At 33.0% G+C, this 72089-nt stretch overlaps 1 protein-coding gene and 1 long non-coding RNA gene across 3 annotated transcripts; both read right to left on the reverse strand.

Moving 5' to 3' along the window:
* Positions 1–27493: 27493 nt before the first annotated feature.
* On the reverse strand, positions 27494–31290 carry LOC147802081 (uncharacterized). Of its 2 annotated transcripts, none has more exons than XR_015429836.1 (3): positions 31088–31290; positions 27686–27864; positions 27494–27592 (listed from the first exon to the last, which is right to left on the reverse strand). It is a non-coding gene; the product is annotated as an uncharacterized LOC147802081 (long non-coding RNA). The 2 variants fall into 2 exon arrangements; XR_015429835.1 differs by lacking the exon at positions 31088–31290 and adding an exon at positions 29948–30134.
* A 5649-nt stretch (positions 31291–36939) lies between these two features.
* On the reverse strand, positions 36940–38616 carry LOC147802082 (uncharacterized). The gene has a single exon (XM_087153706.1). It carries the CDS (start codon positions 38443–38445, stop codon positions 36940–36942), a length of 1506 nt encoding a protein of 501 aa, XP_087009832.1. The 5' UTR covers positions 38446–38616.
* Between the last annotated feature and the right edge of the window lie 33473 nt (positions 38617–72089).

Genomic DNA, 72089 nt, shown 5'->3' on the forward strand with positions numbered 1-72089 from the left:
AATAAAAAAAATATTAATTAGTATATTAATTTTCCAATATTTTTTACGTTAAATGTCGTAAAATCGGCTGGAAAGTTACTAAATCTGAGCTGAAAACTTGGACTTATTTAAAAAGTAGTTGAAAATTCCATAACATTAAGACACTTAGAAGAATTGCCAAAAAGTACTTAAATTGAAAATTATAGGAAATACAGAGGAGAGAGAACTTATAATTATCGATGTATTTGATAAATATATATTAAATACAAGTTCTTTTTTAAGAACGCAGCTTATCATTGATAAAGTTTAAAAGAAAGATTGTTAAAAATAATTTTTACAAAACTTAATTCCTTAAAATTTCAAAAAGCCATTCGCTCATCTAAAACTAGTTTTTAGCCCTGTGGCAGAATATTTTCGGGCTTTCTGCAACTAACTTCCCAACCACTAATATTTTGCTTTAAGATATTTTTAATTGTAACAATTACTAATTTAAAGTAACGGAGACTTTGTGTTTACAGAAGAAAGTATAGAATAAAAATGCATAAAAATTTTTAATTTTGATTACAATATTTTTTTTAAAATTTTTATATTATAGGCGATGTTCCAGCATTTGTAGGCGGAAAAATGCATTAATTTTTTACTCTTTCGAATTTTGCAAATCACACAAATTAAAATTCGTAAATAAATTAAACGATAATAAATTAAAATTTGTACATAAATTAAAAATGGTAAAATCTGTGCAGTAAATAAAGATCGACGACGAAATCACGTGAATAGGATTCATTATAAAAGAGATACTCAAATAAGTGTATGTAAGACATAGTAATCTTTATAGAAAAATTGAAAGAAAGAATTTCATTTCTAGAGCGAAATATCTTTTTAACTTTAGCGATTTTTAAATTTTTTAATTTTATATTATTAGTTTGAAATTTGAGCTGTAATCAGTCATTACCGATTTTTTTAAAAACCTCAAATGAGAAATAGAAAAATCACGATTATTTCTTTCCTCACTGATGAGCTTTGAAAAAAAATTCCGCACGAAAAAACCATTTTTTGCAAAACTATGCAGAAAAGAAAACCAAAATTTTTTCAATTCCCGAATGAAAAATCTTTCTGCAAAATCTCTAACGTTCTGCGACAATGTCACCGCAATTCTGCCACAGGGTTTTTTTTGATAGAAAATTCGGTGCTTAGAGTTTACTTAATATTTTTTTTCTAATTTCAATGTATTAATAATAATGAAGCACCACTGAAAATAATAATTTTAAGTTATTTTCCTGCCACAATAAGTTAGTTGCTGATACGGAACATAATTTTAAACCACTTTTATCTGAATGCAACCGTTTTATTTATGCTTAAAAGGATTTTTTTCATAAGACGTTAAATGTCTCCGTCGCATCTCCGAAAAAATTTTTTTTTTACTTTGAAAAAACATGTAAATTTTAAACCAGTAAGGAATAGGATTTTCAACATAGTTATCAAGTTTTGGAAATCAAGTTCTAATCTCAGACGAAACATTCAGTGAAATAATTTCATTTTTGGTGCAATACGCATCGCTTTATTTCAACACTGAATTTAGTTTTAAGCAAAGCTTAAGGGGTTACAAACTTGTTTTCCTTCTCACACCCTGAAAAAATTCCATTTCTCCTTAAATGATGAGATGGAGTTACTCGATCGAAACAATTACAATCGACAACAAAAAATATTTAGACATTAAATACGATGTAAATTTCCCTAAGCGCGATCGTAAATGTAATATTAATTAAAAATTCATGTCTAGAGTAAATAAAACACAAGAATATATAAGATGAAAAGATCGTGAGAGATAATAGGGAAAAAATTGAAAATGCATAATCGATTAGAGAGTCATTTAACCTTCAATTTAAAAAAAATCCAACTGTCTTTTTATTAAAAATGTAAAACGTCTTTACTACACTGTCTACTTATTACTTTAAAAACTGTCACACAAATACAATTTCACTATCTCTCATTACAATACATGTCTTATTTTTCTTTCTAAGAAATACACGCACACATTATTCAAAGAATGTAATATTTTATTCAAAAAAGATGCTATTGCATAATACAATATGCTTAATACAAACCAGTTGTAAGGTGATCACGGATCTAACTTGACCTCAAGTCAGGAAGTCTCGGGTTCGAATCCCGGTTCTTCTCTTCTCTGCATTATCTGTCCATCCTACTGTGAGAGCAATGTTAGCCCACACAATATGGTACCCTTACGAAAGTGGCCCACAACACTGCCCTACTGATACCGACGAAAGTCAATATTCGGGTGGGTATTAGAAAACAAATACGTTCAATGGAATCTTTTTTTCCACAAAGTAGACACTTTTGTCATTAATCACTATCTCTTCCATTAGTTTTTTTCCAAAATGCAGTATTATTCCAATCGACAACCACACAATTCCAGCTTAAAATTTAATAACTCTCATGTAAATATCCAAACTTTTCCTAAATCGTCCAACATAGCAGAAGTCTGAATTCAGGAATGAGCCAAACCTTACTTCGAGGCACTCCATAGTGTTCTTTTTATTGAGTTCATTAATTCATGATTTTTTTTCACACTTCTGACTTTCTTCACCCATTTGCTATCATTGTATTTGTAGTACAGTTCGTTCACCAGGAGTTGGCACTTGGCTCCGCCTTCATCACGTGGTATTTGGCGATACTATTTCGCTATTTTTGGGAAAAGGATGTGAACAATCCTGAACAAGGTTGCTATTTGGAGATCGACTGAGAAAAATATTTATTTCTCTATCTTCATGTGCATTTTTTTAACATTAAATATTTCCTAAATTTGATGATATCTCTCTTTTGAGTGGATAGCTTGTACTTTGCGATATTCTTCTGGAAAACCAGCAGTTTTTAAATTTAAAATATATTTAATTAGCTAGAGTAACGAAAAATATAATAGCAGATGATAAAGCTAAGTAAGTGACCGGACAAGATTTAACTGTTTGCGTTTGGCACGCATTACAGGTTGGGTCATTTTCAAGAGCGGAGATGTTTCTCCTCTTACTCCCGCTCTGAAATGAACTCTGCGTCCGAGGAGGTGGATGGAGTCAAGTGCCAACTCCTGGTAAATGAATTATAGGTAGTCTTTCAGTTTCCGTAGATTGAACCTCGGGCCAATAGTGATAAAAAATTTAGTGCTCAGTATCCCATTTATTTCGCGAAAGTCAGCAAAAGAAAGTCTCTCTAATTATAATAGTACTCTTTCAAAACTTGATAGTAAGTCGTGTAAAAGCCCATAAAATGGGCTGATCTACAGAACGACGAGGTATTATCTTTCAGACCCAGATATTACTAAGTTTCTCAATTCGTCGATGTAGCTTCTATCAAAAGATCACGGGTGCAATCCTTGTGTTCCACATTTCAGTTAAGACTTCCTTTCATTTGTCTGCTATAGAAGTGATTATCCTTGTTGACGTATAGTTCTCTGAGATAGTGGCGAAGTTCGATTATAGATATCGATAAGTTACAGCTTCCTTTCGCTTCCATAAATTCAGCATGAATTTGAAAGGATGCTTTGAACTTTGTCCTTTTGGATATCACTTTTATAAACTTTTTTCCTGATTTAAGTTCTTCGAAAGATGTAAATGTTCAGACAAACTATCTTGATAGTTCTTTGAAAATTATATCGGAAAATTTCTTTCAGTAAGCGATAATTCTCAAGCTTTAATCATAGAAAGTTTTGCTAATGAAGAGCTTGGAATAATATTTCTCTCATTTGAAATAGAAACAGAGTCTACCTCTTGGAAATTCTCCAACGCAGTCTTCATAATTGTTTTCAATAACTCTTTGGGCAGCGCTAGTGTGACGTAAATAAAATTTCCTTAATAATCAGTTCTGCTCGAAACCTAAATAACAAAGTTTGTCTATAGTAAGAACTCCCCTAGCCATTCGTCTGGGCTAATGGTGGTGATTATGGTAACGAGCTATATCTATTTTAAGTAGGGGTGGGGGTTCACTGTTCAGGAAAGGTTTTGGTTCAGGTCGGTGAGGGAAAGGGAATCTTCGGTCTATTTTGGTCTATTTCGGTCTATTAATTCGGTCTATTTCTTCGGTCTATTTCTTCGGTCTATTGTGTTATCCCTAGAGTGAAGAGAAGCTACCCTCCCTGAGATGCGCTATTCTTGTTTCCATAGCAACAGACAGCCTCAGACATTGTGGAGGGGCGGAGGTGTTCTTACTGCAGGCAAACTATACGAACTTTCGCCAAACATCACGCCGAACCACTTGCTACAACACTCCTGTTTATGATATAGCTATCAAATAAACATACTTCTCTACAATTTCCAATTTGAGGAAACGTTCAAAAATGACTTGCCTCTTTTCACGACCAATGTTCAATGCGCGAAATAAAAAAAGATATCACAAGGAATAATTTTTGTTCCATTGATTGGATTTTCAAGAACTAATTTCCAACCATAATCGCTTAAAGGGGTGATTTTAAATTAGGGCTAGCAAATAAATTACAAAATCAGACACAAAAACATAGCTCCTCTGAAAAAACACTTTTTTCTCGATCGATTTAGGACTCTCAAAATATGAAGGTACCCATATTTGGGGGTTTATCTGGCAAATATCATCCAGATAGTCGTCAGGGAAGCGGTTTGAACTTCAGGTCATTTAATTTACTTACTCTCTTAAAGTGCATTTAGCCATATTTAAGAAAGTTCTTAAGCAAATCTAAACATTTTTGAGCCCAATTATAAAAGTTTATCCATACAGCATATTCTACGTTATAATTTTTATTTCTTGCTTACATTATTAGAATAAATTTTAAATAATATTTTTTGTTGATTCGGATTTTGTATAAAACAATGTTTCCGTTAACTAAGTAAATTTAAAAAAATTTTGCATTGAAATAAATGGTTTTATTTTGGTCGTTGACAATTCGCTATTAATCAGCTTCGCCAAGCTTCTAGTACAGTTAGAAATGAAAGAGTGAATAGTATTGTTTTCATTTTGCTAAATTTCTTACAAATATTACTTAAAGTTGAAAATATTATGTATTATATTTAAAACTTTGAAGAGTCATTATTAATTTCTTTATCCTTAACACAGTGGCACGGTTCCCAGCAGAACACCGAAATCAAACATCACTGGCTGCAGTCAGTAAGCTGGTGGGTGACAACTAGGATCAGCCTGTGTAGGGAACGAGGGTGCGTAGTATTGGTCCTCGTTAAACTGTTCTACCATAAATTGTGAAACTTCGAGCGGCTACAAAAGCAGAGGAGCCATCCCCTCTGAGAGGATCAAAATTGCTATGGTATATATTCGGATCATGCTCAGGGATGTTTTCTAGAGCGTCTCCAATCGCCCATTGTGTAGCTCCGGTGCGACATAAATAAAGTACCCACCTACCTTAACTCAGTCGATCAATGGGCTCATTGCGACGGATTAGATCGGTTATGCCAAATAATCAGCAATAGCACTTACCAATAAATTTGGCTTATTTTTATTTTAATCACATTCCTAATTAAACTAATACTTGTCAGGGGTCTGTTTAGAAGAAATTTGGGTCCGTTAAAGGACCCTTCACAAAATATCTTTTCATGAAAACGGAACCTTCACAAAATAATTTATCTTTTAATCGGACCCTTCACAAATTTGTTTATCTTCATTATTGTTTTGTTAATCGAATAAACCCTTCCCAGGAAGGGGGGGGGGAGAGAAAGATAGATGTAAACGAACTAAATTTTGTCTTCGGTAGACGCTTCTTTCTTTATTCGTCCGAAATGAATATTCTACGTTCAGCAGTATAGGCTAAATACCAAATATTTATATGTTGCATCACTAATTTAGTAGCTGCAATTGCTATATAATTTTTTAAAATTTAATTTTTTTAAATTATAATATTACAGTTTTGAGCATAATTTTGTATGTCTTTACAATTCAAAAACTCCTTGAAAAAGTTTTTTTGCAATAACGGATCCTATTTGCACAAATTCACGAAAGCGGACCCTGGTTGAAAGAATGTGACTTAATGTTTATTTTATATTCACAAATTACGAGTAATTTTTTCACAATTTTACAAAAAAACGGACCTTTCACAAAATGTCTGGACAGACCCCTGCTTGTAATTACTATCTACACTGGTGGACAAAATTAAGAGATGGAAAGCATTTTCGCACATTTCTATGACGCTATATTCGTCTATGACGCACATTTTTATGACGCTATGACGCAATTTGTGGACGGTTATTAATATGGAGGGAACCTGGAACCCGATACCATCCCACCAACATTATCGAAAGGGACCATTATGCAGGTGGAGGACTCGTGGTTTGGGCAGGGATCATGTAAGATGCCCGCACACCGCTCCATGTGTTTGACAATGGTTCCGTGAAAGCCCAGATGTACAAGCAAGAGGTCCTAGAGCCCTATGTGCGTCTTTTCAGGGGCGCTGTTGGCCCTGAGTTCATTTTTATGGACGACAATGCGCGACCACATACGGCTCTCATGGTTGATGAGTATCTGGAAAGCGAGGATATTCAACGAATGGATTGGTCAGCCAAATTCCCTGACCAGAATCCTATTGAACATGCTTGGGATGCTCTTGGGAGAGCTATTGCGATGCGCCAACCTCCCCCCCCCCCCGAACCATTCTGGAGTTAAAAATTGCTCTGGTGGAAGAATGGGAGGGTCTTCCGCAAGTCCTTCTTATCTCCCTTATTAACAGCATGCATGCTCGTTGTGCATGCTGTCTGTCTGTCTGTCAGGGGTGACCATACACCATACTAGAGGCAACACACACTGTACAAGCCTCACTTTTACTGTCATCTTTTATCCTTAAGTTCAGGCTACATTGGATTTATTGGCAATAGGTCTTGCCAGTGAATGGCACTTTCATTTTTGTTTTGCATACTTTATTATCATGGAATAAGCTATATCCATACCAAAGTTCATTTATTTATATTCAGTATTTTTTTAGATATTTGGGAAAATGTCTTCCATCTCTTAATTTTGTCGACCAGTGTATTTTAATTGTTTTTTCTAACATTTACAAATAACACCAAGTAATTCTATATTTCAATAAGCACTATTTCAATATGTGAAACTCTATTTAAACCCGATCTATTTCTCTTTGTTACATATGTTCATTCAGAGAAAATGCGTTTTTGTGTCTGATTCGATAAATTAATAGTTAGTACAAATTAGGTAGTTTAGACAGTCGTTTAAACCAATGTAATCGGCATTTAATTCGTGAAAATTCTATCATTTTACCAATAGTTATTCAGAGTGATATCTTTATGCACTGTACAACAAAGTAAGTGGAGGCAGACTTAACGAACAGCTACGGGACGTAATAAGATATTGCAGGTCCCGCATCTTGCATTCTATTCGAAAAATAAACCGAGATGTATTGAAAATGAGAGGTAGTGTACATAACGTAAATGCAAAAACTAATCACTTTGATATTTCGGGGATAACTTTTTCATATCAAATTTCTGTGACAGAGCGATGAAGAAGATGAAATGGATGAAGAAAAAACTACAGTTTTAACAACAAATTTTAACAAAAATAATTAACAACAGTTCATGTGGTAACCCAGCGCTAAAGAGAATAGAAGGGCTGGTTCACTCCTTTGAAGTAACTTTCGCAGCACCAATCCTCCGATTTTCTCTAGTGACGTCACTTTGGCGCAAAGGTCGCACTTTTACTTCAAGAACGGAGCGTTCAGCCTTACTAGCTCTAACTAATACTGGATCTTTTCTTTTTGTGAGATATTCTAAGACATTTGTTATTTTCTGTAATGACTTTCCTCAGTTTTTGCAGTGAATTTACAAGAATTTAAAACTATTATCGAAATGCCAGTTTGCGCGATTGCAACTTGCAAAAATTCTGATAGAAAAACAAAAGGAAAAAATATAATTTTCCGCGTGTTCCCTAAAGTAAATGAACAACTATGTAAGGAATGGATTCCGAAATGACACAGTTAATATAAAACAGCAATACGTTTATTCTGTCGTTTAAGAACTTTTATAAAAATTCATTATATAAATAGAAACCATCTCGTTACTTCAAAAAGAAAGGCAGGTGAAAAGAATTAAAAAATGGATAAAGTCAAAGAAAATTAAAATGTAAATAAAAAGTATGAATAAAATTATAGTATATAGTTGAAATTCTCCTAATTTCATAACATATTCTTTAATGTAGTTATTCCAAATATTTATGATTTTTTTTAAAAATTATATTCTCTTCAATTAAATATCTATAAATTATATAGTAAATTTAAATATCTGTAAACAATTATAAAATTTCTAATGTCATTATGAACCTAAATTATTTTGTTTCAGTAATTAGCGTTTAAGGTTGATGTTTCCTAATGATTAAGTATGAACAAATTGCTATTAACGACATATTTTAAAATCAGGGATTCTAAATTTAACTCAACTTATCGTTATAAAAGAATATGTAGATAAAAAAGTGTCGATATATGCTTTCATTTTTCTTAATAATTAAAGTTAAAACTGAACTTTTTAAAATAAAGTATTTATAGTGTCATTTTCGCCAACTAGTAAAAAATTTTTATAAATTTTAAAATAGCATTTTTTTAATATAATAACCAAGAAAGTTTTTTTGAACTATGTTTATGAACGGAAATAATGCGTTAATTACGTAAAGTTTGAAAGCTAATAACCAGAAAAAGTCTAACTTATTTTTACAAAGAGAAAGATGCAAAGTTATCATAATATCTTTGCTTGCGATCTCCGAGATGTGTGGACACAGTGACGTCATGAGGAGGGAAATCGTAGCTTCAGCTCTAAGAGCGGAGTGAACTAGCCCTTCTATTCTCTTTAGCCCTGGTGGTAACCAGCACAACTATAAAGAATCGCCAATGACAGAATACTGATACCTTAAACCGCTTGCGTATTGGCTACACACGAAAAACTCATAAACAGCTATTTCTAAATGAACCAGAAGGCACCAATTGTAAAGAACATTTAACTGTTATGCATATTTTAATCGAGTGTAGAAAATTTAAAAACCAGAGACTACGTCATTTTGGTAGCTTCCATCAGTCATTATTTTCATCCATCACTCAGTCTAACATTTTCTCATATCTTAAGGACATTGGTATTTATACATCTAACTAGTTTTAAAACCAAAACAGATTTGTGAACCTAGTTGTAAAATGTCTACCCAGTTGGAGGCGCGATATAGCCAAAACTGGCTCTGGCTCAAAAAACTCAAATCAAATCAACCTCAGTGAAAATTGGTGACAATATAAGAACTCCAAAGTTTCTGTCGGAGCTAGTTTCCACGGTGACCTGAATATTTTTATCGAAATGCGCCTTAATGTAATACACCTGCCAAAATTATCACCACGCTTTGGTGATTTCCGGGGAGTAGTTCACAAGACACTTACAAAAAATACAAAAAAAGAAACCAACTCAAAGAGCCATATATCCGGCAGATCTCTCTATATATTTTTTTAACTTTAAAATACCTTTGGCTCCTTTGCAATCGTAGTTGGCGTGAAAAAGTACCAAAGCGTGAAAGAATCAAGTGATATACTCTAACTCATTCTACGCGAATGATGATAAATGACGGAAGCAATGATAAATCATTTTTGAAAATGTAAAAATGTGTAAAAATGTACTTATCTATTTCCGGCTCAATCCTCTGCTGCGTGAAGTCAGTCTTGCCAGCCTGTCATAAGGTTTGGCCTGGGTGTCTTAGGCCATTGTGGCCCCCCATTAAACGTGGTATGATGGAACTTGAGATGATATACTTGTGGTCCTTGGATCCTAGAAATGAAGGTGGAAAATTAATATGTGGAGACATTACCCAAGTAAACATCATGGTTAAGATTGCACATAGAACTTGAAATAAGAGTATAGGGAAAAAAAACTATAATTCATGAGAGCCATAAATAAAATAATGACGTCTTCGCTAAACGAAATCAACGAATAAATTGCTAATATACAGTCGGACTTCTATTTAACGAACTTCCATTTTGGGAATTTCTCCATTTTGTGATTTTTTTCTTTTGAGGAACAAAGAACATTTTGGAAATTTCTTCGCAAAATAACTTCCAAATAGCGAAGTGTTTTCTATTTAACGAACTTTTCTTTAAGATCCGCTTTCCCTATTTCCCAAAATATTTCAGAACATTTCAAACTTATTAACGTATTTTATGGGGGAAATGACCTTGAATTGATTTTCACAGCCACTTAACTTTCAGAGAAAGCAGTAAGGTCCCTTTCTCCTTTTATTCGCATTTCATACAGGAATATATACGAAAAATCAATTTAAGAGAAAGCATAGCAAAAATTTTTAGAGCATGGAACTATGATGTTACAGATCGTACTATTCATAACAGTTTTGCTAAAGAAGAATTCTTAGTCAGAGTGGAAAATTTGGAAAGTGCGGAGGACTAAGATGACATTCCTTTAGAAGAACTTTAAAAAAATGCAGGTACTGGTAAGAGAAAACCACGAAATTAACAATGTTGTACTGATTAATGATTTTCTTTTTATTGATTCTGAAGTTGCAACCACAGGAACATTAATTGAATTGGATATTTTAGATAATTTAAAAAACAAAAACAAAACAGCAATAAATTGTGAGGAATAGGAAGATGAAGACGGAAATGATGAAGAAATCACCAAACCTTCACATGATGAAATCATTTGAAATAATTCGATAGTGGATAATAATTTACACGATAAAGGTGTATCAATTGTTATTTTAATTCTGTATAGTGTTTATGAATTTAAAACATGTTTTGTGTTGTTTAAGTATTTCTAATGGTGATTATTCTATTTAATGAATTTTCTACATAACGAATTTTTTACCAGGATTTAGCAACTTCGTTAAATAGAGGTTCGACTGTAATTTTCATTTCGTATTCAATGTAGATTGAGTCCTCCATAAAATGCATCGCTTATTCAAACATTTGCTCGCCAACAAAATATATCGTAAGTTCAACTTTGGCCGCTTTGTTATTTTGCCATAAACAGTTTCCCTATTTACGCACCATTGAGTTTTACTCAAATTGTCATTATTGCATCACTTGTAAAAAAGATTGATCTCAGGGAAAAGTTTTACTATGAGATTATTCTTTTCTTTATAAAAACACAAAATATAACAAAAAATCAATTTACAGAATTAAAAAGACAAACTATTTTTTTTTTTAGTTTAAATAGGGTTTATATTTGATTTATTTAAAACTACGGATTAAATAATAATTTACGTCCCTAACTTAAACAGTGCGTAGCCAGATTTTTCAACAAAAAATAAACACCTTTTAAATACTTTTTAAGCACAAAAATTTTTTTAATCACTTTCTGAAAAGAAATTCATAATTAGGATCTGTGCTGCAATAAAAGTTATTTTTTTCTATCGTTTAAAGTTCTTAATTTAATAACATAACATCAATAAAATTCACAATAATTTCACATAAGATTTCTCAAAAAGATTTCAAACATCACATACTCAGCTAACTAACTAGTTTCTATAATAAATAATAATTTATTTTAAACTATTTTCGAAAATAAATAATAGTTTATTAAACTAGTTTCTATAATAAATAATTATTTATTTTAAATTAGTTTCAGTAATAAATAATAATTCATTTTAAACTAGTTTCTATAATAAATAATAATTGATTTTAAACTAGTTTCGATAATAAACAATAATTTATCAAACTAGTTTCTATAATAAACAATAATTTATCAAACTAGTTTCTATAATAAATAATAATTTATTTTAAATTTAGTTTCTATGATAAATAACAACTCGTGTCTGATAAATATTTCAGTGAACATTGCGAAAATCATGCATTTTTTGTAATTTCGAGCGGCAATGAAAACACAGCAAAGAAAAAATCCTTTGTTAAAAGATAAAAAATTAAACACTTTTTACAAACCCTGAATAAAAAAGAACCTTTAAGGGCTTTTAAAAAAATGTAAATAAAAAATAAGCATCTTTAAGCACTTTTTCAAAACGTAACACACCCTGATAAATAACTAAACCTTTGGAAAGTTTAATGATCATTAGCGACCATTTTCAATAAACAATTCAAAATATTGTCATTTCATGTCAGATCAGGTTTCATCCGTCCCCTTCGATTTTAACAAAATTTAGTAGATGTGAAAACACATAATTAAGTAAGTAATTCCAACGATTTTTAATTTTTTTTTTACTTGAAAATCATCTAAGTAATGAACTCAAGTACAAAGTTCTTTCAAAGCTATAAAATGACAAACTTTCATAGATATAAATGATTGCAACTTTTTTTTCAAGGGATATACCGAGTACCGAAATATCGTTGGGTAGCGGAAAAAATCGAATCTTCTACCGAACTGGTTCTGGGTAACCGGTAAAAATTTTATTTGTAACCGGACCGATTCCGTGTACCTGGTCAAATTTTAATTTATAACTCGATCGGTTCAGGGTACCCGGCTTCTCATGAAAGCATTTATGCATACAATACACATCAATAAAGGGTCGCGGAGGCTCAGGGGACAGAGCACTCGCCTCCCAACGAGGTGAACAGGGTTGAAATCCCAGCGGTGGCTGATAGATACGAATTCCGCACCTGACTCACCCCTACCACAGTGCTAACGTAAAATATCTTGAGTGGTAGACTATCATGTATAGACTAGAGTCCCCTTGACGTCAAGGCAACCGTGGGAGTCTTTAGTGGTTTTACTCTCCATGAAACGCAAATGAGGGTTAGTTCCATCGAAAAAATCATCCGTTGAAAGCAAATTTCTTCCAATACTTAATCCAGGAGTTCCATTGTTTGGGTTCAAAAGTACAAAGCTACGGAGTTGAACATTAGTAGTCGTAAACTGTTCAACGACGGTTACAAAATAAAATATAAAAATCGTAGAATTTTCTGTCGAATTAATATTTTTCATGATAGAGTTCTAAGGAAGTTTATCATGCACGTATATAAAAAGGAAAAAAAATTCTTAATTTTTTTAAAAAATTAATTTTAAAAAAAAGTTTCTAAAAAAATTTTAAATGACTGTATGATAAACCTAAATCTTTGCTTTAAAGCAGAGACATTTCTGCTTTATGTCGACTTAATGATTAAATTTTTAATTAAATTTATTTGAATTTTCAATAGCATTTTTTATGCCGCTTCTGTTAAATGTAGGATATTTTAAAAAAATATTTTAATACTATGATGATATATGAAAGAAAAAACGTTTCATTTGTCAGCGTTTAATTTTTATCAAACTATAACAACTTATATAACATAACTTAAATGCCATGATACCTAACTTAATAACAATCTCTAACTTTTCGCTACTCTGTGAGAAATTATACGTGACCTGATGTTGAACAGAAGATTCCTTTTGTGGTTTCATAATTCCCAATGTTGCATAACAACATTCTGTGCCCTATAATTTGAATCCCGTAACTTGAGGTCCCATAATTTGAATTCCCTAAAAGTTAAATCCTTGATCAAGCAACAAACAAGGGATAAATTTACTTGATTGAAAACTTCATTCGCATCAAAAATATATTAATTGGAAATATAATAGTCGACGTGCTTCTCAAAAATTGGTGCCCATTTTTAAGACTTTCCAGACGTGAATGAGAAGAAACAAAACTGATCTTTGAACTGACAGAGCGTAGAAATTCATTTTAAACTGAGTTGCCTCTCTCGGTCACTGCGGTTTTTCTTGCTCTGCAGGGGTCTGTTTAGAAGAAATTTGGGTCCGTTACCGGACCCTTCACAAAATATCGTTTCATAAAAACGGACCCTTCACAAAATGATTTTTCTTTTAATCGGACCCTTCACAAATTTGTTCATCTTCATTATTGTTTTGTTAATCGAATAAACCCTTCCCAGGAAGAAAGACAGATGTAAACAAACTAAATTTTGTCTTCCGCAGACGTTTCTTCCTTTATTCGTCCGAAAATAATATTCTGCGTTCAGCAGTATAGGCTAAATACCAAATATTTATATGTTGCATCACTAATTGAGTAGCTGCAATTGCTCTTTATTTTTTAAAATTTAATTTTTTTAATTATAATTTTACAGTGTTGAGCCTAATCTTGTATGCCTTCACAATTTAAAAACTGCTTGAAAACGTTTTTATTTTGCAATAACGGACCCTATATGCAAAAATTCACAAAAGCAGGACCCAGGTTGAAAGAATGTGATTTAACGTTTATTTTATATTCACAAATTACGAGTAATTTTTTCACAATTTTACAAAAACGGACCTTTTACAATATGTCTGGACGGACCCGTTCTCTGTTTTCCTCCTTATTTTCCTAACTCTACCATGGTTTCCTCAGTTCTGTTTTTCACATTTATTTTTTTACTTTTCGCTGGCAACTTTATGTTTTATATTTCAAATTACTTCTCATTCACGTCCTGAAAATGGGCGCAAATTTTTGTGAGCTCCGAACATGCGACTATTACTTCTGATTTGTGTATTTTTGAACCAAATGAAGTTTTTAATCAGGTAATGTGCTTCAGCTTCTTGGGATTATTTAATAAGTCTGTTTTCATTAAAAACATTTTGTACGAAACTAACGTAAGGGGATGGTATCTTCAATATAAATGTAAGAAACAAACTATCTCGAGCTCTTGACCTGCTCTACTTCCGGTTATAAAGCACAGAGCTGCTTACTACAGCTCATTCTGCAAGGCGATATTTTCAAGCAAATAATTTTGTTTTTGATAAAAAGAAATAAATTGTATAATTTCTGAGCTCAAATCAGCAGTATTTCATAAGATATTAATGATATTAAGCAATTCTGGGGAGTTTGAAATCAAAATTTGTTTTAGTTATTTAGAGATGTATTGTTAAAAAAGGTGACATGATTGAAAGATTTAGAAAGAACTAGCCTTTTGGCAGTTCCGATTTGACCACTTTTTACTTGATTTTGACCACTTTTTACTTTGCATTGGGAGAAATTTACCTTCGCGGAGGACATTTTAAAGGAACTAATACGCATTTGCGTTACATGGAGGAAAACCACGAGAAACTCCCACGGTTAGCCTTACGGCAAGGGGACTCTAATCCATAATCCGTCTATTACTGAGGATATTTTTGCGTCAGCACTGTGGTCGGGGAAAGCCGGAGGCGGATTCATATCGGTCAACTGTCGCTGGAATTCGAACTCTGTTCACCTCATTGGAAGGCGAACGCTCTATCCCCTGAGCCATCACGCCTCTAGTTAGTTTATTTTATTTTATTTTACAGCCGGCGTTGAACAGCCGACCCAAATTTTGGGTTTACGACCCCTAACCAGCATTTGCGTTACATGGAGAGGAAAAGCACGAAAACCTCCCATGGATAGTCTGATGGCAAGGGGACTCTAACCCTGGATCCGTCTACCACTGATGGTATTTTACGTCAGCACTGCGGTCTTTGCGAGCTGCGTGCGGAATTTGTATTGGCCTGCCGTGGCAGAGATTCGAACCCGGCTCAAATCGTTGGAAGGCAAACGCTCTATCCCCCGAGCTACCACGACTCATACCCGTTTGATTTTATTTTATTTTATAACCGTCGTTGAACAGCCCGACCCAATTTTCGGGTTTACGACTACTGTTGCTCAACTCCGTAGCCTTGTAATTTTGAACCCAATCCAGAAGACAAGGGAACTCCTGGATCGAGTAATGGGAGAAAAAATTTGCCTTCGTGGAGGACCTTTTGATGGACCGATCTCGCATTTGCGTTATATGGAGAGGAAAACCACGAAAACCTCCCACGATTAGTCTGACGACAAGGGGAATCTAGCCCGTGATCTGTCTACCACTGAGGCTATTTAACTTCAGAACTGTGGTCGGTACAAGCAGGATGCAGAATTCGTATCGACCAGACATCACTGTGATTCGAACCAGATTCATCTCATTGGAAGACGAACGCTATGAGTCATTGCGACTCTAGTTCGTTTATTATTTAATTTTATTTTATTACCGTCGTTAACAGTCGACCCAAAAATAGATGTTTTTAAATGTAAAATCCCCAATATCGAAAAAAAATTAATAAATAAATTTAAAAGCATGGATTTATCTTTCCCAGTACACGGCCTAGTAAAACTTTCAACTTACAAAATCGCATACTTGTCTAAAAAAATATAAACTGCCTTTAGATTCCATAGTTAAAATAGCCAAAAAATATTGAATTTTCAGCATTAAATTTAGATGTCAACAGAAACTAATTGTCTGCATTTTTTTTAAAAATTCGTTCTATTTTCGTCTTAGTTTTAAGGTCAACTTTAAGCAGTAAACTAAAAATTGAATCGGCTGTTCAACGACTAATATAATACTTCCAAAAAATATCCTAATTCAGTAAATGTTCAGGTATATCCTCGCGTTTTTAAAATCCGAAATAAAAATAAATCTTTAACTGAAAAATTATTTAAGCATTCAACAAAGTCAGGAAATATGAGAAAAGTAAAAGATTACTTACTTGCAAATGGAAGATAAATTACGGATAAACTACTCCCACAAAACTACGGATAAACTATTCTCATACTCATACGTGATGGTTATCTTAGCATCAGCCCCGCTAGGGGCTCTAACTAATTCATCTGAGTGGTGATAAACTATTCCCACAAAACTACGAATCCATACTCCTTTGGATTACTCTAGCAGCAACTGAAAAGAAAAAAGATTTTTTTTTCAGAACTCGGAACATCCGAAAGATTTAAGAGAGAAAATGCAAATTAAGATCTTTACGGGTTTTCGATTCGCTGAGAGTTAGTGACGCAATATAGACGTCACTCATTAGAAAATGAAAGCACCTACGTACTATCTTGTTTACAATCGTAGTTGCAAAGAGGATTAAAATGTTAATTTTAAAATTCGAACTTTTATGCATCTCGTCAAATCTAATTTAAAAGGGAAGCAATCTTACAACTTTTAAACAAAATTTCTTTTAAAATTCTCTTTCTTTGAAAAATTTACAAACTGTTTTTTAAGAACTTTTACTCAACGTGTGTTTCATTAAAGTTTTTTTAAAATAAAAATAGAGTTCATTTATTAAATGCTTAACTTATTTATTTTTTCTTTCTATGATAGAATTATAGATTACAACTTTCAAAACTAGACGTGTGTTTTGTGCTAGAAATTAAAATTTATTTAGACCAATGTTTTAATAAATTTTATGAAGAAACCTATATTATACAACACTAGCTACTTTTTTAAATGAACAGTTGTACACACAACTTTTTTTTTCAAGTAAAAAATGTATATAATTCATTTTTATTATTCAAATGTAGATAGCATTAAAAGTAAATTGTTTCTTTACTTTAAAGAGACTCGTTAAATTGTTTCTTTCTCTTCTTAATATACAATCGGACTTTTATTTAACGAACTTCCATTTTGCAAATTTCTCTATTATGCTATTTTTTTTTTCTTTTGGAGGAACAAAGAACTTTTTAGAAATTTATTCTAAAAAAAACTTCCCAAATTGCGAAGTGAATAACGAACTTTTCTTTGATATGAACTTTCCCTATTCTCCGAAATATTTCAAAACATTTTAAACTTGTTAACGGATTTTATGGGGGAAATGACCTTGAATTGTTTCTCGTAGCCATTTGACTTTTAGAGAGACTAGTAAAATCTTTTTCAACCTTTGTTTGCATTTCAAACGATAAAAACAGACAAAACATGTGGTAATGAATGTTTAAGATTACTTTCGCAAAAAATGCAGCTTTAATTTTATACATAAATTTAACTTCTTTGCAGATTTCCTTTATGGTTATGATTTAAATAATAAATAGTAGTTACTAAAGATAAAGATGTATCAATTGTTATCTCAATTATGCCTAGTGTTCATGAATTTAAAACCTGTTTTGTGCTGTTTAAGTATTTCAACAGGTGATTTTCTATGGAACTAATTTTCCATGTAACGAACTAATTATCGGGATTAAGAGACTTCGTTAAATAGAGGTCAGACTGTAGTTATATTACGTTTAGTTTTTTTTTTTCATCAGGTTTCAGAACAAAATGGTAACAAAACAAAAAGGCTTTCCTGATAGATTTAATATTTTCAAAGAATAGTTTCGAATATTAGATATTATAACATGATCAGGGATATTCCATAAGTCAGTTATTCAAAACATACTGCGTGTTTAACTATATTAAAACAAACTCTAGATTAACAGTAAATTAATATTCGTATCCTTTTCGGCTCGGTTCTATTAATTTGTTTTTACAACGATTTTCTGAAAAATAATTTTTTTTTTACAACGATTACTTATAAAACAAATTTGTTTTTACAATTTTTTATAAATAAATCCAGGAGAGAGGGATTAAAGACGAGACATTCTCCTAAATTTAATAAAATTAGCATAGAAATAATTAAACTAAGTTGTCGCTGAAACACAAGCATGGGAGTGGGGGACATTGGTTAAAAGCAAGTTCCTCCTAAATATTTAACTAACTTTTTCCATATCTTTTCTCATTCCCTCAAAAAAAAAAACTCATTTTTATTCAATAAAGTAATTAAAAATTCCAGATACTTTATTTACAGTCCCTGGCCAAATTATTAGACGCACTGTAAGATTCTATATAAAATCTTAATTATCAAGTGATACTATATACAGCTTTATTGTTTTTACATGACTAAAACCGGTTTTCACTTATTTACGTCCCTGTATCGTATTTATTAAATTAGACGATATATAATATAAATTCAACGATTGGATAAACTAGACGATATATTATATAAATAAAGAATATTATATCACGTATTATGTTAATATAATAATAATAATTCGACCAAATCATGAGACACACTGTAGTTTTTTAATAATGACATGTTTTGCACGAGTGTAGTATAGGCAATACTTTTATATTTAAACATACATGCAATGAGTTTTATTCATGAGATTTTTTTATATACTTCCTTTCTGTATTTGTTTTTAACGTATTGCATTACAATGCTAACCAACTGTTACACGAACGTAAACAAGTGCAAACCGGTTTCAGTCGCTTGAAAACAACAAAGCTGTATAGAGTATCACCTGATAATTAAGATTTTACATAGAATATTACAGTGCGTCTAATAATTTGGCCAGAGACTGTATGAGCATTGATTAGCTCCATAAAATTGAAAAATGATATGAAAAGCATGCACCGAGGGCAAAAAAAGTGAACATCCTGAATAACTTTTGATCCAATAATCAAATTTCAACGTACTATTAGTCACTTATGAATTCGGATCTCAATCTTAAATATGCAAATGAATTCGTGCAGACGATATTTTTTGTTACGAAACCAGACACAAATAACATACTTTCTCTAAATAAACGTTCGATGCGATGGGTAAAATTAAAAAAGTTGAACAAAGTCGGTCGAATAGTTCCTGGAAAAACTAATTTAAAAATACGACGTTTTTTAAAATTTAGTTTTTCAGGATCTACTCGACCGATATCGCTATAATTTTTGTATTCTGCTATGAAAAATTTTATTTTTAAAAATAATGTAAAATTTGTATTCTTTTCTTTTAAAAATATTTTTTAACTATTATTAAATAAAATAATAAAAAATATTATATCTTTACTAACATTTATTTTTTGCATCTTAGAATAAAAGAGGTGGATATCTTAGGATATTGGACATCTTAGGACATTAATATATCTTAGGATAAACAAATTTTTCCGCAAATTCGGATATTTGATCCCGATATTTTTGGGGATATTTTTTTTTATACATAACGTCGTTGAACTGCCGACCCAATTTAGGTTTTACGGCTACTAATGTTCAACTCCGTAACCTTGTAATTTTGAACCCAATCTGGAAGACAAGGGATCTCCTGGATCAAGTATAGGGAAAAATTTGCCTTCGTGGAATACTTTTTGAAAAAACTAACCCTCATTTACGTTATGGGGAGAGAAAAACCACAAAATATTCCAGCCTGACAGCAAGGGGACTTTCACCCATGATCCGTCTACCACTGAGGACAAATTTACGTCAACACTGTGGTCAGTGCGAGTCGGGTGCAGAATTCAAACCGACCAGCTATCGTTGGTATCGAACCAGAGTCACCTCATTAGGAAACAAGCTCTCTATCCCCTGAGCCACCATAGCTCAAATGTAAGGGATAGTTACAATTTGGGAAATATTATTCCCATAGTTTAATCAAGAGAGAGGTCCAATGTTTGAATTTTAATGTAAAGTTTATTTTCTGCTTATTTCGTCATATCTCGAGAAGTTTTTAAGCTAATTGAAAACTTTTTGATCACTATCATAAAATTCTTTTCCATGCTAAAAATAACTTTTAGTCGATATTTATTATTTTTTAACATTTAATTTAATAATAGGAATTGTAATTTAATTTTGAACTATAATTTCAATCAAAACTATTGATATAAACATATACAATTATTAACTTAAACAGTTATAAAATAAAAATAAAATAAAAATTTTAGATATATAAACAATTAGAAAAATCTATGATAATTGTATCAATGAAAATGGAAACTTACCTACTAGTGCATCGCCAGTTTTAACGGAAATTTAAAGCCAACCTTGCAAATGGAATTTCGAAAAAGCCTTAATCATTTGTGAGATTTAACATATTTATAAACTTACTGATTATCAAATTTTTATGAAATTCCCACGATTACAGTAATAAATCACATAATTATCACGTGAAATAACTGAGATTTAATATCTTTAAACTAGAAACTATCGAAGCTTTTACAATTTACTACTCAACTGGACGAAAGAGAATAATAATTTGTTTTCCTAGGGTTGCTATAATCTAATATCATTTTCGCCTAATTATAGTTATTTCGAATTTTCCGGACGAAAGTCGCCAATTCAAAATTCGCCAACTAAAAAAGTTTGAACTAAATATTACAAAACATATTTTAAAATCTAGATTTTCTTGAAGTATATTATAATAAGTTGCGAAACGCTTTACCATTTAAAAAAATACTGACCTAAATCAGAACTTCATACAATAAAGATATATTTTTCAACACATTTTTATTGTATTGTTGAAAACATAAAGCATTTTTTAGAAACAGATGATCACGATTTTTCTAAATATTGTTCTTTATTTCCAAATTTTAAAGCCTTCTTATTGAATGAAATATAATCTGTTCAAATTTCGTTTGACGTTTTTCTTTTATTCCTTGTTCTTTTAATTTACTTCCTGCTTCATCAGAATTACAAAAACTCTTTCTCGTTAGTAGATTTCTTTAAAATAAATTTTGATATTTTAGAGGGCATCGGCAAGACGGGGTTATGTCGGTTAGAGGGCGTTATATCGGTAAACTTGAGTATGTACCCGAGAGAAATTTTTTAAATCATATTTCCATTTAAAAGATTTAATCTATACAACACATCAATGAAGAGTAGTGGTTGCTCAAGGGGTAGAGCGCTCACTTCCCAATGAGGTGAATTGGGTTCGAATATCAGTGGTGGCTGAAATGAATTCTACATCCAACTCGTACCGAACGCAGTACTGACGGAAAATATTCTCAGTGGTAGACGAATCATAGGTTAGAGTGCCCTTGCCATCAGGCTAACCGTGAGAAGTTTCCATGGTTTTCTTCTCCATGTAACTAAAAGCGGATTACTCCCATCAAAAAGAGTTCCACGAAGGTAAATTTCCCCTGATGCTTATTCCAGGAGTTCTACTATCTTCTGGATTTGGTTCACACTTACGAGGCTACGGAGTTAAATATTAGTAGTCGTAAACTCAAAAATGGGGTCGGCAGTTCAACGACAGTTATAAATAAAATTCATCAACAAATAGCTGTTTTGGATCATGGAATATAACTTGCCTCCCAATGAGGTAACCCGGGTTCCAATCCACAGCCGGTTTGCGCCGCTGACGTAAAATATTCTCAGTGGTTCACGGAATATCGATAAGTATCCCCTCACTGTCATTATAACACTGGTAAAAGCATACTTAATGTTTATAATAATTATTCTTAATGTTGTTGATAAAAATTACTTTACATGATATTTACTATTTTAGACAATGTATTGTAAAGTTTAAAAATATTAAAGAATTTATAAAAGCAGACGATTGTAAAGTCTAAAAATATTAAAGAAATAATGGGTTTGCAAAATCATAATTAAAATAAAGTAAACGCATAAAGAGATAAACTTAAAATAAAAGCAGACGATTAAATTAGAAGTCAATATTTAGAACGAGAGAGTTGTTGATTTTTTTTAGATTAGTTTTATTGTGGAATTTGAGTTTCCTTATATCCCGTTACGGGTTTTCTAGTTGTTTATGATGTTTTCACTATCCCGTTACGGGTATCGCATATTTCTTAATGTTTGTGTTTGTTAATAAAGTTTTTATTTAAAAGAAAAACTGAATAGTTCTTGATATAGCTTATGATACGTTACAGCTATATTTAATTGGTGGCAGCGGTGGGATCGATTTACCATTTGATTTAAAGGAATTGTGTTCCAAATATTATTCCTTATGGCGTTCTTGGGACGAGCAAAAAAGTGTGATTTGGTAGAATTATGCAAGGAAGTGGGCGAAACTATTATTGAAAATGTTACAGTATGTGAGTTGATAAATCTTATAAAAAAATCTGAAAATTACGAAGTGAATCTAGTTAAAGAAATATTAGAAGCAATTAAAGAAAATCGTATCGAAAAAGAAGAAAAAGAAGAAAGAAAACGCCAAGAAGAAAGAGAAGAAAGAAAACGCCAAGAAGAAAAAGAAGAAAGAAAACGCCAAGAAGAAAAGAAAGAAAAACTACGCCAAGAACGGCAAAAACAAGAAGAACGCCAATTTGAACTCGAGAAATTAAGGCTTAGTGCCCAATTAAGTGGCCCTTCAAGTCAAAATATTGGTACTACTCTGCGGAATAAGTTGGATTATAGAAAAGAGAATTATGATAGAAGTCTGAAATATATCAATCCTAAATCCGACTATAAAAATATATCGCCAAATGTTTCCAGAAAAGTACCAAATTCTTTTATTGAAACAACAGTTACTTCGAAGGACACAGAATCTAGTTGGCTTAATATCGGTAAATTAAGTGGCACTAAGTCTGGAAATGTTGCCAAAAGTAATTCTGAAAGAAGCCAATCGACTTCCAAAAGAACAATAGTCCCACCAATAGTTGTACCTGAAGAAATGGAACCAATTACTAAAGTAAATAAGAAGTTGATTATAGATTGGGAAGAAAATATTTTTGAAAAAGTGTCAAATTGGAGTTCTCCAAGTTTTGAAGAGAATAAAAGAAAAAGAAATGAAACTTATTTTCGTAAGGAATTCGAAAAATTTGACGAAAACATTATGGAAAGTGTTAGAAATATTTTTATAGATGATCGGAAGGAACAGAGCCAAATAGTAGGAGCAGAAATAGATATGATATTGGAAATTAGTCCATGTGTACTAAACACAGAAATAAAAAGTGCAGTATCAAAAGATGAATTGTTCGATGGAGTTTCTATAGAGATAGTAAAGGTGGTAGAAGAAAAGGAATATCAAGTCATTCAAGAAAAAGTTGAGTTGAAAAATGAAGAAAAAGATGATTGCCAAGCCAATCGAGTCAGTTTTGTGGTAGAAATTGTAGAAGAAGAAATAGCACTGCCAAAGTGCCAGAAAGAAACATCATATGCAGAAACATATTCGACAAAAAATTGTGAAATAATTTTGGTTGAAAATAAAAAAGTTTGCCAGAAAGAAGAAAGAAATGCAAGAATTAAAAGGATTTCGGAAATAAAATCTACTAAAAACCATGTTAGTACTGAATCATCAGTCATGGAAGAAATGATGGAGATTGATTCTAATAAAGGCAGCAAAAGTTTGCCAGAGATTGTTGGTGACAAAATGGGAAGTAAAGCATTAGTCATAGAGAAACGGAAAAGATTTTCGAGCAAAAGAGTATCAAATAGTACAAAAGATAAAATTGAAACCAAAGTGGTTAACTTGACACGTAGGAATGAACAATTTTGTTCAAGAAAGAAAACTCCAGCAGATGCTAAACAAGTAAAAATCTTTCATAAGAACTTTGTTATGAATGGAAGTGTCCAGAAAAGGAGCCAATGGCGAAAAATCAATGCCAAAATGAAAAGAAAAAAGAACTTTGATAGAATTAGCGTCACCCAAAGAGTTAAACTAAAATGGTCGCCAAATAATTTTGATCACAAATTCATCGATGCACGATTGAAACAAAACAAGAATCGATTTCAAGGAAACTTAAAAGTTTTTGCGGATAAAAGTAAAGATGAAACTTTTCAGAGACAAATGTAATTTTGATCATGGAACCAAAGCGACCAAGTATAAGTGCAAAAGATATGTGCCATATTGGAAAAATTACAGTGTTAATAAAGTAAGATTGAAAGAAAAGTTCAATCATCGGTGCAAGAAACAGAAATCTAGTGTGCTTCACAGAGTTATTAAAATTTGCCAAGAAAATAATCAGTGGAACTGGAAGTTTAGGAAAAGAATTGTGGTGAGAAAAAAAACTGGTAAAAGAATATTGACATCTACAAAACAAAAGAAATCATGGCACTACGAAATTCGCCAATTACCCCAAATTTGGCTAACGTTTTAAGAGTAAAAATAAAAATAATGATGAAAGTATGCTCTTTAAATCGCCAAACGATAGTAGTAAAGTGAAACGATAATTAAGATATACGTTTTTGTTATTAAACTATAAAACTAAAACAGTTAAAATAGTATTCAAGATAGGTTTTATAAATTATTTCACTTCAAGTGATTTTTATTTAATTAATAAGATATTTTTGGCTATTTCTTTAATTCTTTTGCTTTGCTTCAAATCTTGCTTATTTAACTGTAAACAGTATGTTGTGATGTTTTGTTCAGATTAGTCATATTTCTTTATTCATATGTATGACTTACTTTTTTTTAAAAAATTAACTCGTAAAGAAAACAGTTGCTATTAAAATTTGAATTAAAGCTTTAAGGTGGAAATATAAAATAAAAATGTATTGAAGTTTTTGAAATTGAACCAGTTAAGTTTAATTTAAGAAAGTGTTTAAAAATGATTATATTGAAAATGAAACATAGGTGTTAAGCGAATTTGTTTGTAGAGAAAAGTGCTAGTGTTCTTAAATATGTTATTTTTTATGCACATAAATATTAACAAGATTGAGTAGAATCTAATTATGTGAAGCTTAAAAATTTTAAGTATATTGTTTGGATTTAAAAAACTAGTGATACCAAGAAAAAAAATAAGCACTTTGAAAAAAAATCTGGTTAGCTTCAGCTTTTAGATATTGTTGTATATATGTAAATAGTTATGTTAATTTGTATTTATTTTGTGTGAAGTTAAATTATAATATTTATTTACATTCTAATTTTATTTCGAATATTTTACTTTGATATCAAAATTGAGTTACAAGTGAATTGTCTATTAATGTTTACTGCAAGAGTCTAAAAATAATTTAGAAATTTTAAGTTTTAAAGTTAATTATTGTACATCACTTCTAATGTAAAAATTGTATCTTGCATTTAATTTGACAATTAGAAAATTTAAATTTAAAAGTGAAATGTTTTGATTATAACATAATGCATTGGTTTCAACCTAAAGTTTTAGAGGACACAAAAAAGTTCATAATAAACTTTTCCCCTGTTTTCTATGGAAAAGTTCTTCCAAGGGGAGAGGAGTTGTAAAGTTTAAAAATATTAAAGAATTTATAAAAGCAGACGATTGTAAAGTCTAAAAATATTAAAGAAATAATGGGTTTGCAAAATCATAATTAAAATAAAGTAAACGCATAAAGAGATAAAAGCAGACGATTAAATTAGAAGTCAATATTTAGAACGAGAGAGTTGTTGATTTTTTTTAGATTAGTTTTATTGTGGAATTTGAGTTTCCTTATATCCCGTTACGGGTTTTCTAGTTGTTTATGATGTTTTCACTATCCCGTTACGAGTATCGCATATTTCTTAATGTTTGTGTTTGTTAATAAAGTTTTTATTTAAAAGAAAAACTGAATAGTTCTTGATATAGCTTATGATACGTTACAGTATTTGTTAGCAAAAAAAAAGAAAACTGAAATTTCGATTTATGTATAAGATGCATTCCAGTGTAATGTTATTGATGTGCATGGTTTTAATTTTTTATGTCGATAGAAGTCAATGAAAACTGCATTTATCTAAAAACAGACAACTTTAAATTCAATTTTTTTAATAATATTTATTCATGCAAATAAATTCTAGTGAAGTTTCATTATATGTGTCCCAATTTCCGTTTTTTATTCTACGCAACTGTCTCTTATTTTATAACATGTGTACCATAACATGAATTATGCAAATGAAAAGTTCTATTTTTTTCCCAAGCCACATTAAGTTTTCGGAACACTAAAAGAATAGTAGTCCCATTGGTCTACTAAATTTTTCTCGTTTGGTGTGACACTAAAAACTTACAATACTATAATTTATGCCTGACCAAGTTCTACTAGACAACGGAAAAGTCTGAAGTATCTAAAACAGGCTTCCCCGACCCAGGGGTGACTATTTCCTCCAATCAGATAGCTTATTCTAGTCACTAACTAGGCTTGTTATAAGAGTGGGAAAAGAATAAAAAAAGCTAAAATACACATATCAACTCGCGAAAAAATAATTTTAAGAAAACGTAAAACTAATTTTCATTATTTACATACTTATTTAAAGTTATCTTTAATTTGTGCACATTAACAGTCTAACAAACTAAAGATTATCATGATTAAATAGGATTACATAGTAAAGTAAAACAAAATAATGTAGAAAAAGAAATATTAAGAAAAATAGATACTAGAGAATTTTTTTTTAATTCAGGAATTTTTTTATAAAGTTTAAAAAGTTTGAAATTTTGTCCAGGGACAAGTCAGATGAATCTCATGCCTGGCTATAAAAGAAATCAGCTATAAAATTGAAATGTGAATTGAGATAATCTTCAATTAGTAACAATCTTTAATAATTAAGAGTTTAAAAAAAAGGTTGGTAGATTTTGACTTAAAAATATTTCGTATTTCATGCAAATTTTGCACTCAATACACAATAGAATTATTTACTTAATGGACAGAAAACATTGAGAAAAATATTATAAAAACTTTAAAATGGCGAGCATAAATTATTAAATTGATCATTAATTTTTGCCAAAATTTAAACATTTTTGGCTGAAGCAATGTAAGAAAAGCAAAAGAACCATTAAATAAATTGTATGTGAAAACTAAAAACTAATCTATAAAAATAAACAGACTTTAAATAAAATAATTTCATCAACAACAAATAATTTGAATGAAATGTTTATTATTTTACAATACTTAGTCAAAAACTATAATTTAAAAGAAAAACAAAAATTTTAAACATAGAAATGTTTAATAAATACAAATTATTATATCTTCCTCTTACAAAGCAAATATCATGTTTAAAAAAAAAGCCACAAAATATAAGTAAACAGCAAAAAAAAGAAGAAATAATTACACCAGCATAAACAAATATTTTTGGCGAAAAATGTAGACCTCCAACTTATAAAAACGCATAAAAATTAAATAAAATAATTAAATTTATTGTGCCCAGCAAACTGAAAAATACCTTGTTTTCGAATCCTCTTGTGCACCGATACCACAAGGATAAATAGATCCAGAACCTGTGTTCATCATCCAGTGTACTTTGAAAAAAGCCATTTCAAACTATTTAACTGAGAATATGCTCTGAAAGAGAATAAAAAAATTTTATAAAATTTCAACTAAATATCCATAGAAGAGTATTTAACAATGTTTTCGAGTAAAGGCATGACAACTTACTTCATCGAAATGAAGTAAATTTTCATGCCTGGGAAAAAAATCAAAATTGAAGCAAAGAGGACAAGGTTTAGTCACAGTGGAGAAAACTGACAAACCACTAAAGTCAAAGTTGGCACACATTTGACAATTGACTGTTTTATCCAGATTTAACCATAGTTTTTAACAGTCATATCAGATACCTAAAAGTTTAGATAAGAAAATAATTATTAGCTAATATAAATGTGAAGTAATTATAAATAAATATACATAGAAAATAACAAGTGACCAACTAGGATGTTCAATTGTTCTGACATTAACCCCCTTTTAGTTTTGACAATCACTGTCGAAAATCATAAGTTTTGGTGAAGAGAATGATTGATTATCGATAATAATTATTGAATAATTATGACTAAGAATTTGCAAAATTGCAATTTATCTAATTTACAACTAGAAAAATTATGATTTTTTTTCAGCACAGAGTACAGTCACTGAAAAAAAACAAAGTCTAATAAATGAAGTTATGAAATTAAAAAAAATATGAGTAAATTTTGTTTCTTCCCCACAGATCTAATAAAATAAGTCAGAGTTTAATAGATGTAACAGTTGCTACAGTTAAATTTTTAATTTTCACTTCAAATCTTTTGCAGTTTATTAGTAGTATATTTCATTTGAATTACCTATATGATAACCAAAATTTATTGAAAATAATCTATTTGATTAAATTTGTGTGAATACAGTATTTTAATATTAAGTTATGCTGAAGCTGCCAAATATTATACACTCATTTTTAAATTATTTTGCATACAAGCAATGGACAGATTTAGTTTTATCTTACGATTAGCAAAGTGCTTCTTGTTAAAATTCTTAGTTGAACTATTACTAAATTAGTTATCACATAGTTTTCAAAATTTTTACATTTTATTCATATCTTTAAAGTAGAGATGCTTAATTTTAAAAAGTGACCTACAACAAAAAAAGGACACAGAAATTTAGAATTACTGGGTCCTGAAGATCTGGAATTCAATCAAATCTAGTGAAATCACCGGTGTATTGGGAAATTTATTTTAATAACTATACTAAATATTGCTAGCAACTTGATAAAGCATTATAACTGATTGATTGAAAAAAATTAAATTGATTTAAACATATTAATCATGTAATGATTACATGGCAAAATTATTCTTTAAAATATATAAAATTGTGTACTTTACAGTTCAAAATTTTTGAAAATATTATTAAACAAAATAAAATAAAATATGCAAGTTACTTTTTTTGCATATAATTATCATTGGATAAACCAACTTTATCATTGCAAGCAAAAAATTTTTCAATCAGACTAAAAAAGTTCTTCAGATATGGCGAAATATTCAAAATATAAATTTAACATCAAGGGATACAAATTTTGAACTATTATCCAGATCAAACTATTCGGACCATTTTCCCTGATTGGTGGGTCAGAAATTTTAGTTCTTCAGAATTCTTTGGGAGACATATCTTAATCCGTCTGATTTTGTACCTTAAAATGTCATCTGCATTAATTGATTGCCATATTTGAGGTTACCCTTTCGAGCCATTAGGACTGAGTCAGAGAATGTGAGGATCCGATCATTAAATCAAAAATCAACCTGTGTGGTCTGTTTATTTTTTTCACACTGCACACTATGAGCATGAACAACAAATATTGTGAATTAAAAAAAACATTCACAGGTTGAGATTAGACAATTATTAGTGACAACTTTAGTTTTAATAAAGCTAAGAAATATGCTTAAATTGTACCATCAATATTCAGATGGATAACTACCAACTCAACAATTAGAACAATAGTAATTATCTGTAATATAAACTTAATAGTTATAATATATTAAACATAATAACCTTAAAATATAAATAGTACATTAGTCATTAAGAAAGGGAATAAATTATTTTAGATACATTTTTAATACATGATGTATAATATGAATAATAATTATATTAGTAATTACAATGCAATATTATACATGATTTTAATAATTATGTAGATGGATATTTAATAAAATATCTTCAATGACAAAAAAGAAACTTGTCACTGGTTTTTGCCACATTCCGACAAACAGTTTATTATACTTTTCGACAGGTTTCTGACATGTCGTGTCAAAACCAGCTTTTGATGCAAAAAGTAAAACCCTGGATAATAAATGAAACCTCTCCAGGAATTTTTCCATATCACAAGAACCTGTCGTGCAAACTGCAATCACCAAGGCATTTATGGATTTTAAAATCTCAATTTAAAAATAAAAGATATACAGGCTTGATTGGTGGTTATGATATATATATCCTTCAAGTTGGTCCTCGTCTGTAATGTGCCCAGTACCTTGTAAACCACTGACCGGAAGTTGCAAATTTTTGGAGATTATTCAGTCACAGATCATGATAGGGAAATCTTCTCATTGCCCAAGAATATATATGTTTTTTTTCTTCTCCAGAGTGAAACTTTTTCCTGGAGAAATATCAAACATTCTATTAACTTTTTTTAAAGCATTTTATAATTAGTATCTAATTGATAATATATATTGTAATAAAGATTTTCAAGCTATAATAAATCTTTTTCAAACATGTGATAACTAAAAAACAATAAGCAAGAAAAATAAATTTAACAAATTTAAGGGTTTAAAACAGCTGTAATCCTTCAATATTTAACATAAACAAGTAATATAAAACCTTTTTTTTAAAAAAAATTATGATGTAAAGAATTATTAAAATATAATGAATTTTAATTAATATACAACTAAATATAACAGGTACACAACTACAAATCACAAATTTAAATCAAAACTACTAATAGCATAGGAATTTTTATATTCATATAATGTTAAGTATGAATACTTAAACCAAATTTCAAATATAATATACTGATATTACACCTACATTTTAGAAAAATTTAAAAATAAAAATTATTACATTTTATCTTTTAAGAAATCCATATAGAAATGTATAGAATATTTACTATATAATAAACAGGTAAACTGAGCTCAAAAATAAATAACCTTAAAATTAAATCATGAAGTCCCCATTGCATTTTCACAATGTAACCCATATTGAAACTTAATTTAGGCCAAGGGTCAGCAAATTATTAGATAGAAAGAATAAAAAACTAAAGAAGTAACAAAAATTGCAGATATGCTATGTAAAATCAAAACAACTAACAAAATGATTATTTGTTACTCCAATTAAATGGTCAATTCTAAGTAGTTAAACTATAAAAGTATCCTTTTTAATTTGTCAATTTGAGTGTTGTAAAATAATATTAAAATAAGATTAATACATTTTAAAATGTAAACAGTTGTAAAACTCAATTTAGACCATCATAGTAGAAAAATAAATAAAACACAAGAAACAACAAATATTTGAAATAGTAGATTTGCTAAGTTATGCCAAAGAACTAACGTCATCAAATAACAAAAAGTCAATTTGTTACTCATATAATATGGTCAAATCTATATAAAAAGCAATAAAAAGAGAGCTTTTTAACTTAAAGATTTCATGAATTATTTCTTTATGGCAGCAGAAACTGAGAAATACTAATTGTAAATGCATAAAATTGCCAATAAAGACTCCTGGGAATTAATGAATTTAAAATAACGGAAGTGATGTTCTACTGTATTTACAAAAATAAAATTATAATGTATCTACCTGGAATACTGAAATAAAGGCAGATGTACAGACAGAGCGACTACAAATTTAAGATTTCCAATAACAGCGCTTCGCCAAAGCCTTGGATTCTTTAACCAATCAAATTTAACGATGCTTGAAAAAAAAAATTTTATATGGTAGTGGGGGAAAAAAATGTTTGTATGCTGGTTTTAACGGCGATGAATTAAATTTCATTTTACCTTATCGCATTAAAACGAATAAAAAAACAGACTAAAATATGTTAATTTTTCGAGTTGAAAACATTTCTTATATGATTTAAAATAACATTAAAAACTTTATTTATTAATATTCAAGGATTCTACTTTTTCTTTTTTCCTTGAGTGAAATACGAAGAGGTCGAGCTAGATTTATTATTATTATTTTAAGTTTGTTATGAATTCGAAATCCGAGGATTTAAAACATCCAGAACATGCAGTGTGTTTCGTAAAAAAGTTTTTATTATAAACTTTCAGAATCCTTTAAAAATATATATATATATATATCACCATTAGAAGTCTCAAATCGGTATTAAACTTGATATTTCTAATAATTGCTTTATAACTCTCCATATTTCCTCCGTCAGTGAACCAAGTTTTGATGTTTTCAGACCGACATAGGTACATGGGTACTAAAAATATACATCGAGGCAGTTCTTACGGAACAACCTATATTTTGTAGCATTAAAGTCTGTATTTATTTAGGTTAATGCGATAATATAAAAAAATGGGCTTGCTTATTTTTCTCTAGTTAGATAATTGACTATAATAATAAGTTAAATTATTTAACACAAATCACTACAGAAGGGCTGTGATAGCCTGACTGGGCCTATGTCCGAGAGGACACGGGTTCGAACCCCGCCGGCCAAAGACTCCCCGTGTAGCAAATGGTGACTGATGCACGTTAAATCTGTCTAGTCACAAAATCCCTCATGTTCCCATAACAAATCATACCGCTGAGGGTACTGATCCAGGAGTTACCTTGTCTTCTCGATTGGTTCAAAATTACAAGTCTAAGGAGTTGAACATTAGTAGTCGTAAACACAAAAGTGGGTCGGCTGTTCAACGACGGTAATAAAATATAAAAAAAATCACTACCATAACTTTCAAACTACTCAAACATACACATTGTACTACTAATTTGTCATGCATTTCTACTATTTATATCCAAAAGGAAAGGGTATATACATACCTACTTATCGTAAGTGTGATTAGTTTCCTCAAAAAGTCCTGCACGAAGGATAGATTTTCGCAATGCTTGTCCCAGGAGTTTCCTTGTTTTCTGGGTTGGGTTCAGATTTTAAGGCTACAGAATTGAACATTGATATGTGTAAACTCAGAAAAGTGTTACCCGTTCAACGGTGGTTATGAAATAAAATAATTTCAAATTTACCATATTCTTTTCATCTGCTTTCTTTAAAAAAAAATTTTTATAAGAAATTCTTTACGCCACATTTTAAGATAAGCTTTTCTATAAAATGAACATAATATCAGAAAAATTAAGGGAGATTCAACTCGATTCTTACAAGTTATACCTAATATTTATTTTTTGAGCAGAGCAATAAAAAAGTTTCTTTTTTTAAAATATTTCTTTTACATTTATTTTACATTAGTTTAAATATAATTCAACATTATTTAATTTTTGTTATTCATATTCAAAATAAAAATACTATTTATATACGGAAATACACCTCGGAAGGATAATATTCTAAAGTAATAGACATGTCACAGGAAAAACAATTACATTTAATTATCGAGAAAGAAAAACAATTAGCATGTTATTTTTTGACTAGTTGATTGTTATTTATCACACGTTATTCGTTGGGACAAATAGAAACATGCATGTTAGTTAGCATTATGTGCAAGCATTTTAGTTAGGAAATGAGTTATTTTAAACGCTCCGTTAAAACTTAATATATTAAAAAAGGCATTCACGCTACAATACATAAACATATTAACAATTTTAGAAACAAAACGCGCATCACATATCACATTTTATTTTTAAATTTTAACTGCATGCTTGTAATGACATTTGTAAGCATAATAACATGTGTACTTATTTTGATGAAAAATATATAAACAGTACAAAAACTAGTTGTAAAAATTATTTAATTAAAAATAAATTTTTTTTTATTGAATTAGCAAGTTTGTAAGGAAGCTATTAAAAAGATAATGGTTTAAATATGGTAACCATGCAAAAAAAAAAGAGAAAAAAAAGATTGAAAAACACAAATGGATCACAAGGGAAGGGAAGGGAGAGAGCGAAAATCACTTTTTAAATAATTAATAAGTAATCAGAAGAATTTTTGAAGCCGTAATTTAAATCTTTTACTTAGTTTCCCATTTTATACATTTAATTCTTTTTTTTATCCTCCTCAGTTTTTATTTCATTATATTTTTCACAGTTTTTATAAAATATAACTCAACTAAACTCAAGCACAAACCCGTATTTTCCTTGAAGTAAATGCAATTTTTTTTCGAAGGATTTCGATTCTTCATCAACGATTGTACAATTTTTTTTTTATAATATACTCATCTTGAATCATTCCCTCACTTCAGCATCATTCCCTGACTTTATACACTAGTGAGGAAATGACAAAGTTAATAAAATTTAAAAATAACAGTTAGGGCAAATTAATTTCTGAAATCAATCACATACCGTTATATTGATACAAGAAAGCAACATATAATTATCCACTTTCTCGATGAAGTTGTATTTTATTTTACTCTAAAAAACGACATGAGGGAATGACAAATGTAAAAAACTTTACCTGGTTTGATTCATTCAAATTTATCATCATCATCATCGAAATATAACTGGGCGCCTGGGGCCGTTAGCGGCCTTTTTCCCATTCATCTTGTATTTAATCTTTAAGGTGGTTCTTTCTGGTAACTGGAATAAGAGGAAATCAAATATTTTGTATTTTAGTTAAAATTATGTCACTACAAAAATGAGCTGCAATCGGCCTGAGGTTTATGTCTTCTCTTAAGTTTTCGAACGTAAAAATTTCGTTGAATCCTGCGGTGTCACAATATTTGGTTTTTTCAAAAAATCTGAAGTTTTGCTTTGCAATGTGATGATCTAAGAAATCTATGTTGAGGTCGCTATGTATGTTTTTATTGCGGATAAACCATCTTGCTTTTGTTATTTTCCTGAGGATTTTGTTCTGGCATATTTTGAGTTTTTTAAGGAGTGATGTAGAGATGTTGCACCAAGCTGGAGATGCATAAGTCAGGATGGGACGGATCATCGAGATGTAAAGTAAACGTTTAAGTCTGAGCTCCATTTTAGGGTTCTGAAGAAGGATTTGTAATCTGTGGTAGGCTGTTTGTGCTTTGTTGATGACTGTTTTGACGTGATCTTTCCAATTAAATTTGCTGTTTATGACCAGACCAAGATATTTTGCTGTTTTGACTATGGGTATCGTTTCGTTAAAGAGTACAACTTGATTTTTAGGGAGGATCGTTTTTCTTTTATGTTGAATGATTAGTAGTTTCGATTTTTGGCCGTTTACTTTAAACTTCCAGTTTAGGCACCAGGTTTCTATTTCTGTGATCTTTTCTTGGAGTTTTTGTAAGGCAATGTTGGGATTTTTGGACTTCACGACAATTCCTGTATCATCTGCAAAAAGTGCTGTGATGCTGTTAAAGTCTTGTCGGTCGATGGGAAAGTCGTAGGTAAATAATATGAATAGTATGGGCCCAAGTATGCTTCCTTGAGGTACTCCTGCTGTTATTTTCCTGTTTGTTGATTTCATATTTTTAAAGTTAACTTGAAAGGTTCTATTATGTAAGTAGGCCTGTATTATTTTAATGATACCAGTTGGGAATTTCAGTTGTATAAGCTTGAAGATGAGACCCTGATGCCAAACTCGGTCGAAAGCCTTTGCAATATCTAGCATCAGTAGTGCTGAACTCTGCTTGTTATGTAGTCCACGTCCAATATAGTCGATAATTCTGAGGAGCTGTTTGGTTGTGTCAAGATGCTTCCGAAAGCCATACTGCTCGTCTGGTAGTGAAGAAAGGTGAGGCTTGATCCTTGTGTAGATTATTTTTTCCATGAGCTTTCCTAAGTTGCACAAAAGACTGATGGGTCTGTAACTTTCAGGTAAAGTAGGATATTTGATGGGTTTAAGGAAAAGTATGACGTTTGCGTTCTTCCAGGCATCAGGGAAGTAGTTTAATGTAAAGCAGGCATTGTAGATATGAACTATTAGTTTTATGTACTGTTTTGGTAGTAGCTTGATCATCTTGTTTTTGATATTATCACAACCAGGAGCTGTTTTCATTTTTAGTTTTTTGATGTGGTTTATAACTTCTTCCGTGTTGGTCGGTTCAATTATCTCTGGAGATGAATGCATTACGTTGAATAGCTTAACATCTTCGATAACCATGTTGTGATTGTTCAGATTGAAATCCGGGTTTGGAGAAAATTGTTTTTCAAGAGAGTCAGCAAAAGTTTCAGCTTTATCTTGAGCTGTGAAGACATACCCGGTATCTTTATGTAAGGGTTTATCCACTTGAGGTGTGGCTTGAAGTGATTTTATCATTCTCCAGACAGAATTATCCTCCGTACTGAGCGATTCAATTTTGTCTCCCCATTGTCTTCTTCTGTAATAACGGCATTTCTTGTCTATTTGCTTGTTAAGATTAATCATCTCTTCTCTGTAGTCTGGATCAGAAGTTTTTTGGTATTTCTTTCGGCACCAGTTTCTTTGTTTGATTAAAAACTTGATTTCGGATGGAAGTTTAAGGTAATTTGAAGCGAGTTTTTTTGATACAGTTGATTTATTATAGGCCGTTATTATATCATTCTGAAGAATTGTAATTTGTGTATCAATTTCTTCGGTACTCTTTAGAGCTGCAAGGTTTGGTTTATTTAATGTGAGAATATTTTGAAAAAGATTCCAGTCGGTTCTGGTGATCTGCTTACTCGCCTGTGTTAAGGATATCCCAATCGAGATGTAGACTGGAAGGTGATCAGAAGATAATGCATTTATAACGTCAGCTGCTATGGGTGTATTCAAGTTGGAAATAGCGAAATCAAGAATGTCCGGTCTTTGATTTCTCATGTTTGGTAGATATGTGGGACATAATGGCGCGATAACAGTGAGTGCGTGCTTATTCACGAGATTCTTGAGCTGTAGTCCGTTGCGGTTGGTTCTGTTGCATCCCCATGTTGTGTGTTTCGAGTTAAAATCTCCAGCTACAATTGTCTCTATGTTTGTTGGGAAAAGTTGTCTGATGTCATCGTCTGAGAGAGCATTACCTGGAGCATTGTAAATTCCAGTGATCTTGATGTTTTTGTTATCGTAGTTAAGAAAAATTGAGATTTGTTCATATCTAGCTTGGTTTGATTTGTTAAATTCGGTTGTCATTAGGCTATTCTTCGCCAGGAGGGCAACTCCCCCGCCTCTGAAATTCCTGTCACACCTGTAGGTCGTATAGTTGGCAACTTTTATGTGATGCTGTTTGTTAAGATGAGTCTCTGTGATAATCATAATATCTGGGTCATACTCAGAAATAAAGTCTTTAAGTTCGTGTATTTTGTTAAAAATTCCGTTTGCATTCCAGTTTATAATGTGAAGTGGTGCTTTACGAGAAGTGGCTTTATTCATTAGTTGTTGAGGAGTTGGTTGATTTTACGGCTTCCGCTGTTGCTTTTAGTTGGCGAATTAGGTTGAATCCTTCATTGTTTTTTAAAATTTCAACAAAGTTTTTAAGTTCGTTCAGGATTGTGTGTGCTTCTTGAACCAGACTTCTGTCTTCTTGCTGGGCATTTTGAAGATCCCGAAGCTTAGCTTCTTTAAGGGTTGAGGCATATGTTGCAGCTGGAGCAGTTCTATTTCGGTAGACTTCATTATTTTGGTTATTGGAGCTGTAACTGTGTCTGGATTCAACTTGAGGATATTTAGAGCATTGTTTATAATTTGAAGGGTGGGGACCACCACAATTGGCACACTTGGCCGGAGTATCTTTGGATTTTTGGCAGGTATATGTTAAGTGCCCTTCACCGCACTTTAAGCACTTAGGAGCATGTCTGCATAAGTGTTGAACGTGGTTAAAATTCTGACATCTATGGCACTGTGTCACACCACCGCGCCCTTTGTAGTTGTCTACTGTGATTATTAAATTCATAAGTCTCGTGAGGTCGTAAATCTCCTTGTTGTGATTATTCTTTGGTAATGTCACTATAAATAAGGGCAAGTTAATTCTGCCTTTTTCAGTGAATTTTGTCATTTGGGTAACTTTAGTTGGGACAAATCCCACTTTGATGAGTTCGTTTTCAATTTCATTTGCATCGTATTCGGCAGGTATGCTTTTGAGCACGACTTTGAGTGGTTTGTCCTGTTGAAGAAGAAATGTATGATATTCGACTTTGTTGTCATCTAGGATTTTTGTGATTTTTCTATGAGCATCGTCATCTGCTACTTTTAAGTTGATTTGATCACCAAACACTTTGCCCGTAAAGTCTGAACAGTTGTTATTTTGAAGCAGTTCTTTGATTTTTTTCCAGTTGAAATTAGGATCTTTGATGAGGATTGGTGGAATGCGTTGCTTTTTAAACTTGGGAGTTTGAAAGAAGTCACTTTCATCTTCTCGTTGTTTTTTGTCATCAGTTTCAAATCGAGGTTTCTTGTTTTTGTTGAATTCTTCTTCGCCGCTTTCTGCTGATGGAAGCGTATCAATAACTTTTTCAAGTTCCATAGCGTTTTCTTCATCGGTTTCCAATGAATCGCTTAGTTTATTATCGTTTAATATTTGTTTGTCTTCATTGTTGCTGGTGGCGTCATTTTTAGTTGCCGCAGTTGTATTTTGCTTGTTTTTCGTTTTCTTTTTAGTTGATATCTTGCGTTTTTTATGTGTAATCGGAAGGGTTGGGGAAATCACTGGTTCTTGTGCTTTATCAAGAGCTTTTTCCAGATGTCTTTTCTCAGCTTCCAATTGAGAGTTCTTGGTGCGAAGATCCTCTATTTGTTCGTTTAATTTTGCGACTTGCTCAACTAGAGCACATAACCGAAAATTCATGATAGAGAGTTGTTGCGCCATATCTCCTGGCTGAGGAGTAGTTGTTGTAATAGGATATTCATTGCTATTTGGATCTTGGACCTCCATGGCTTAATTCACTGTATACTTTCAGTGCAAAATAGTAATAATAATATAAAAAAATAAATAAATATTCACTTGAATATTTACCACAAGTAGTAAGCTTGCAATTGACTGCAATTTTCTCACTGCTTAAACCATCTTTTCTACTAGCGTTAGACTACACACATTCTTATAACTATCACCACAAAAACTTTTAATCTTAATCCATTGGGTCAAGAATCACACCAGTAGTCTAAACTCACTGTCACTCCACAGAGGCGTCATTCAAATTTATTCCACAGCAAAGCTTCTTTAAGTTGAAGATGGAAACATACTGCAATTTTGTTCTATGATGCCAGTTGCTAACTGCTAAAGTTTTATTAAAATATTTTTATTCTAAGAAGATAGCAGCTCATAAGAACATTGTTGTGAGGGAGTCACACGAAACACTAGGGACAAAGTTTAAAATAGTGCTGTGTTAATATTTTTATCAGAAATTAAATTTAAGATTGATTTTCAGAATTCTATATTTCAAAAATCTGAAAATCTGAGTCGAAATTTATCCGTTTTGAAGATAATATTCCCTCTTTCCCAAAAAGAATAGCAATTTTGATATATAGAGCACTTTATTCATGCTGAAATGTCAAAAAAAAAGGTTTCAAAAAAATAAACATAATAAATAGAAAAAAAAATTAATCAGTGACCAGTTTGAAAATTATAAGTTAATATTAAAAGGAGTTACGGAGTGAGTCGTGTGCGTAGCTCCGGAGTCGAAATTTATCCGTTTTGAAGCTAATATTTCCTCTTTCCCAAAAAGAATAGTTATTTTTATATATAGAACACTTTATTCATGCTAAAATGTCGAAAAAAAGGTTTCAAAAAATAAAATAAAATAAATAGAAAAAAAAAATAAAAATTAATCCGTGACCAGCACCGAACCCCTGACCACCGGGACAACAAACTTCTCTACCGGAGACGCTAACAACTTCGCAACGGCTCACACGTTGCTTCCACGAATATATAGCCTAAAGAACTTCCTTCCGGTTAATTAATCAAATTTGTTTTGGCACATTATGTGCTCCCAAATTAATGTATAAAAATATCCTTTGGTACGATTGTTTGGTATATAAAACTCTAATTTCTGGCAGAGTTTGAAAATTATAAGTTAATATTAAAAGGAGTTACGGAGTAAGTCGTGTGCGTAGCTCCGGAGTTGAAACTTATCCGTTTTGAAGCTAATATTCCCTCTTTCCCAAAAAGAATAGTTATTTATATATATAGAACACTTTATTCATGCTGAAATGTCGAAAAAAAGGTTTCAAAAAAATAAAATAAAATAAATAGAAAAAAAAAATAAAACCTAATCCGTGACAGGCACCGAACCCCTGACAACCGGGTCAACAAACTTCTCTACCGGCGACGCTAACAACTACGCCACAGCTCACACGCTGCTTCCACGAATATATAGCCTAAAGAACTTCATTCCGGTTAAATAACAAAATCTATTTTGGCTCATTATGTGCTCCCTAATTAATGTATAAAAATATCCTTCGGTACGATTGTTTGGTATATAAAATTCTAATTTCTGGCAGAGTTTGAAAATTATAAGTTAATATTAAAGGAAGTTACAGAGTGAGTCGCGTGCGTAGCTCCGGAGTCGAAATTTATCCGTTTTGAAGCTAATATTCCCTCTTTCCCAAAAAGAATAGTTATTTTTATATATAGAACACTTTATTCATGCTGAAATGTCGAAAAAAAGGTTTCAAAAAAATAAAATAAAATAAATAGGAAAAAAAATAAAATCTAATCCGTGACCAGCACCGAACCCCTGACCTCCAGGTCAACAAACTTCTCTACCAGCGACGCTGACAACTACGCCACAGCTCACACGCTGCTTCCACGAATATATAGCCTAAAGAACTTCCTTCCGGTTAAATAACAAAATCTATTTTGGCTCATTATGTGCTCCCTAATTAATGTATAAATATATCCTTCGGTACGATTGTTTGGTATATAAAACCCTAATTTCTAGCAGAGTTTGAAAATTATAAGTTAATATTAAAGGGAGTTACGGAGTGAGTCGTGTGCGTAGCTCCGGAGTCGAAATTTTTTCGTTTTGAAGCTAATATTCCCTCTTTCCCAAAAAGAATAGTTATTTTTATATATAGAACACTTTATTCATGCTGAAATGTCGAAAAAAAGGTTTCAAAAAAATAAAATAAAATAAATAGAAAGAAAAATAAAAACTAATCCGTGACCAGCATCGAACCCCTGACCTCCGGGTCAACAAACTCCTCTACCGACGACGCTGACAACTACGCCACAGCTCACACGCTGCTTCCACGAATATATAGCCTAAAGAGCTTCATTCCGGTTAAATAACAAAATCTATTTTGGCTCATTATGTGCTCCCTAATTAATGTATAAAAATATCCTTTGGTACGATTGTTTGGTATATAAAATTCTAATTTCTAGCAGAGTTTGAAAATTATAAGTTAATATTAAAGGAAGTTACAGAGTGAGTCGCGTGCGTAGCTCCGGAGTCGAAATTTATCCGTTTTGAAGCTAATATTCCCTCTTTCCCAAAAAGAATAGTTATTTTTATATGTAGAACACTTTATTCATGCTGAAATGTCGAAAAAAAGGTTTCAAAAAAATAAAATAAAATAAATAGGAAAAAAAATAAAATCTAATCCGTGACCAGCACCGAACCCCTGACCTCCGGGTCAACAAACTTCTCTACCGGCGACGCTGACAACTACGCCACAGCTCACACGCTGCTTCCACGAATATATAGCCTAAAGAACTTCCTTCCGGTTAAATAACAAAATCTATTTTGGCTCATTATGTGCTCCCTAATTAATGTATAAATATATCCTTCGGTACGATTGTTTGGTATATAAAACCCTAATTTCTAGCAGAGTTTGAAAATTATAAGTTAATATTAAAGGGAGTTACGGAGTGAGTCGTGTGCGTAGCTCCGGAGTCGAAATTTTTCCGTTTTGAAGCTAATATTCCCTCTTTCCCAAAAAGAATAGTTATTTTTATATATAGAACACTTTATTCATGCTGAAATGTCGAAAAAAAGGTTTCAAAAAATAAAATAAAATAAATAGAAAAAAAAATAAAATCTAATCCGTGACCAGCACCGAACCCCTGACCTCCGGGTCAACAAACTTCTCTACCGGCGACGCTGACAACTACGCCACAGCTCACACGCTGCTTCCACGAATATATAGCCTAAAGAACTTCCTTCCGGTTAAATAACAAAATCTATTTTGGCTCATTATGTGCTCCCTAATTAATGTATAAATATATCCTTCGGTACGATTGTTTGGTATATAAAACTCTAATTTCTGGCAGAGTTTGAAAATTATAAGTTAATATTAAAGGGAGTTACGGAGTGAGTCGTGCGCGTAGCTCCGGAGTCGAAATTTTTCCGTTTTGAAGCTATTATTCCCTCTTTCCCAAAAACAATAGTTATTTTCATATATAGAACACTTTATTCATGCTGAAATGTCGAAAAAAAGGTTTCAAAAACATAAAATAAAATAAATAGAAAAAAAAAATAAAAACTAATCCGTGACCAGCACCGAACCCCTGACCCCCGGGTCAACAAACTTCTCTACCGGCGATGCTGACAACTACGCCACAGCTCACACGCTGCTTTCACGAATATATATACTAAAGAACTTCCTTCCGGTTAAATAACAAAATCTATTTTGGCTCATTATGTGCTCCCTAATTAATGTATAAATATATCCTTCGGTACGATTGTTTGGTATATAAAACTCTAATTTCTGGCAGAGTTTGAAAATTATAAGTTAATATTAAAGGGAGTTACGGAGTGAGTCGTGTGTGTAGCTCCGGAGTCGAAATTTTTCCGTTTTGAAGCTAATATTCCCTCTTTCCCAAAAAGAATAGTTATTTATATATATAGAACACTTTATTGATGCTGAAATGTCGAAAAAAAGGTTTCAAAAAAATAAAATAAAATAAATAGAAAAAAAAAATAAAAACTAATCCGTGACCAGCACCGAACCCCTGACAAACGGGTCAACAAACTTCTCTACCGGCGACGCTAACAACTACGCCACAGCTCACACGCTGCTTCCACGAATATATAGCCTAAAGAACTTCATTCCGGTTAAATAACAAAATCTATTTTGGCTCATTATGTGCTCCCTAATTAATGTATAAAAATATCCTTCGGTACGATTGTTTGGTATATAAAATTCTAATTTCTGGCAGAGTTTGAAAATTATAAGTTAATATTAAAGGAAGTTACAGAGTGAGTCGCGTGCGTAGCTCCGGAGTCGAAATTTATCCGTTTTGAAGCTAATATTCCCTCTTTCCCAAAAAGAATAGTTATTTTTATATATAGAACACTTTATTCATGCTGAAATGTCGAAAAAAAGGTGTCAAAAAAATAAAATAAAATAAATAGAAAGAAAAATAAAAACTAATCCGTGACCAGCACCGAACCCCTGACCTCCGGGTCAACAAACTCCTCTACCGACGACGCTGACAACTACGCCACAGCTCACACGCTGCTTCCACGAATATATAGCCTAAAGAGCTTCATTCCGGTTAAATAACAAAATCTATTTTGGCTCATTATGTGCTCCCTAATTATTGTATAAAAATATCCTTTGGTACGATTGTTTGGTATATAAAATTCTAATTTCTAGCAGAGTTTGAAAATTATAAGTTAATATTAAAGGAAGTTACAGAGTGAGTCGCGTGCGTAGCTCCGGAGTCGAAATTTATCCGTTTTGAAGCTAATATTCCCTCTTTCCCAAAAAGAATAGTTATTTTTATATATAGAACACTTTATTCATGCTGAAATGTCGAAAAAAAGGTTTCAAAAAAATAAAATAAAATAAATAGAAAAAAAAAATAAAATCTAATCCGTGACCAGCACCGAACCCCTGACCTCCGGGTCAACAAACTTCTCTACCGGCGACGCTGACAACTACGCCACAGCTCACACGCTGCTTCCACGAATATATAGCCTAAAGAACTTCATTCCGGTTAAATAACAAAATCTATTTTGGCTCATTATGTGCTCCCTAATTAATGTATAAAAATATCCTTCGGTACGATTGTTTGGTATATAAAATTCTAATTTCTGGCAGAGTTTGAAAATTATAAGTTAATATTAAAGGAAGTTACAGAGTGAGTCGCGTGCGTAGCTCCGGAGTCGAAATTTATCCGTTTTGAAGCTAATATTCCCTCTTTCCCAAAAAGAATAGTTATTTTTATATATAGAACACTTTATTCATGCTGAAATGTCGAAAAAAAGGTTTCAAAAAAATAAAATAAAATAAATAGAAAGAAAAATAAAAACTAATCCGTGACCAGCACCGAACCCCTGACCTCCGGGTCAACAAACTCCTCTACCGACGACGCTGACAACTACGCCACAGCTCACACGCTGCTTCCACGAATATATAGCCTAAAGAGCTTCATTCCGGTTAAATAACAAAATCTATTTTGGCTCATTATGTGCTCCCTAATTAATGTATAAAAATATCCTTTGGTACGATTGTTTGGTATATAAAATTCTAATTTCTAGCAGAGTTTGAAAATTATAAGTTAATATTAAAGGAAGTTACAGAGTGAGTCGCGTGCGTAGCTCCGGAGTCGAAATTTATCCGTTTTGAAGCTAATATTCCCTCTTTCCCAAAAAGAATAGTTATTTTTATATATAGAACACTTTATTCATGCTGAAATGTCGAAAAAAAGGTTTCAAAAAAATAAAATAAAATAAATAGAAAAAAAAATAAAATCTAATCCGTGACCAGCACCGAACCCCTGACCTCCGGGTCAACAAACTTCTCTACCGGCGACGCTGACAACTACGCCACAGCTCACACGCTGCTTCCACGAATATATAGCCTAAAGAACTTCCTTCCGGTTAAATAACAAAATCTATTTTGACTCATTATGTGCTCCCTAATTAATGTATAAATATATCCTTCGGTACGATTGTTTGGTATATAAAACTCTAATTTCTAGCAGAGTTTGAAAATTATAAGTTAATATTAAAGGGAGTTACGGAGTGAGTCGTGCGCGTAGCTCCGGAGTCGAAATTTTTCCGTTTTGAAGCTAATATTCCCTCTTTCCCAAAAAGAATAGTTATTTTTATATATAGAACACTTTATTCATGCTGAAATGTCGAAAAAAAGGTTTCAAAAAAATAAAATAAAATAAATAGAAAAAAAAAATAAAACCTAATCCGTGACAGGCACCGAACCCCTGACAACCGGGTCAACAAACTTCTTTACCGGCGACGCTAACAACTACGCCACAGCTCACACGCTGCTTCCACGAATATATAGCCTAAAGAACTTCATTCCGGTTAAATAACAAAATCTATTTTGGCTCATTATGTGCTCCCTAATTAATGTATAAATATATCCTTCGGTACGATTGTTTGGTATATAAAACTCTAATTTCTAGCAGAGTTTGAAAATTATAAGTTAATATTAAAGGGAGTTACGGAGTGAGTCGTGTGCGTAGCTCCGGAGTCGAAATTTTTCCGTTTTGAAGCTAATATTCCCTCTTTCCCAAAAACAATAGTTATTTTTATATATAGAACACTTTATTCATGCTGAAATGTCGAAAAAAAGGTTTCAAAAAAATAAAATAAAATAAATAGAAAAAAAAAAATAAAACCTAATCCGTGACAGGCACCGAACCCCTGACAACCGGGTCAACAAACTTCTTTACCGGCGACGCTAACAACTACGCCACAGCTCACACGCTGCTTCCACGAATATATAGCCTAAAGAACTTCATTCCGGTTAAATAACAAAATCTATTTTGGCTCATTATGTGCTCCCTAATTAATGTATAAAAATATCCTTCGGTACGATTGTTTGGTATATAAAATTCTAATTTCTGGCAGAGTTTGAAAATTATAAGTTAATATTAAAGGAAGTTACAGAGTGAGTCGCGTGCGTAGCTCCGGAGTCGAAATTTATCCGTTTTGAAGCTAATATTCCCTCTTTCCCAAAAAGAATAGTTATTTTTATATATAGAACACATTATTCATGCTGAAATGTCGAAAAAAAGGTTTCAAAAAAATAAAATAAAATAAATAGAAAGAAAAATAAAAACTAATCCGTGACCAGCACCGAACCCCTGACCTCCGGGTCAACAAACTCCTCTACCGACGACGCTGACAACTACGCCACAGCTCACACGCTGCTTCCACGAATATATAGCCTAAAGAGCTTCATTCCGGTTAAATAACAAAATCTATTTTGGCTCATTATGTGCTCCCTAATTAATGTATAAAAATATCCTTTGGTACGATTTTTTGGTATATAAAATTCTAATTTCTAGCAGACTTTGAAAATTATAAGTCAATATTAAAGGAAGTTACAGAGTGAGTCGCGTGCGTAGCTCCGGAGTCGAAATTTATCCGTTTTGAAGCTAATATTCCCTCTTTCCCAAAAAGAATAGTTATTTTTATATATAGAACACTTTATTCATGCTGAAATGTCGAAAAAAAGGTTTCAAAAAAATAAAATAAAATAAATAGAAAAAAAAATAAAATCTAATCCGTGACCAGCACCGAACCCCTGACCTCCGGGTCAACAAACTTCTCTACCGGCGACGCTGACAACTACGCCACAGCTCACACGCTGCTTCCACGAATATATAGCCTAAAGAACTTCCTTCCGGTTAAATAACAAAATCTATTTTGACTCATTATGTGCTCCCTAATTAATGTATAAATATATCCTTCGGTACGATTGTTTGGTATATAAAACTCTAATTTCTAGCAGAGTTTGAAAATTATAAGTTAATATTAAAGGGAGTTAAGGAGTGAGTCGTGCGCGTAGCTCCGGAGTCGAAATTTTTCCGTTTTGAAGCTAATATTCCCTCTTTCCCAAAAAGAATAGTTATTTTTATATATAGAACACTTTATTCATGCTGAAATGTCGAAAAAAAGGTTTCAAAAAAATAAAATAAAATAAATAGAAAAAAAAAATAAAAACTAATCCGTGACCAGCACCGAACCCCTGACCTCCGGGTCAACAAACTTCTCTACCGGCGATGCTGACAACTACGCCACAGCTCACACGCTGCTTCCACCGCAACGTGGCACTACAGCCGCAGACGTGCCGCAGTAGGGCTATAGACTGTCCACCATCTTTTGCCATTGATTGGAGCGGAAGTTCATCTGAGGAGTAAAGCCACTGGCGTGTCGTAGTAGGGCAGAGTAGAGTCCGCAATTTAGGGGCACCGCAACGCGGCACTACAGCCGCAGACGTGCCGCAGTAGGGCCACGGAGGGTCCGCCATATTAGGCCTAAGCCATTTAGCCTAAAGAACTTCCTTCCGGTTAAATAACAAAATCTATTTTGGCTCATTATGTGCTCCCTAATTAATGTATAAATATATCCTTCGGTACGATTGTTTGGTATATAAAACTCTAATTTCTAGCAGAGTTTGAAAATTATAAGTTAATACTAAAGGGAGTTACGGAGTGAGTCGTGTGCGTAGCTCCGGAGTCGAAATTTTTCCGTTTTGAAGCTAATATTCCCTCTTTCCCAAAAAGAATAGTTATTTTTATATATAGAACACTTTATTCATGCTGAAATGTCGAAAAAAAGGTTTCAAAAAATAAAATAAAATAAATAGAAAAAAAAATAAAATCTAATCCGTGACCAGCACCGAACCCCACTACGCCGCAGACGTGCCGCAGTAGGGCCACGGAGGGTCCGCCATATTAGGCCTAAGCCATTTAGCCTAAAGAACTTCCTTCCGGTTAAATAACAAAATCTATTTTGGCTCATTATGTGCTCCCTAATTAATGTATAAATATATCCTTCGGTACGATTGTTTGGTATATAAAATTCTAATTTCAAGCAGAGTTTGAAAATTATAAGTTAATATTAAAGGAAGTTACAGAGTGAGTCGCGTGCGTAGCTCCGGAGTCGAAATTTATCCGTTTTGAAGCTAATATTCCCTCTTTCCCAAAAAGAATAGTTATTTTTATATATAGAACACTTTATTCATGCTGAAATGTCGAAAAAAAGGTTTCAAAAAAATAAAATAAAATAAATAGAAAAAAAAATAAAATCTAATCCGTGACCAGCACCGAACCCCTGACCTCCGGGTCAACAAACTTCTCTACCGGCGACGCTGACAACTACGCCACAGCTCACACGCTGCTTCCACGAATATATAGCCTAAAGAACTTCCTTCCGGTTAAATAACAAAATCTATTTTGACTCATTATGTGTTCCCTAATTAATGTATAAATATATCCTTCGGTACGATTGTTTGGTATATAAAACTCTAATTTCTAGCAGAGTTTGAAAATTATAAGTTAATATTAAAGGGAGTTAAGGAGTGAGTCGTGCGCGTAGCTCCGGAGTCGAAATTTTTCCGTTTTGAAGCTAATATTCCCTCTTTCCCAAAAAGAATAGTTATTTTTATATATAGAACACTTTATTCATGTTGAAATGTCGAAAAAAAGGTTTCAAAAAAATAAAATAAAATAAATAGAAAAAAAAAATAAAAACTAATCCGTGACCAGCACCGAACCCCTGACCTCCGGGTCAACAAACTTCTCTACCGGCGATGCTGACAACTACGCCACAGCTCACACGCTGCTTCCACCGCAACGTGGCACTACAGCCGCAGACGTGCCGCAGTAGGGCTATAGACTGTCCACCATCTTTGGCCATTGATTGGAGCGGAAGTTCATCTGCGGAGTAAAGCCACTGGCGTGTCGTAGTAGGGCAGAGTAGAGTCCGCAATTTAGGGGCACCGCAACGCGGCACTACAGCCGCAGACGTGCCGCAGTAGGGCCAGGGAGGGTCCGCCATATTAGGCCTAAGCCATTTAGCCTAAAGAACTTCCTTCCGGTTAAATAACAAAATCTATTTTGGCTCATTATGTGCTCCCTAATTAATGTATAAATATATCCTTCGGTACGATTGTTTGGTATATAAAACTCTAATTTCTAGCAGAGTTTGAAAATTATAAGTTAATACTAAAGGGAGTTACGGAGTGAGTCGTGTGCGTAGCTCCGGAGTCGAAATTTTTCCGTTTTGAAGCTAATATTCCCTCTTTCCCAAAAAGAATAGTTATTTTTATATATAGAACACTTTATTCATGCTGAAATGTCGAAAAAAAGGTTTCAAAAAATAAAATAAAATAAATAGAAAAAAAATAAAATCTAATCCGTGACCAGCACCGAACCCCACTACGCCGCAGACGTGCCGCAGTAGGGCCACGGAGGGTCCGCCATATTAGGCCTAAGCCATTTAGCCTAAAGAACTTCCTTCCGGTTAAATAACAAAATCTATTTTGGCTCATTATGTGCTCCCTAATTAATGTATAAATATATCCTTCGGTACGATTGTTTGGTATATAAAATTCTAATTTCTAGCAGAGTTTGAAAATTATAAGTTAATATTAAAGGAAGTTACAGAGTGAGTCGCGTGCGTAGCTCCGGAGTCGAAATTTATCCGTTTTGAAGCTAATATTCCCTCTTTCCCAAAAAGAATAGTTATTTTTATATATAGAACACTTTATTCATGCTGAAATGTCGAAAAAAAGGTTTCAAAAAAATAAAATAAAATAAATAGAAAAAAAAATAAAATCTAATCCGTGACCAGCACCGAACCCCTGACCTCCGGGTCAACAAACTTCTCTACCGGCGACGCTGACAACTACGCCACAGCTCACACGCTGCTTCCACGAATATATAGTCTAAAGAACTTCCTTCCGGTTAAATAACAAAATCTATTTTGACTCATTATGTGCTCCCTAATTAATGTATAAATATATCCTTCGGTACGATTGTTTGGTATATAAAACTCAAATTTCTAGCAGAGTTTGAAAATTATAAGTTAATATTAAAGGGAGTTAAGGAGTGAGTCGTGCGCGTAGCTCCGGAGTCGAAATTTTTCCGTTTTGAAGCTAATATTCCCTCTTTCCCAAAAAGAATAGTTATTTTTATATATAGAACACTTTATTCATGCTGAAATGTCGAAAAAAAGGTTTCAAAAAAATAAAATAAAATAAATAGAAAAAAAAAATAAAAACTAATCCGTGACCAGCACCGAACCCCTGACCTCCGGGTCAACAAACTTCTCTACTGGCGACGCTGCCAACTACGCCACAGCTCACACGCTGCTTCCACGAATATATAGCCTAAAGAACTTCCTTCCGGTTAAATAACAAAATCTATTTTGGCTCATTATGTGCTCCCTAATTAATGTATAAATATATCCTTCGGTACGATTGTTTGGCATATAAAACTCTAATTTCTGGCAGAGTTTGAAAATTATATGTTAATATTAAAGGGAGTTACGGAGTGAGTCGTGTGTGTAGCTCCGGAGTCGAAATGTTTCCGTTTTGAAGCTAATATTCCCTCTTTCCCAAAAAGAATAGTTATTTATATATATAGAACACTTTATTCATGCTGAAATGTCGAAAAAAAGGTTTCAAAAAAATAAAATAAAATAAATAGAAAAAAAAAATAAAAACTAATCCGTGACCAGCACCGAACCCCTGACAACCGCGTCAACAAACTTCTCTACCGGCGACGCTAACAACTACGCCACAGCTCACACGCTGCTTCCACGAATATATAGCCTAAAGAACTTCATTCCGGTTAAATAACAAAATCTATTTTGGCTCATTATGTGCTCCCTAATTAATGTATAAAAATATCCTTTGGTACGATTGTTTGGTATATAAAATTCTAATTTCTAGCAGAGTTTGAAAATTATAAGTTAATATTAAAGGAAGTTACAGAGTGAGTCGCGTGCGTAGCTCCGGAGTCGAAATTTATCCGTTTTGAAGCTAATATTCCCTCTTTCCCAAAAAGAATAGTTATTTTTATATATAGAACACTTTATTCATGCTGAAATGTCGAAAAAAAGGTTTCAAAAAAATAAAATAAAATAAATAGAAAAAAAAATAAAATCTAATCCGTGACCAGCACCGAACCCCTGACCTCCGGGTCAACAAACTTCTCTACCGGCGACGCTGACAACTACGCCACAGCTCACACGCTGCTTCCACGAATATATAGCCTAAAGAACTTCCTTCCGGTTAAATAACAAAATCTATTTTGACTCATTATGTGCTCCCTAATTAATGTATAAATATATCCTTCGGTACGATTGTTTGGTATATAAAACTCTAATTTCTAGCAGAGTTTGAAAATTATAAGTTAATATTAAAGGGAGTTACGGAGTGAGTCGTGCGCGTAGCTCCGGAGTCGAAATTTTTCCGTTTTGAAGCTAATATTCCCTCTTTCCCAAAAAGAATAGTTATTTTTATATATAGAACACTTTATTCATGCTGAAATGTCGAAAAAAAGGTTTCAAAAAAATAAAATAAAATAAATAGAAAAAAAAAATAAAAACTAATCCGTGACCAGCACCGAACCCCTGACAAACGGGTCAACAAACTTCTCTACCGGCGACGCTAACAACTACGCCACAGCTCACACGCTGCTTCCACGAATATATAGCCTAAAGAACTTCATTCCGGTTAAATAACAAAATCTATTTTGGCTCATTATGTGCTCCCTAATTAATGTATAAAAATATCCTTCGGTACGATTGTTTGGTATATAAAATTCTAATTTCTGGCAGAGTTTGAAAATTATAAGTTAATATTAAAGGAAGTTACAGAGTGAGTCGCGTGCGTAGCTCCGGAGTCGAAATTTATCCGTTTTGAAGCTAATATTCCCTCTTTCCCAAAAAGAATAGTTATTTTTATATATAGAACACATTATTCATGCTGAAATGTCGAAAAAAAGGTTTCAAAAAAATAAAATAAAATAAATAGAAAGAAAAATAAAAACTAATCCGTGACCAGCACCGAACCCCTGACCTCCGGGTCAACAAACTTCTCTACCGGCGATGCTGACAACTACGCCACAGCTCACACGCTGCTTCCACCGCAACGTGGCACTACAGCCGCAGACGTGCCGCAGTAGGGCTATAGACTGTCCACCATCTTTGGCCATTGATTGGAGCGGAAGTTCATCTGAGGAGTAAAGCCACTGGCGTGTCGTAGTAGGGCAGAGTAGAGTCCGCAATTTAGGGGCACCGCAACGCGGCTCTACAGCCGCAGACGTGCCGCAGTAGGGCCACGGAGGGTCCGCCATATTAGGCCTAAGCCATTTAGCCTAAAGAACTTCCTTCCGGTTAAATAACAAAATCTATTTTGGCTCATTATGTGCTCCCTAATTAATGTATAAATATATCCTTCGGTACGATTGTTTGGTATATAAAATTCTAATTTCTAGCAGAGTTTGAAAATTATAAGTTAATATTAAAGGAAGTTACAGAGTGAGTCGCGTGCGTAGCTCCGGAGTCGAAATTTATCCGTTTTGAAGCTAATATTCCCTCTTTCCAAAAAAGAATAGTTATTTTTATATATAGAACACTTTATTCATGCTGAAATGTCGAAAAAAAGGTTTCAAAAAAATAAAATAAGATAAATAGAAAAAAAAATAAAATCTAATCCGTGACCAGCACCGAACCCCTGACCTCCGGGTCAACAAACTTCTCTACCGGCGACGCTGACAACTACGCCACAGCTCACACGCTGCTTCCACGAATATATAGCCTAAAGAACTTCCTTCCGGTTAAATAACAAAATCTATTTTGACTCATTATGTGCTCCCTAATTAATGTATAAATATATCCTTCGGTACGATTGTTTGGTATATAAAACTCTAATTTCTAGCAGAGTTTGAAAATTATAAGTTAATATTAAAGGGAGTTAAGGAGTGAGTCGTGCGCGTAGCTCCGGAGTCGAAATTTTTCCGTTTTGAAGCTAATATTCCCTCTTTCCCAAAAAGAATAGTTATTTTTATATATAGAACACTTTATTCATGCTGAAATGTCGAAAAAAAGGTTTCAAAAAAATAAAATAAAATAAATAGAAAAAAAAAATAAAAACTAATCCGTGACCAGCACCGAACCCCTGACCTCCGGGTCAACAAACTTCTCTACCGGCGATGCTGACAACTACGCCACAGCTCACACGCTGCTTTCACGAATATATATACTAAAGAACTTCCTTCCGGTTAAATAACAAAATCTATTTTGGCTCATTATGTGCTCCCTAATTAATGTATAAATATATCCTTCGGTACGATTGTTTGGTATATAAAACTCTAATTTCTAGCAGAGTTTGAAAATTATAAGTTAATATTAAAGGGAGTTACGGAGTCAGTCATGTGCGTAGCTCCGGAGTCGAAATTTTTCCGTTTTGAAGCTAATATTCCCTCTTTCCCAAAAAGAATGGTTATTTTTATATATAGAACACTTTATTCATGCTGAAATGTCGAAAAAAAGGTTTCAAAAAAATAAAATAAAATAAATAGAAAAAAAAAAAAACTAATCCGTGACCAGCACCGAACCCCTGACCTCCGGGTCAACAAACTTCTCTACCGGCGACGCTGCCAACTACGCCACAGCTCACACGCTGCTTCCACGAATATATAGCCTAAAGAACTTCCTTCCGGTTAAATAACAAAATCTATTTTGGCTCATTATGTGCTCCCTAATTAATGTATAAATATATCCTTCGGTACGATTGTTTGGTATATAAAACTCTAATTTCTGGCAGAGTTTGAAAATTATAAGTTAATATTAAAGGGAGTTACGGAGTGAGTCGTGTGTGTAGCTCCGGAGTCGAAATTTTTCCGTTTTGAAGCTAATATTCCCTCTTTCCCAAAAAGAATAGTTATTTATATATATAGAACACTTTATTCATGCTGAAATGTCGAAAAAAAGGTTTCAAAAAAATAAAATAAAATAAATAGAAAAAAAAAATAAAAACTAATCCGTGACCAGCACCGAACCCCTGACAACCGGGTCAACAAACTTCTCTACCGGCGACGCTAACAACTACGCCACAGCTCACACGCTGCTTCCACGAATATATAGCCTAAAGAACTTCATTCCGGTTAAATAACAAAATCTATTTTGGCTCATTATGTGCTCCCTAATTAATGTATAAAAATATCCTTCGGTACGATTGTTTGGTATATAAAATTCTAATTTCTGGCAGAGTTTGAAAATTATAAGTTAATATTAAAGGAAGTTACAGAGTGAGTCGCGTGCGTAGCTCCGGAGTCGAAATTTATCCGTTTTGAAGCTAATATTCCCTCTTTCCCAAAAAGAATAGTTATTTTTATATATAGAACACTTTATTCATGCTGAAATGTCGAAAAAAAGGTTTCAAAAAAATAAAATAAAATAAATAGAAAGAAAAATAAAAACTAATCCCTGACCAGCACCGAACCCCTGACCTCCGGGTCAACAAACTCCTCTACCGACGACGCTGACAACTACGCCACAGCTCACACGCTGCTTCCACGAATATATAGCCTAAAGAGCTTCATTCCGGTTAAATAACAAAATCTATTTTGGCTCATTATGTGCTCCCTAATTAATGTATAAAAATATCCTTTGGTACGATTGTTTGGTATATAAAATTCTAATTTCTAGCAGAGTTTGAAAATTATAAGTTAATATTAAAGGAAGTTACAGAGTGAGTCGCGTGCGTAGCTCCGGAGTCGAAATTTATCCGTTTTGAAGCTAATATTCCCTCTTTCCCAAAAAGAATAGTTATTTTTATATATAGAACACTTTATTCATGCTGAAATGTCGAAAAAAAGGTTTCAAAAAAATAAAATAAAATAAATAGAAAAAAAAATAAAATCTAATCCGTGACCAGCACCGAACCCCTGACCTCCGGGTCAACAAACTTCTCTACCGGCGACGCTGACAACTACGCCACAGCTCACACGCTGCTTCCACGAATATATAGCCTAAAGAACTTCCTTCCGGTTAAATAACAAAATCTATTTTGACTCATTATGTGCTCCCTAATTAATGTATAAATATATCCTTCGGTACGTTTGTTTGGTATATAAAACTCTAATTTCTAGCAGAGTTTGAAAATTATAAGTTAATATTAAAGGGAGTTACGGAGTGAGTCGTGCGCGTAGCTCCGGAGTCGAAATTTTTCCGTTTTGAAGCTAATATTCCCTCTTTCCCAAAAAGAATAGTTATTTTTATATATAGAACACTTTATTCATGCTGAAATGTCGAAAAAAAGGTTTCAAAAAAATAAAATAAAATAAATAGAAAAAAAAAATAAAAACTAATCCGTGACCAGCACCGAACCCCTGACCTCCGGGTCAACAAACTTCTCTACCGGCGATGCTGACAACTACGCCACAGCTCACACGCTGCTTCCACGAATATATAGCCTAAAGAACTTCCTTCCGGTTAAATAACAAAATCTATTTTGGCTCATTATGTGCTCCCTAATTAATGTATAAATATATCCTTCGGTACGACTGTTTGGTATATAAAACTCTAATTTCTAGCAGAGTTTGAAAATTATAAGTTAATATTAAAGGGAGTTACGGAGTGAGTCGTGTGCGTAGCTCCGAAGTCGAAATTTTTCCGTTTTGAAGCTAATATTCCCTCTTTCCCAAAAAGAATAGTTATTTTTATATATAGAACACTTTATTCATGCTGAAATGTCGAAAAAAAGGTTTCAAAAAATAAAATAAAATAAATAGAAAAAAAAATAAAATCTAATCCGTGACCAGCACCGAACCCCTGACCACCGGGTCAAAAAACTTCTCTACCTGCGACGCTGACAACTACGCCACAGCTCACACGCTGCTTCCACGAATATATAGCCTAAAGAACTTCCTTCCGGTTAAATAACAAAATCTATTTTGGCTCATTATGTGCTCCCTAATTAATGTATAAATATATCCTTCGGTACGATTATTTGGTATATAAAACTCTAATTTCTGGCAGAGTTTGAAAATTATAAGTTAATATTAAAGGGAGTTACGGAGTGAGTCGTGCGCGTAGCTCCGGAGTCGAAATTTTTCCGTTTTGAAGCTAATATTCCCTCTTTCCCAAAAACAATAGTTATTTTTATATATAGAACACTTTATTCATGCTGAAATGTCGAAAAAAAGGTTTCAAAAAAATAAAATAAAATAAATAGAAAAAAAAAATAAAACCTAATCCGTGACAGGCACCGAACCCCTGACAACCGGGTCAACAAACTTCTCTACCGGCGATGCTGACAACTACGCCACAGCTCACACGCTGCTTCCACGAATATATAGCCTAAAGAACTTCCTTCCGGTTAAATAACAAAATCTATTTTGGCTCATTATGTGCTCCCTAATTAATGTATAAATATATCCTTCGGTACGATTGTTTGGTATATAAAACTCTAATTTCTAGCAGAGTTTGAAAATTATAAGTTAATATTAAAGGGAGTTACGGAGTGAGTCGTGTGCGTAGCTCCGAAGTCGAAATTTTTCCGTTTTGAAGCTAATATTCCCTCTTTCCCAAAAAGAATAGTTATTTTTATATATAGAACACTTTATTCATGCTGAAATGTCGAAAAAAAGGTTTCAAAAAATAAAATAAAATAAATAGAAAAAAAAATAAAATCTAATCCGTGACCAGCACCGAACCCCTGACCACCGGGTCAAAAAACTTCTCTACCTGCGACGCTGACAACTACGCCACAGCTCACACGCTGCTTCCACGAATATATAGCCTAAAGAACTTCCTTCCGGTTAAATAACAAAATCTATTTTGGCTCATTATGTGCTCCCTAATTAATGTATAAATATATCCTTCGGTACGATTATTTGGTATATAAAACTCTAATTTCTGGCAGAGTTTGAAAATTATAAGTTAATATTAAAGGGAGTTACGGAGTGAGTCGTGCGCGTAGCTCCGGAGTCGAAATTTTTCCGTTTTGAAGCTAATATTCCCTCTTTCCCAAAAACAATAGTTATTTTTATATATAGAACACTTTATTCATGCTGAAATGTCGAAAAAAAGGTTTCAAAAAAATAAAATAAAATAAATAGAAAAAAAAAATAAAACCTAATCCGTGACAGGCACCGAACCCCTGACAACCGGGTCAACAAACTTCTCTACCGGCGACGCTAACAACTACGCCACAGCTCACACGCTGCTTCCACGAATATATAGCCTAAAGAACTTCATTCCGGTTAAATAACAAAATCTATTTTGGCTCATTATGTGCTCCCTAATTAATGTATAAAAATATCCTTCGGTACGATTGTTTGGTATATAAAATTCTAATTTCTGGCAGAGTTTGAAAATTATAAGTTAATATTAAAGGAAGTTACAGAGTGAGTCGCGTGCGTAGCTCCGGAGTCGAAATTTATCCGTTTTGAAGCTAATATTCCCTCTTTCCCAAAAAGAATAGTTATTTTTATATATAGAACACATTATTCATGCTGAAATGTCGAAAAAAAGGTTTCAAAAAAATAAAATAAAATAAATAGAAAGAAAAATAAAAACTAATCCGTGACCAGCACCGAACCCCTGACCTCCGGGTCAACAAACTCCTCTACCGACGACGCTGACAACTACGCCACAGCTCACACGCTGCTTCCACGAATATATAGCCTAAAGAGCTTCATTCCGGTTAAATAACAAAATCTATTTTGGCTCATTATGTGCTCCCTAATTAATGTATAAAAATATCCTTTGGTACGATTGTTTGGTATATAAAATTCTAATTTCTAGCAGAGTTTGAAAATTATAAGTTAATATTAAAGGAAGTTACAGAGTGAGTCGCGTGCGTAGCTCCGGAGTCGAAATTTATCCGTTTTGAAGCTAATATTCCCTCTTTCCCAAAAAGAATAGTTATTTTTATATATAGAACACTTTATTCATGCTGAAATGTCGAAAAAAAGGTTTCAAAAAAATAAAATAAAATAAATAGAAAAAAAAATAAAATCTAATCCTTGACCAGCACCGAACCCCTGACCTCCGGGTCAACAAACTTCTCTACCGGCGACGCTGACAACTACGCCACAGCTCACACGCTGCTTCCACGAATATATAGCCTAAAGAACTTCCTTCCGGTTAAATAACAAAATCTATTTTGACTCATTATGTGCTCCCTAATTAATGTATAAATATATCCTTCGGTACGATTGTTTGGTATATAAAACTCTAATTTCTGGCAGAGTTTGAAAATTATAAGTTAATATTAAAGGGAGTTACGGAGTGAGTCGTGTGTGTAGCTCCGGAGTCGAAATTTTTCCGTTTTGAAGCTAATATTCCCTCTTTCCCAAAAAGAATAGTTATTTATATATATAGAACACTTTATTCATGCTGAAATGTCGAAAAAAAGGTTTCAAAAAAATAAAATAAAATAAATAGAAAAAAAAAAATAAAACCTAATCCGTGACAGGCACCGAACCCCTGACAACCGGGTCAACAAACTTCTCTACCGGCGATGCTGACAACTACGCCACAGCTCACACGCTGCTTCCACGAATATATAGCCTAAAGAACTTCATTCCGGTTAAATAACAAAATCTATTTTGGCTCATTATGTGCTCCCTAATTAATGTATAAAAATATCCTTCGGTACGATTGTTTGGTATATAAAATTCTAATTTCTGGCAGAGTTTGAAAATTATAAGTTAATATTAAAGGAAGTTACAGAGTGAGTCGCGTGCGTAGCTCCGGAGTCGAAATTTATCCGTTTTGAAGCTAATATTCCCTCTTTCCCAAAAAGAATAGTTATTTTTATATATAGAACACTTTATTCATGCTGAAATGTCGAAAAAAAGGTTTCAAAAAAATAAAATAAAATAAATAGAAAGAAAAATAAAAACTAATCCGTGACCAGCACCGAACCCCTGACCTCCGGGTCAACAAACTCCTCTACCGACGACGCTGACAACTACGCCACAGCTCACACGCTGCTTCCACGAATATATAGCCTAAAGAACTTCATTCCGGTTAAATAACAAAATCTATTTTGGCTCATTATGTGCTCCCTAATTAATGTATAAAAATATCCTTCGGTACGATTGTTTGGTATATAAAATTCTAATTTCTGGCAGAGTTTGAAAATTATAAGTTAATATTAAAGGAAGTTACAGAGTGAGTCGCGTGCGTAGCTCCGGAGTCGAAATTTATCCGTTTTGAAGCTAATATTCCCTCTTTCCCAAAAAGAATAGTTATTTTTATATATAGAACACTTTATTCATGCTGAAATGTCGAAAAAAAGGTTTCAAAAAAATAAAATAAAATAAATAGAAAGAAAAATAAAAACTAATCCGTGACCAGCACCGAACCCCTGACCTCCGGGTCAACAAACTCCTCTACCGACGACGCTGACAACTACGCCACAGCTCACACGCTGCTTCCACGAATATATAGCCTAAAGAGCTTCATTCCGGTTAAATAACAAAATCTATTTTGGCTCATTATGTGCTCCCTAATTAATGTATAAAAATATCCTTTGGTACGATTGTTTGGTATATAAAATTCTAATTTCTAGCAGAGTTTGAAAATTATAAGTTAATATTAAAGGAAGTTACAGAGTGAGTCACGTGCGTAGCTCCGGAGTCGAAATTTATCCGTTTTGAAGCTAATATTCCCTCTTTCCCAAAAAGAATAGTTATTTTTATATATAGAACACTTTATTCATGCTGAAATGTCGAAAAAAAGGTTTAAAAAAATAAAATAAAATAAATAGAAAAAAAAACAAAATCTAATCCGTGACCAGCACCGAACCCCTGACCTCCGGGTCAACAAACTTCTCTACCGGCGATGCTGACAACTACGCCACAGCTCACACGCTGCTTCCACGAATATATAGCCTAAAGAACTTCCTTCCGGTTAAATAACAAAATCTATTTTGGCTCATTATGTGCTCCCTAATTAATGTATAAATATATCCTTCGGTACGATTGTTTGGTATATAAAACTCTAATTTCTAGCAGAGTTTGAAAATTATAAGTTAATATTAAAGGGAGTTACGGAGTGAGTCGTGTGCGTAGCTCCGGAGTCGAAATTTTTCCGTTTTGAAGCTAATATTCCCTCTTTCCCAAAAAGAATAGTTATTTTTATATATAGAACACTTTATTCATGCTGAAATGTCGAAAAAAAGGTTTCAAAAAATAAAATAAAATAAATGGAAAAAAAAATAAAATCTAATCCGTGACCAGCACCGAACCCCTGACCTCCGGGTCAAAAAACTTCTCTACCTGCGACGCTGACAACTACGCCACAGCTCACACGCTGCTTCCACGAATATATAGCCTAAAGAACTTCCTTCCGGTTAAATAACAAAATCTATTTTGGCTCATTATGTGCTCCCTAATTAATGTATAAATATATCCTTCGGTACGATTGTTTGGTATATAAAACTCTAATTTCTGGCAGAGTTTGAAAATTATAAGTTAATATTAAAGGGAGTTACGGAGTGAGTCGTGCGCGTAGCTCCGGAGTCGAAATTTTTCCGTTTTGAAGCTAATATTCCCTCTTTCCCAAAAACAATAGTTATTTTTATATATAGAACACTTTATTCATGCTGAAATGTCGAAAAAAAGGTTTCAAAAAAATAAAATAAAATAAATAGAAAAAAAAAATAAAACCTAATCCGTGACAGGCACCGAACCCCTGACAACCGGGTCAACAAACTTCTCTACCGGCGACGCTAACAACTACGCCACAGCTCACACGCTGCTTCCACGAATATATAGCCTAAAGAACTTCATTCCGGTTAAATAACAAAATCTATTTTGGCTCATTATGTGCTCCCTAATTAATGTATAAAAATATCCTTCGGTACGATTGTTTGTTATATAAAATTCTAATTTCTGGCAGAGTTTGAAAATTATAAGTTAATATTAAAGGAAGTTACAGAGTGAGTCACGTGAGTAGCTCCGGAGTCGAAATTTATCCGTTTTGAAGCTAATATTCCCTCTTTCCCAAAAAGAATAGTTATTTTTATATATAGAACACTTTATTCATGCTGAAATGTCGAAAAAAAGGTTTCAAAAAAATAAAATAAAATAAATAGAAAGAAAAATAAAAACTAATCCGTGACCAGCACCGAACCCCTGACCTCCGGGTCAACAAACTCCTCTACCGACGACGCTGACAACTACGCCACAGCTCACACGCTGCTTCCACGAATATATAGCCTAAAGAGCTTCATTCCGGTTAAATAACAAAATCTATTTTGGCTCATTATGTGCTCCCTAATTAATGTATAAAAATATCCTTTGGTACGATTGTTTGGTATATAAAATTCTAATTTCTAGCAGAGTTTGAAAATTATAAGTTAATATTAAAGGAAGTTACAGAGTGAGTCGCGTGCGTAGCTCCGGAGTCGAAATTTATCCGTTTTGAAGCTAATATTCCCTCTTTCCCAAAAAGAATAGTTATTTTTATATATAGAACACTTTATTCATGCTGAAATGTCGAAAAAAAGGTTTCAAAAAAATAAAATAAAATAAATAGAAAAAAAAATAAAATCTAATCCGTGACCAGCACCGAACCCCTGACCTCCGGGTCAACAAACTTCTCTACCGGCGACGCTGACAACTACGCCACAGCTCACACGCTGCTTCCACGAATATATAGCCTAAAGAACTTCCTTCCGGTTAAATAACAAAATCTATTTTGACTCATTATGTGCTCCCTAATTAATGTATAAATATATCCTTCGGTACGATTGTTTGGTATATAAAACTCTAATTTCTAGCAGAGTTTGAAAATTATAAGTTAATACTAAAGGGAGTTACGGAGTGAGTCGTGTGCGTAGCTCCGGAGTCGAAATTTTTCCGTTTTGAAGCTAATATTCCCTCTTTCCCAAAAAGAATAGTTATTTTTATATATAGAACACTTTATTCATGCTGAAATGTCGAAAAAAAGGTTTCAAAAAATAAAATAAAATAAATAGAAAAAAAAATAAAATCTAATCCGTGACCAGCACCGAACCCCTGACCTCCGGGTCAAAAAACTTCTCTACCTGCGACGCTGACAACTACGCCACAGCTCACACGCTGCTTCCACGAATATATAGCCTAAAGAACTTCCTTCCGGTTAAATAACAAAATCTATTTTGGCTCATTTTGTGCTCCCTAATTAATGTATAAATATATCCTTCGGTACGATTGTTTGGTATATAAAACTCTAATTTCTGGCAGAGTTTGAAAATTATAAGTTAATATTAAAGGGAGTTACGGAGTGAGTCGTGCGCGTAGCTCCGGAGTCGAAATTTTTCCGTTTTGAAGCTAATATTCCCTCTTTCCCAAAAACAATAGTTATTTTTATATATAGAACACTTTATTCATGCTGAAATGTCGAAAAAAAGGTTTCAAAAAAATAAAATAAAATAAATAGAAAAAAAAATAAAAACTAATCCGTGACCAGCACCGAACCCCTGACCTCCGGGTCAACAAACTTCTCTACCGGCGATGCTGACAACTACGCCACAGCTCACACGCTGCTTTCTCGAATACATAGCCTAAAGAACTTCCTTCCGGTTCAATAACAAAATCTATTTTGGCTCATTATGTGCTCCCTAATTAATGTATAAATATATCCTTCGGTACGATTGTTTGGTATATAAAACTCTAATTTCTAGCAGAGTTTGAAAATTATAAGTTAATATTAAAGGGAGTTACGGAGTGAGACGTGTGCGTAGCTCCGGAGTCGAAATTTTTCCGTTTTGAAGCTAATATTCCCTCTTTCCCAAAAAGAATAGTTATTTTTATATATAGAACACTTTATTCATGCTGAAATGTCGAAAAAAAGGTTTCAAAAAAATAAAATAAAATAAATAGAAAAAAATATTAAAATTGATCCGTGACCAGCACCGAACCCCTGACCACCGGGTCAACAAACTTCTTTACCTTAGACGCTAACAACTACGCCACGGCTTACACGCTGTTTCCACGAATATATAGCTTAAAGAACTTCCTTCTGGTTAAATAACAAAATCTATTTTGGCCCATTATGTGCTCCCTATTTAATGTATAAAAATATCCTTTGGTACGATTGTTTGGTATATAAAACTCTAATTTCTGGCAGAGTTTGAAAATTATAAGTTAATATTAAAAGGAGTTACGGAGTGAGTCGTGCGCGTAGCTCCGGAGTCGAAATTTTTCCGTTTTGAAGCTAATATTCCCTCTTTCCCAAAAACAATAGTTATTTTTATATATAGAACACTTTATTCATGCTGAAATGTCGAAAAAAAGGTTTCAAAAAAATAAAATAAAATAAATAGAAAAAAAAAATAAAACCTAATCCGTGACAGGCACCGAACCCCTGACAACCGGGTCAACAAACTTCTCTACCGGCGACGCTAACAACTACGCCACAGCTCACACGCTGCTTCCACGAATATATAGCCTAAAGAACTTCATTCCGGTTAAATAACAAAATCTATTTTGGCTCATTATGTGCTCCCTAATTAATGTATAAAAATATCCTTCGGTACGATTGTTTGTTATATAAAATTCTAATTTCTGGCAGAGTTTGAAAATTATAAGTTAATATTAAAGGAAGTTACAGAGTGAGTCACGTGAGTAGCTCCGGAGTCGAAATTTATCCGTTTTGAAGCTAATATTCCCTCTTTCCCAAAAAGAATAGTTATTTTTATATATAGAACACTTTATTCATGCTGAAATGTCGAAAAAAAGGTTTCAAAAAAATAAAATAAAATAAATAGAAAGAAAAATAAAAACTAATCCGTGACCAGCACCGAACCCCTGACCTCCGGGTCAACAAACTCCTCTACCGACGACGCTGACAACTACGCCACAGCTCACACGCTGCTTCCACGAATATATAGCCTAAAGAGCTTCATTCCGGTTAAATAACAAAATCTATTTTGGCTCATTATGTGCTCCCTAATTAATGTATAAAAATATCCTTTGGTACGATTGTTTGGTATATAAAATTCTAATTTCTAGCAGAGTTTGAAAATTATAAGTTAATATTAAAGGAAGTTACAGAGTGAGTCGCGTGCGTAGCTCCGGAGTCGAAATTTATCCGTTTTGAAGCTAATATTCCCTCTTTCCCAAAAAGAATAGTTATTTTTATATATAGAACACTTTATTCATGCTGAAATGTCGAAAAAAAGGTTTCAAAAAAATAAAATAAAATAAATAGAAAAAAAAATAAAATCTAATCCGTGACCAGCACCGAACCCCTGACCTCCGGGTCAACAAACTTCTCTACCGGCGACGCTGACAACTACGCCACAGCTCACACGCTGCTTCCACGAATATATAGCCTAAAGAACTTCCTTCCGGTTAAATAACAAAATCTATTTTGACTCATTATGTGCTCCCTAATTAATGTATAAATATATCCTTCGGTACGATTGTTTGGTATATAAAACTCTAATTTCTAGCAGAGTTTGAAAATTATAAGTTAATACTAAAGGGAGTTACGGAGTGAGTCGTGTGCGTAGCTCCGGAGTCGAAATTTTTCCGTTTTGAAGCTAATATTCCCTCTTTCCCAAAAAGAATAGTTATTTTTATATATAGAACACTTTATTCATGCTGAAATGTCGAAAAAAAGGTTTCAAAAAATAAAATAAAATAAATAGAAAAAAAAATAAAATCTAATCCGTGACCAGCACCGAACCCCTGACCTCCGGGTCAAAAAACTTCTCTACCTGCGACGCTGACAACTACGCCACAGCTCACACGCTGCTTCCACGAATATATAGCCTAAAGAACTTCCTTCCGGTTAAATAACAAAATCTATTTTGGCTCATTTTGTGCTCCCTAATTAATGTATAAATATATCCTTCGGTACGATTGTTTGGTATATAAAACTCTAATTTCTGGCAGAGTTTGAAAATTATAAGTTAATATTAAAGGGAGTTACGGAGTGAGTCGTGCGCGTAGCTCCGGAGTCGAAATTTTTCCGTTTTGAAGCTAATATTCCCTCTTTCCCAAAAACAATAGTTATTTTTATATATAGAACACTTTATTCATGCTGAAATGTCGAAAAAAAGGTTTCAAAAAAATAAAATAAAATAAATAGAAAAAAAAATAAAAACTAATCCGTGACCAGCACCGAACCCCTGACCTCCGGGTCAACAAACTTCTCTACCGGCGATGCTGACAACTACGCCACAGCTCACACGCTGCTTTCTCGAATACATAGCCTAAAGAACTTCCTTCCGGTTCAATAACAAAATCTATTTTGGCTCATTATGTGCTCCCTAATTAATGTATAAATATATCCTTCGGTACGATTGTTTGGTATATAAAACTCTAATTTCTAGCAGAGTTTGAAAATTATAAGTTAATATTAAAGGGAGTTACGGAGTGAGACGTGTGCGTAGCTCCGGAGTCGAAATTTTTCCGTTTTGAAGCTAATATTCCCTCTTTCCCAAAAAGAATAGTTATTTTTATATATAGAACACTTTATTCATGCTGAAATGTCGAAAAAAAGGTTTCAAAAAAATAAAATAAAATAAATAGAAAAAAATATTAAAATTGATCCGTGACCAGCACCGAACCCCTGACCACCGGGTCAACAAACTTCTTTACCTTAGACGCTAACAACTACGCCACGGCTTACACGCTGTTTCCACGAATATATAGCTTAAAGAACTTCCTTCTGGTTAAATAACAAAATCTATTTTGGCCCATTATGTGCTCCCTATTTAATGTATAAAAATATCCTTTGGTACGATTGTTTGGTATATAAAACTCTAATTTCTGGCAGAGTTTGAAAATTATAAGTTAATATTAAAAGGAGTTACGGAGTGAGTCGTGCGCGTAGCTCCGGAGTCGAAATTTTTCCGTTTTGAAGCTAATATTCCCTCTTTCCCCAAAACAATAGTTATTTTTATATATAGAACACTTTATTCATGCTGAAATGTCGAAAAAAAAGGTTTCAAAAAAATAAAATAAAATAAATAGAAAAAAAAAATAAAAACTAATCCGTGACCAGCACCGAACCCCTGACCTCCGGGTCAACAAACTTCTCTACCGGCGATGCTGACAACTACGCCACAGCTCACACGCTGCTTTCTCGAATACATAGCCTAAAGAACTTCCTTCCGGTTAAATAACAAAATCTATTTTGGCTCATTATGTGCTCCCTAATTAATGTATAAATATATCCTTCGGTACGATTGTTTGGTATATAAAACTCTAATTTCTAGCAGAGTTTGAAAATTATAAGTTAATATTAAAGGGAGTTACGGAGTGAGTCGTGCGCGTAGCTCCGGAGTCGAAATTTTTCCGTTTTGAAGCTAATATTCCCTCTTTCCCAAAAACAATAGTTATTTTTATATATAGAACACTTTATTCATGCTGAAATGTCGAAAAAAAGGTTTCAAAAAAATAAAATAAAATAAATAGAAAAAAAAATAAAAACTAATCCGTGACCAGCACCGAACCCCTGACCTCCGGGTCAACAAACTTCTCTACCGGCGATGCTGACAACTACGCCACAGCTCACACGCTGCTTTCTCGAATACATAGCCTAAAGAACTTCCTTCCGGTTCAATAACAAAATCTATTTTGGCTCATTATGTGCTCCCTAATTAATGTATAAATATATCCTTCGGTACGATTGTTTGGTATATAAAACTCTATTTTCTAGCAGAGTTTGAAAATTATAAGTTAATATTAAAGGGAGTTACGGAGTGAGTCGTGTGCGTAGCTCCGGAGTCGAAATTTTTCCGTTTTGAAGCTAATATTCCCTCTTTCCCAAAAAGAATAGTTATTTTTATATATAGAACACTTTATTCATGCTGAAATGTCGAAAAAAAGGTTTCAAAAAAATAAAATAAAATAAATAGAAAAAAATATTAAAATTGATCCGTGACCAGCACCGAACCCCTGACCACCGGGTCAACAAACTTCTCTACCTTGGACGCTAACAACTACGCCACGGCTTACACGCTGTTTCCACGAATATATAGCTTAAAGAACTTCCTTCTGGTTAAATAACAAAATCTATTTTGGCCCATTATGTGCTCCCTATTTAATGTATAAAAATATCCTTTGGTACGATTGTTTGGTATATAAAACTCTAATTTCTGGCAGAGTTTGAAAATTATAAGTTAATATTAAAAGGAGTTAAGGAGTGAGTCGTGCGCGTAGCTCCGGAGTCGAAATTTTTCCGTTTTGAAGCTAATATTCCCTCTTTCCCAAAAACAATAGTTATTTTTATATATAGAACACTTTATTCATGCTGAAATGTCGAAAAAAAAGGTTTCAAAAAAATAAAATAAAATAAATAGAAAAAAAAATAAAAACTAATCCGTGACCAGCACCGAACCCCACTACGCCGCAGACGTGCCGCAGTAGGGCCACGGAGGGTCCGCCATATTAGGCCTAAGCCATTTAGCCTAAAGAACTTCCTTCCGGTTAAATAACAAAATCTATTTTGGCTCATTATGTGCTCCCTAATTAATGTATAAATATATCCTTCGGTACGATTGTTTGGTATATAAAACTCTAATTTCTAGCAGAGTTTGAAAATTATAAGTTAATACTAAAGGGAGTTACGGAGTGAGTCGTGTGCGTAGCTCCGGAGTCGAAATTTTTCCGTTTTGAAGCTAATATTCCCTCTTTCCCAAAAAGAATAGTTATTTTTATATATAGAACACTTTATTCATGCTGAAATGTCGAAAAAAAGGTTTCAAAAAATAAAATAAAATAAATAGAAAAAAAAAACAAATCTAATCCGTGACCAGCACCGAACCCCACTACGCCGCAGACGTGCCGCAGTAGGGCCACGGAGGGTCCGCCATATTAGGCCTAAGCCATTTAGCCTAAAGAACTTCCTTCCGGTTAAATAACAAAATCTATTTTGGCTCATTATGTGCTCCCTAATTAATGTATAAATATATCCTTCGGTACGATTGTTTGGTATATAAAACTCTAATTTCTAGCAGAGTTTGAAAATTATAAGTTAATACTAAAGGGAGTTACGGAGTGAGTCGTGTGCGTAGCTCCGGAGTCGAAATTTTTCCGTTTTGAAGCTAATATTCCCTCTTTCCCAAAAAGAATAGTTATTTTTATATATAGAACACTTTATTCATGCTGAAATGTCGAAAAAAAGGTTTCAAAAAATAAAATAAAATAAATAGAAAAAAAAATAAAATCTAATCCGTGACCAGCACCGAACCCCTGACCTCCGGGTCAAAAAACTTCTCTACCTGCGACGCTGACAACTACGCCACACCTCACACGCTGATTCCACGAATATATAGCCTAAAGAACTTCCTTCCGGTTAAATAACAAAATCTATTTTGGCTCATTATGTGCTCCCTAATTAATGTATAAATATATCCTTCGGTACGATTGTTTGGTATATAAAACTCTAATTTCTGGCAGAGTTTGAAAATTATAAGTTAATATTAAAGGGAGTTACGGAGTGAGTCGTGCGCGTAGCTCCGGAGTCGAAATTTTTCCGTTTTGAAGCTAATATTCCCTCTTTCCCAAAAACAATAGTTATTTTTATATATAGAACACTTTATTCATGCTGAAATGTCGAAAAAAAAGGTTTCAAAAAAATAAAATAAAATAAATAGAAAAAAAAATAAAAACTAATCCGTGACCAGCACCGAACCCCTGACCTCCGGGTCAACAAACTTCTCTACCGGCGATGCTGACAACTACGCCACAGCTCACACCCTGCTTTCTCGAATACATAGCCTAAAGAACTTCCTTCCGGTTCAATAACAAAATCTATTTTGGCTCATTATGTGCTCCCTAATTAATGTATAAATATATCCTTCGGTACGATTGTTTGGTATATAAAACTCTAATTTCTAGCAGAGTTTGAAAATTATAAGTTAATATTAAAGGGAGTTACGGAGTGAGTCGTGTGCGTAGCTCCGGAGTCGAAATTTTTCCGTTTTGAAGCTAATATTCCCTCTTTCCCAAAAAGAATAGTTATTTTTATATATAGAACACTTTATTCATGCTGAAATGTCGAAAAAAAGGTTTCAAAAAAATAAAATAAAATAAATAGAAAAAAATATTAAAATAGATCCGTGACCAGCACCGAACCCCTGACCACCGGGTCAACAAACTTCTCTACCTTAGACGCTAACAACTACGCCACGGCTTACACGCTGTTTCCACGAATATATAGCTTAAAGAACTTCCTTCTGGTTAAATAACAAAATCTATTTTGGCCCATTATGTGCTCCCTATTTAATGTATAAAAATATCCTTTGGTACGATTGTTTGGTATATAAAACTCTAATTTCTGGCAGAGTTTGAAAATTATAAGTTAATATTAAAAGGAGTTACGGAGTGAGTCGTGCGCGTAGCTCCGGAGTCGAAATTTTTCCGTTTTGAAGCTAATATTCCCTCTTTCCCAAAAACAATAGTTATTTTTATATATAGAACACTTTATTCATGCTGAAATGTCGAAAAAAAAGGTTTTAAAAAAATAAAATAAAATAAATAGAAAAAAAAAATAAAAACTAATCCGTGACCAGCACCGAACCCCTGACCTCCGGGTCAACAAACTTCTCTACCGGCGATGCTGACAACTACGCCACAGCTCACACGCTGCTTTCTCGAATACATAGCCTAAAGAACTTCCTTCCGGTTAAATAACAAAATCTATTTTGGCTCATTATGTGCTCCCTAATTAATGTATAAATATATCCTTCGGTACGATTGTTTGGTATATAAAACTCTAATTTCTAGCAGAGTTTGAAAATTATAAGTTAATATTAAAGGGAGTTACGGAGTGAGTCGTGCGCGTAGCTCCGGAGTCGAAATTTTTCCGTTTTGAAGCTAATATTCCCTCTTTCCCAAAAACAATAGTTATTTTTATATATAGAACACTTTATTCATGCTGAAATGTCGAAAAAAAGGTTTCAAAAAAATAAAATAAAATAAATAGAAAAAAAAATAAAAACTAATCCGTGACCAGTACCGAACCCCTGACCTCCGGGTCAACAAACTTCTCTACCGGCGATGCTGACAACTACGCCACAGCTCACACGCTGCTTTCTCGAATACATAGCCTAAAGAACTTCCTTCCGGTTCAATAACAAAATCTATTTTGGCTCATTATGTGCTCCCTAATTAATGTATAAATATATCCTTCGGTACGATTGTTTGGTATATAAACCTCTATTTTCTAGCAGAGTTTGAAAATTATAAGTTAATATTAAAGGGAGTTACGGAGTGAGTCGTGTGCGTAGCTCCGGAGTCGAAATTTTTCCGTTTTGAAGCTAATATTCCCTCTTTCCCAAAAAGAATAGTTATTTTTATATATAGAACACTTTATTCATGCTGAAATGTCGAAAAAAAGGTTTCAAAAAAATAAAATAAAATAAATAGAAAAAAATATTAAAATTGATCCGTGACCAGCACCGAACCCCTGACCACCGGGTCAACAAACTTCTCTACCTTAGACGCTAACAACTACGCCACGGCTTACACGCTGTTTCCACGAATATATAGCTTAAAGAACTTCCTTCTGGTTAAATAACAAAATCTATTTTGGCCCATTATGTGCTCCCTATTTAATGTATAAAAATATCCTTTGGTACGATTGTTTGGTATATAAAACTCTAATTTCTGGCAGAGTTTGAAAATTATAAGTTAATATTAAAAGGAGTTACGGAGTGAGTCGTGCGCGTAGCTCCGGAGTCGAAATTTTTCCGTTTTGAAGCTAATATTCCCTCTTTCCCAAAAACAATAGTTATTTTTATATATAGAACACTTTATTCATGCTGAAATGTCGAAAAAAAGGTTTCAAAAAAATAAAATAAAATAAATAGAAAAAAAAATAAAAACTAATCCGTGACCAGCACCGAACCCCTGACCTCCGGGTCAACAAACTTCTCTACCGGCGATGCTGACAACTACGCCACAGCTCACACGCTGCTTTCTCGAATATATAGCCTAAAGAACTTCCTTCCGGTTAAATAACAAAATCTATTTTGGCTCATTATGTGCTCCCTAATTAATGTATAAATATATCCTTCGGTACGATTGTTTGGTATATAAAACTCTAATTTCTGGCAGAGTTTGAAAATTATAAGTTAATATTAAAGGGAGTTACGGAGTGAGTCGTGCGCGTAGCTCCGGAGTCGAAATTTTTCCGTTTTGAAGCTAATATTCCCTCTTTCCCAAAAACAATAGTTATTTTTATATATAGAACACTTTATTCATGCTGAAATGTCGAAAAAAAAGGTTTCAAAAAAATAAAATAAAATAAATAGAAAAAAAAATAAAAACTAATCCGTGACCAGCACCGAACCCCTGACCTCCGGGTCAACAAACTTCTCTACCGGCGATGCTGACAACTACGCCACAGCTCACACCCTGCTTTCTCGAATACATAGCCTAAAGAACTTCCTTCCGGTTCAATAACAAAATCTATTTTGGCTCATTATGTGCTCCCTAATTAATGTATAAATATATCCTTCGGTACGATTGTTTGGTATATAAAACTCTAATTTCTAGCAGAGTTTGAAAATTATAAGTTAATATTAAAGGGAGTTACGGAGTGAGTCGTGTGCGTAGCTCCGGAGTCGAAATTTTTCCGTTTTGAAGCTAATATTCCCTCTTTCCCAAAAAGAATAGTTATTTTTATATATAGAACACTTTATTCATGCTGAAATGTCGAAAAAAAGGTTTCAAAAAAATAAAATAAAATAAATAGAAAAAAATATTAAAATAGATCCGTGACCAGCACCGAACCCCTGACCACCGGGTCAACAAACTTCTCTACCTTAGACGCTAACAACTACGCCACGGCTTACACGCTGTTTCCACGAATATATAGCTTAAAGAACTTCCTTCTGGTTAAATAACAAAATCTATTTTGGCCCATTATGTGCTCCCTATTTAATGTATAAAAATATCCTTTGGTACGATTGTTTGGTATATAAAACTCTAATTTCTGGCAGAGTTTGAAAATTATAAGTTAATATTAAAAGGAGTTACGGAGTGAGTCGTGCGCGTAGCTCCGGAGTCGAAATTTTTCCGTTTTGAAGCTAATATTCCCTCTTTCCCAAAAACAATAGTTATTTTTATATATAGAACACTTTATTCATGCTGAAATGTCGAAAAAAAAGGTTTTAAAAAAATAAAATAAAATAAATAGAAAAAAAAAATAAAAACTAATCCGTGACCAGCACCGAACCCCTGACCTCCGGGTCAACAAACTTCTCTACCGGCGATGCTGACAACTACGCCACAGCTCACACGCTGCTTTCTCGAATACATAGCCTAAAGAACTTCCTTCCGGTTAAATAACAAAATCTATTTTGGCTCATTATGTGCTCCCTAATTAATGTATAAATATATCCTTCGGTACGATTGTTTGGTATATAAAACTCTAATTTCTAGCAGAGTTTGAAAATTATAAGTTAATATTAAAGGGAGTTACGGAGTGAGTCGTGCGCGTAGCTCCGGAGTCGAAATTTTTCCGTTTTGAAGCTAATATTCCCTCTTTCCCAAAAACAATAGTTATTTTTATATATAGAACACTTTATTCATGCTGAAATGTCGAAAAAAAGGTTTCAAAAAAATAAAATAAAATAAATAGAAAAAAAAATAAAAACTAATCCGTGACCAGTACCGAACCCCTGACCTCCGGGTCAACAAACTTCTCTACCGGCGATGCTGACAACTACGCCACAGCTCACACGCTGCTTTCTCGAATACATAGCCTAAAGAACTTCCTTCCGGTTCAATAACAAAATCTATTTTGGCTCATTATGTGCTCCCTAATTAATGTATAAATATATCCTTCGGTACGATTGTTTGGTATATAAACCTCTATTTTCTAGCAGAGTTTGAAAATTATAAGT

The sequence above is a fragment of the Parasteatoda tepidariorum genome, chromosome 10 (assembly GCF_982258835.1).
Source record: "Parasteatoda tepidariorum strain Cologne lab strain chromosome 10, Ptep-v5.0, whole genome shotgun sequence".
NCBI lineage: Eukaryota > Metazoa > Arthropoda > Arachnida > Araneae > Theridiidae > Parasteatoda > Parasteatoda tepidariorum.

Coding starts and splice junctions, on each gene's coding strand:
- LOC147802082 (XM_087153706.1), bottom strand. CDS start 38,445: ATGGAGGTCCAAGATCCAAATAGCAATGAATATCCTATTACAACAACT.